At 33.2% G+C, this 71152-nt stretch overlaps 7 protein-coding genes and 3 pseudogenes across 10 annotated transcripts; 3 read left to right on the top strand and 7 right to left on the bottom strand.

The window, feature by feature from the left end:
• Positions 1-7394: 7394 nt before the first annotated feature.
• On the bottom strand, positions 7395-11105 carry LOC120137472 (protein argonaute 3-like). Its single transcript, XM_039153202.1, has 3 exons — positions 10601-11105; positions 9059-10208; positions 7395-8822 (listed from the first exon to the last, which is right to left on the bottom strand). The coding sequence occupies exons 1-3, from the start codon at positions 11001-11003 to the stop codon at positions 7403-7405; spliced, it is 2973 nt and encodes a 990-aa protein (XP_039009133.1). The 5' UTR covers positions 11004-11105; the 3' UTR covers positions 7395-7402.
• A 19445-nt stretch (positions 11106-30550) lies between these two features.
• On the bottom strand, positions 30551-31975 carry LOC120137531 (E3 ubiquitin-protein ligase BOI-like). The gene is made up of 3 exons (XM_039153264.1): positions 31704-31975; positions 31318-31612; positions 30551-31232 (listed from the first exon to the last, which is right to left on the bottom strand). The coding sequence occupies exons 1-3, from the start codon at positions 31754-31756 to the stop codon at positions 30660-30662; spliced, it is 921 nt and encodes a 306-aa protein (XP_039009195.1). The 5' UTR covers positions 31757-31975; the 3' UTR covers positions 30551-30659.
• A 9512-nt stretch (positions 31976-41487) lies between these two features.
• On the bottom strand, positions 41488-43474 carry LOC120137583 (annotated as a pseudogene).
• A 3504-nt stretch (positions 43475-46978) lies between these two features.
• LOC120137541 lies at positions 46979-47478 on the top strand (annotated as a pseudogene).
• A 114-nt stretch (positions 47479-47592) lies between these two features.
• LOC120137540 (lecithin-cholesterol acyltransferase-like 4) lies at positions 47593-51942 on the bottom strand. Of its 2 annotated transcripts, XM_039153270.1 has the most exons (11): positions 51637-51942; positions 51239-51330; positions 50889-51007; positions 50633-50768; positions 50463-50514; positions 49693-49793; positions 48930-49112; positions 48557-48714; positions 48426-48480; positions 48235-48288; positions 47593-48077 (listed from the first exon to the last, which is right to left on the bottom strand). In XM_039153270.1, the coding sequence occupies exons 1-11, from the start codon at positions 51872-51874 to the stop codon at positions 47658-47660; spliced, it is 1608 nt and encodes a 535-aa protein (XP_039009201.1). In that variant the 5' UTR covers positions 51875-51942; the 3' UTR covers positions 47593-47657. The 2 variants fall into 2 exon arrangements, with proteins under 2 accessions (XP_039009201.1, XP_039009202.1); XM_039153271.1 differs by lacking the exon at positions 51239-51330 and having other exon boundaries at positions 51637-51815.
• Positions 51943-53059: 1117 nt separating this feature from the next.
• Positions 53060-54208, bottom strand: LOC120137498. The gene is made up of 2 exons (XM_039153231.1): positions 53723-54208; positions 53060-53584 (listed from the first exon to the last, which is right to left on the bottom strand). The coding sequence occupies exons 1-2, from the start codon at positions 54074-54076 to the stop codon at positions 53531-53533; spliced, it is 408 nt and encodes a 135-aa protein (XP_039009162.1). The 5' UTR covers positions 54077-54208; the 3' UTR covers positions 53060-53530.
• Positions 54204-57321, bottom strand: LOC120137490. Its single transcript, XM_039153223.1, has 3 exons — positions 56624-57321; positions 56402-56518; positions 54204-56309 (listed from the first exon to the last, which is right to left on the bottom strand). The coding sequence occupies exons 1-3, from the start codon at positions 56903-56905 to the stop codon at positions 54204-54206; spliced, it is 2505 nt and encodes an 834-aa protein (XP_039009154.1). The 5' UTR covers positions 56906-57321.
• A 5377-nt stretch (positions 57322-62698) lies between these two features.
• On the top strand, positions 62699-65740 carry LOC120137496 (proteasome subunit alpha type-2-A-like). Its single transcript, XM_039153230.1, has 12 exons — positions 62699-62727; positions 62816-62877; positions 62978-63054; positions 63198-63262; positions 63525-63571; positions 63785-63860; positions 63979-64046; positions 64443-64512; positions 64604-64689; positions 65006-65068; positions 65233-65298; positions 65508-65740. Exons 2-12 carry the CDS (start codon positions 62837-62839, stop codon positions 65554-65556), a joined length of 708 nt encoding a protein of 235 aa, XP_039009161.1. The 5' UTR covers positions 62699-62727; positions 62816-62836; the 3' UTR covers positions 65557-65740.
• Positions 65741-66529: 789 nt separating this feature from the next.
• Positions 66530-69302, top strand: LOC120137492 (pentatricopeptide repeat-containing protein At2g35130-like). Of its 3 annotated transcripts, none has more exons than XM_039153227.1 (8): positions 66530-66619; positions 66834-67018; positions 67104-67336; positions 67467-67716; positions 67819-67964; positions 68046-68251; positions 68366-68490; positions 68642-69302. In XM_039153227.1, coding segments are annotated over exons 1-8 (1731 nt in total). In that variant the 5' UTR covers positions 66530-66617; the 3' UTR covers positions 69226-69302. The 3 variants fall into 3 exon arrangements, with proteins under 3 accessions (XP_039009158.1, XP_039009157.1, XP_039009156.1); XM_039153226.1 differs by having other exon boundaries at positions 66541-66616; XM_039153225.1 differs by lacking the exon at positions 66530-66619 and having other exon boundaries at positions 66700-67018.
• Positions 69303-69333: 31 nt separating this feature from the next.
• LOC120137494 lies at positions 69334-70941 on the bottom strand (annotated as a pseudogene).
• Between the last annotated feature and the right edge of the window lie 211 nt (positions 70942-71152).

Here is a 71152-nt window from a genome sequence, read left to right as displayed (position 1 = left end):
AAAAAACAAATCATAACAATAAACTCCATGGTCTTTGTAAGTTACCAGACTTATCTTGTATATACCGGAAAATTTTACCGCGCACGTCACATATCGCAACGTACCATTAAAACGAAATATCAAATTATACCACAAGCAAATTTATCCTTATTATATAAATATTAAAAATTTATTTAAATTTAAACATTTATTAAAATTTAATTTTAATAAAATTATAATTTTTAATAAAATTATAATTTTTAATAAAAATAATAATGAATTTAAGTAAATTAGGAATTTTAAATTATATAAGTTAAGACCGTCATCATAATCAGTAACCGTCGGTGAACTCTTGACTCGCCAAAAAACCAATTCGCCTTCGCTCAGTTCGGCGTCGCACAGCGTCATCCGTTTGAAGGAGAAACTCTGCCGTTTGCGTATGCCGTCGTCTTGTTTTTCTTTTTTTTTTCCGCCGGTGACCTTCGAAACATCTTCCCCGACCGTCTTCCGGCCTATCCAGACCAACCACGACCGCCGTTCTCTTTCGTTCCCAACCGCCGCCGCGTGTAAGGCCATATCACAGTTTACTCCGGTCGTCTCTTCCAATTTGCACGTTCAGGTAAATTTTTATTTTGTTAATGGTAAACTTATATTAAAACCCCCTATATTTGTGTTTTATTTCGAATGGTTAAATTCATGAAAAAAAAACCCTATAGTTTCCTCCATTTATATTGTCGTCTGTTTTATTATACATGGTTAAATCACATGAATCCTCTCATACTTTTGTTTTAATTTAAATGTCCAAATTACATGCAAACCCCTATATTTTTCCCTATTTAGATTTTAGAATTCTAGGTTTTAAATCTTCTATAATTTGTACAATATTTTTATTTTGATAATTAATTTCAAATGGACTCTTTGATTTTAATTAATAATATTATTAATAATTTATTTTATTCATTAATTTTTATTAACATTAATTTCATATCATTTGGTATTAATTGTGTAATTATGTTATATTTTTGCATTATTTTTTACCATTATTTTTTAATATATTTGTGATTTATAATGCTTACTGATGATTTGGTTGTAGGTCCTTTCAAAAAATTAGTGATGTAGATAAAATCAAATTTAATACAATGCACAACTCAGTAATTGCTCCAATTAGAATAATGTGAAATTTCATGAATGAAGTTGGTTCTCTTGAGAATGTTGGATTTATATAAAAAAAAATTGTACAATTGCATACATATGATCAAACGAGAAGAAACGCAAGTTAATGATGTTGAAATGGTGATGACATATCTTTATGGAAAGCAAGAACTTGATCCATTATTTTTTGTGAGGCATATGAGAGATGAACATGGAAACCTGAAGAAGTTATTTTGGTGTGATGATGTATCACGTATCGATTATAAGGAATTTGGGCAAGTACTTATATTTGACACTACCTGCAAATGCACTGCATACAACAAACCATTTGTAGTCTTGGTTGGCGTTAATCATCATCGAAACACAATTCCATTTTGATGTGCATTGGTAATAAATGAAAAAGAAGATACATATGTGTGGGTTTTACAATAATTGATTGTAGCGGGAGATGACTATAAACCACTTACTATCATTACCGATGAAGATAAAGCTATGGCAAATGTCATTTCTCAAGTTCTCCCAAAGGCGAAACATAGACTATGTTTATGGCAGCTTATGAGGAATGTCAACTGAAATGGTAATAAAGAATTTCACGGTGGATTTATGAGATGCGTTGACAAGTGTAGAACACCATCAAATTTTGAAAAGGCTTGGACTGAATTAGTGCATAAACATAAATTTGAAGATAGGAGGTGGATAAAAGAATTGTAAGAAACCAAGAAAAAATGGGCAGAAGCATATATGCAAGGATACTTTTATGTATGTGAATTTATTTATATTTTAAAAATACTTTAATTATAGCTGAATTCATTTTATATTTTCTTTTATTTATTGTATTAAATAAAAATTACTAAAAAAATTATGTGCAACAATGAGGACTACTCAACGTTGTGAGTCAATACATAGAACACTTAAAACTTTGTTGGACGAAATGGTAATGTTGTATCGTTTTGTTACATATTATCATAAGGAACTACAAACTTTATGGTGGGAGGAAGGTCATCAAGAGTACATGACAACAGATGAACAACCATATTGTGACGGTATATTAGTAACTTTAAAAACTCATGCAACACAAGTATATACAAGAAATTGTTTTGCTACTTTATGCAAGGAAATATCGTATGAGGTTTATTATTTGATCAAAGATATTATACCAGATAATGGAAGTATGTGTTACTGGCTAGAGCATGCTGAAAAAGAAAATGTATGGTATCTTGTAGTTGAGGATGTTGCTCATGATACAATGTATTGTTGTTAAATGAAGTTAGAGTCTGTTGGATTTGTATATAGACATGTTTGATGTGCTAAAATATGAAAAGGCGAAGGAAATACCTCAAGGATGTATATTGAAATGTTGGACAATTTATGCAAAGAAAGATACTGGATTACATAAGAACAATGAAAATATTGAAGTCGATAATCCTGCAACAGTCCAAGCTAAGTATTCCAATCTAGCCTCTTTTTGCATGAATATATGTCATCGTACATCACAAACGTTTAATGAGGCTAAAGATCATTTTGCAAAATTAAGCCTCAAATTACAAGGTGTCAAAGTGGATTCTAAAAGGAGGAGCACTATGAAAAAAGATTTTTTTGGGATTGGTGATCCTATAACTCTTGAAGCAGGGAGAGGAATACACAATAAAATCGAAGCTCAAGCTTCTTCATCCAACCCCACAAATGAAGATGCAACATTATAATTGAATAAGACTCGTAAACCTTCTCCAAATAAACTTTCTGCTATGGATGTGACATACACTGATGTATTCTAAGCGTCAAAACTAGTTATGTTCATGCCCAACACATACAAAGAAGGTGACATATTTAAGGTAAATAAATATTAAAAATAATAATAATTATTATTATTGTCATACTGATCATATATTTATTACAGGTTTCATATAGTCATAAATTGAGAAATATGGAAAATGATCTAATTATTTTCGATTGGCAACCTAATTAGGATTGGTAGTGCACAAATCATCCAAGAAGAGTAATTGTAAAATAAATTTGAACTTAAGATGTGTTTCTTAGTAGAAAGCTATTTTTTTTTATTTTGATTGGATCTCGTAGGGTTTTGTATTTTATTTTATATACGATAACTTAATAAACAATTTTTCTCTATGGAAAATTAAGATTGCTCTCACATTTGGACCTCACCCGTATGCTCTCACATTTATATATTTCAATCTTTTTTTCATATCTTTGTTTTGATTATTCTCCTGTTCCTTTTTATTTTCTTTAATTTTTCTGTTAATAAAGTAAAAGTTAGCGGCTAATAATTATCACTTAATAATAAAATTAAAAAAATAAAGAAAATAATTTTAAAAAAAACAACATTTTGAAATAAATAAAAATAGTAGAAATAAGAGATTAAATTAAAATAAATGAAAACAGCAGATAAAATTCAAAATAAATTTAAAATGGATTATCAGTGACCATAATGTAAAATCCTGCGTAAGTATGGGGATCCTATACACAGTTTACCCCTAAAGTTCTAGCATAAATACTACTTTTTCTTTTTCTGGTCATTTGGATCCCTAAACTAAAAATAAAAAAAACTCTTTTCCCTCTCATCTCTCACACTGCTCGACCGGGAACTCTGGAGCTCTCGCCGCCTCTTCCCTCGCAATACATCGACGTTGAACCACCGCTCCGACCACCACTTGCGGTGATCGGAAAACCACACCCTACCACTAAAATAACCTAAACCGACCGATCTACAACCCTAAGTTCAGATCTAAAGCTAAATAACCCAAACGAAAGCTTTTCATTCAATTCAGAATGACGGCACTTGTCCCGCAATGTAATCATTCAATTCAGAAAGCTTGAGTTCATTCACAACCTTTGGTGTCGCAATGTATGATGATGACTTGGATAGTTGCACATTAAATTCCTCGGTAGGTAATTTTGCAACACTAAAGATGTTCTTTTCGCCTTCGTATACCCGTCTTGTCAATAGGAAACCGGTCAGGATTGGCCTCGGACGTCTGTTTCCATATTGAAGACAAGTCGAACTTCGATATCTTGACTGGATGTCCGTTACTTGAAGCCACCATTGGCTTAACATGAACATCATAATGCCGTCTAATCTTCTTTGCATCGAACTCAACACGAAAATGATTGAGAAGAAGCACAAGTTTCTTGGTGGAATTTGTACAGCCTTTATCAGGTCGTATAATAGGCAAAATTATTTCGGTAGATGACGACGAAGGGAGCACCTGTTTTGAAATAGTCAGTGATTCCATCGCAGGAGCAACAGCACCTGTGACAGGTGAAAGTTATGAAACTAAGTTGTTGGCAAGTAATGTATTGTTATAAGCACTGTAATTTGGCAACATCAACATGATATTACTTTGTATAAGCACTATAATTTGGCAACATCAACATGATATCTCTATGAAAAATCAATAAAGAATCAAGCTAATTTATGGCCTCATTTTTTCATCGTGGATTAGAAAGAAACAGAGCTACAAGATAGTCTGCAAACATGAAGAAAATAAACAATTAAACAAAGGGTATTCTTGTGTATCCCTAAAGAAGAATGGGCTAACAAAACAAAAACTAAAAACGACTTGGAGTAATTAAGATATCAATTAACATCACCAAACATTCTTAATCAATTTATTTCAGTACTAAGAGTTGTCTATTGCAGCAAGGCACAACCTATAACCCATATTTTATATGCTCATAAACAAACCAAAATAATGGGGTCAAAAGCACATACCAGGATCATGACCCGCTGGTGAAGAAGTAGAAGAAGATCCATGACTTGAGGTTGAAACAACTTGAGCAAAAGATCGACCACCCCATGGTCTCTGAATTCCACTAGACGTCCCTTCGGCCCGGCCGGGCACCATAGGAACATGACCCTGCTGAACTGCTCGTGGGCTTGGAACCACTTGTCCTCGGCTCCGACCCTGGTTCGATCCTCTTCCCTGCTGCTCTCGCTGACGATGCCAAGCATCCTCACCCGTGCCTCTGCCTACTCCTCCGTCTCTCCCTCTCCCTCCTCCTCCACTTCCACTAAACCCTCCTCTATCCATCGCAACACAAGAAAAACAAAAAACAAAAGGAAGCAGCAAAGAGGTGAGTAATTTGTTTTGCAAGCGGTTACGAATGAATGAATAAAGAGCAGCTAAAAGGTGTGGGATCATAATGACGAGGGTCACTAACCGAGCATACTACGTCTACCAGAAGCAGTTGAATCCGTACAACCCAACGCCTTAAACAATGAGATGACAAGGAATCGGGTAAGGCGGTAATGAACTCACCAGCTTCTTTCTTTGATAAAATAAGTTGAGCTTGTTTAATAAATAATTATTTATAATAAATAAAGGTCTTATCTTTGTTGCTTTATAAATAGTCTTACCATTTGATCAAAGATTCCTTTTTCATTTGTAATTCCTAATAATTTTCTTACAAGTTTGAACTTTGTTTCTTTAACAAATTATTAAAATATTTATTATTAACAAGTGCGGAATTTAATCTCGTAAATAAGATTTATAATTAGAATTGAGTTGAAAAATAAATTAAATTAAAAGGATAATACCATGATAAATAAATAAATATTAAATATTAAATTAATTAACAAATAAATAGTAATAAAATATTTTATGATGATAAAGAGTCATTGCTTTGAGATACAATCTATTCAAGAATGGGAACGACTTCTCAAATACAAACTTTGAGATGAACATAATCAACTCGTATAAATGTCAAACTACTTACTTAATTTGTTATTTAACATGTCAGTTTAGTTTTGATTTTTTTCCTTAATCAGCTATTATATATTAATTTTTATATTCAATTTATTTTATTATATAATTGTGATTTAACACGATGATATATAAGAGATAAATCATATAATTAATTATTTGAAACATTCAAAACACTGCTTAATATGATAGATTTTTTTGTGTGATTTTTATAATATTTGTTGATCTGTCAACGTTTGTTAAAGTAATTTAACAGTGACAGAATTAGGATGTGATATTTTTATGGTAGATCCTGGTTTTTTTTTAATCGCTTAATGTTTTCTTCAAATATTGTAGTCTGTTTTGATTATTTAAAAATATTTTTAAAATTGGATGCATATATATGTTAATAAAAAATTATGTAAAAATGAATGAAAACAAAATTTTAAGACAAGAATACACAATTAACGTAAAAAAGCGTAACAGATTATTATTCCTATTCGTACTCTATTTTTATTTTTTTTATTTATTAAAAGTATATTAAACAATAATTTTTTTTTAGGTTTAAGGGCTACTTTTACTCCCCTATAGTAGATTCAATTTATCATTTTTAATCTTATAGTTTTATGCTTCAATTTGAAGTTTTTTACGATGTTCATCCTAACCCTCGAAGTCTATTTTGACTAACATAATTGTTAGTATTCTGTATTTATCATTACTAACAATTTTCAGATCATCCAATATTATTGTCGTAGCTTGATGATGACGTGACATTTATTAAAATAAATAAATAATAAAATATTTACTACATACAACGGTTAGAAAAAAATCATAAAAATTCGAACTACTCTCTTAATCTCACTAAAATAAATAATAAAATTTTGAGAATTTATTCTAATCATTGTGTTTAAGAAATATTTTAACATAATCTCTTAATCTAACTCACAGTTCTATTAGTCAAAACGGTCAACGGACTTTGAGGACAAAGATGAACACTGTAAACAACTTCGAGGGCTAAATTGATGCAAAAGAAAAATCATAAGAGAAATATAAATTTAGACTACCACAAGAGGCAAAAGTAGTTCTTAAGTCATTTTTATAATAGTATAGAGTGATTATAAAATAGTAATCTCTTGATAATCTTTCTTAGACATTGACGACGTACACACACCCACAAGTCAATAACTTAACTAGCTAAGTCTCATCTCATCATCTAGCAATAATAATACATTCATCAAATGGAAAAAATGATATCAAACGTTTAATTCAATCGTGAAATAAGAGACTCGATATTCTTTAAGTAAAGTTTAGTATTCTTAGAATTCAAATCTTTAAGGATAAAGTGATACATCAAACCTCCTTATTTACCAAGTAATATAGGATAGTGTCTTCAAACAACCGGGTTCTCACACACTTTTGCAGATTAAAAACACACATAACAATGGAAATCCTCTAAAACTCCCATGGTCTTCATAAGCCATGTCAACTTGGAGGATACGCTGAACACGAAGCACGGATAGATTCACGCACAAACTCCTTTACGAGGACGATATCATCGTGGCGTTTTTTTTTCAGATGAAAAACATTGAATTTTCAAGGTCAGGATGGACCCTGTAATAGCTCCTGTCAAATGCATCAGCCAGTGGTTGAGATTGTCGTCGGTTCAATACCTGCTGGTAAAGCCGACCTCTATACGCAGCGAGGTCGGCATAAAAAACCGGCGGGATCAAGGAGACAGACTTGGTGCACCGAGCAGAAGTGAAGCACATGCTATGTATTAGCTGTTGGATATGGTCACTAGTGAACCCATGTTCGTCCCAAAGGGCGTGGTATTGTGTTGACTTGCTAGTCCCAATCATACCATACTGGCTAAACAGATGGAAATGAAACCCTGAAGGATCCACAACAGTTGAATCAATAACGGTTCCTGGAGGCACGTTGCCGGAGGAACCTCCATCCTGTTTGTTCATCGGAAAGAAACGTGTGTTGTGTCTCTTCTGCGCTACGATAAGCGTGATGGTTGGAAAATAATCCTTTGCTTTAAAGGCTCTCTGGATGCCGACTAGCTCCTCATTAAGTACCATATCAAACTGGCTTTCACCAACTCCATCGCGAAATATCACAATTTTTGCAGGCATGCGATGGTTTAACTTGTTATAAGACTCTATAAGCTCCCAACACATCTCAGAAAAGTCCTGAATCTTCTCTGATCTGGCTTCTTGTGGGCGAATTCTCACCGCATAACGATGAGGAGCAGGCCAACTCATGGAAGCTACAACAGCTGCTATTGAAGGACTAGTTGAGTTCTTGCCAGGATGATTGACGTCAGCACCTACAAACATAAGATGACCTTCATCTTTAAAGTGAAGTAGAGGTTCATTGATGTCTACATTTTGGCCTCCAAGCTTGGCATTAATCTTCAAACCAAGATTAGCAAGATATTGATCTGTCGCTTGATTGGCACCGAAAGACAGACAACATTGGGTCATAATGCCAACTCTGGTCTCGGCAACAAATTTAAGGCAACCGTAACCAGGGTGTTGTCCAGCCATCACACAAAGAAGCAGCTGAAGACGTCCTCCTGATTTCTCATAAGATCGGCGCTGAATATTCACAAGCTTCTTTTGAAGCTCATCCTCACTGTTTAAAACGTTCATTTCAGCCTTCTCATAATGAAGTGGCTTCCCAATAGCCATCCCGAGTTCATTGAATCGTTTTCCAAGACTTTGAACAAATAAATCATAATCCAAGCTTTGTTTGGACGTTCCAAGTGGTGTGAAATCAAGAATAGCCCAGCGATCAATTTTCTTCCCTTCAACCAGACGTCTACCATGAGCAAGGTTCCAATGACATTTGTCTTCAGGAACATGTATTTTTATCTTATCGCCTCGACGAGCACGAACTAACAACTCAGGTGGGCTAAGAACACGACCTTCCACTATTGTCATGTTCGTGCTTGGTTGCATCCCAAAATTTTGCACAACTTCTCCACTGCAAATAGTGAAACATATAATTATCCAGAGACAAACTAGATGAACAAAGCAAGGAATACAGTATATTATCAGGCGGCCAAAAGGTATAAGTTCGCATTTCGATTGTTAAAAGTACTCTGTACGAAATCAATTGGTAGAAGACAAGAAATTGTAACAAAAACAAACTATACTTGTGTAAAAATGATTGTTCCAAAAACAGATCCAACTCAAAAGTTCAAGTTTGTCCATGCTTACCCACAAGGACCATTTGCATCCTGCACCATATCACATATTTTTTTCCTCCTATCGGTTGGTAAAGGCATCGACAAATTCTTCAACGTCTTTGTTGCTTCTTTATCAAGTAAATCCTTAGGATATCTCTGTCCTTCAGCTACGACACATAATTCTATGGGCACCACATGACTTCCATTCCTTTTCCCCAATTCCAAGCAGGGAATACCTTGGTGCTCGATATCTATCTCATACTTCACCTTGAAGTAATCTACAAGGCTGGTTTCTTGGCCTTCCAAGATAAACGAAATATCTTGTGCGCCATTAGAAGTCAATCCATAAATTTTATGTCTTCGGTAAAAATCAATATGAGATTTATAGACTTCCAATTCATTCAACGCTTTTGCAATATTTTCCTTGAGGTTTCCAAACGCATTTATATTAAAACCATCTATCTGCTGCTTCAGATAGTCAAGAACAGGCAATGGCTTACGAACTGGCATCACTGAGTAGTCCAGACACAAAGCTAAATCTTGAGAAGTCAGCTTCAAACTATATGTAGGTTGTCTAGATGCAACAATACCGTGCCCAAGGTCGACTCCTGGATAACGGGAACTATGATTCAAAGAGAACTTAAACCTTTTAGGAGTCTCCTTCAATGCCAAATCCATTGCTTGTAATATATCACGAGGAACCGACGGCTCTTGTCCACCAATGTAATCATTAAGTTGAGAAAGCCTGAGTTCGTTCACAAGCTTTAGTGTCACGAGATATGATGAAGACTGGAATAGTTGTACTTCAAATTCCCCAGTAGGTAATTCTGCAACACTAAAGATGTTCTTTCTGCCATCATATACAATCTCGTTAATAGGAAACCGGTTGGGATTGGCCTCGTACATCTTTTTCATTATTAAAGACAAGTCAAACTTCGATATTTTGACAGGATGTCCGTTACTTGAAGCCAACATTGGCTTAACATCAACATCATAGTGCCATATAATCTTCGTTGCATCGAAGATAACAGCAAAATGATTGACAAGAAGCATAAGTTTCTTAGTACCATTCGTCCCTCCATTATCAGGTCGTTTAATAGGCAAAATTATTTCGGTAGATGACGACGAAGGCAGCACTGGTTTTGAAATAGTCAGTGATTTCATTGCAGTAGCAATAGCACCTGTGAAAGGTAAAAGTTATGAAACTAAGTTGCAGGCAAGTAATGTATTGTTATAAGCACTGTAATTTGGTAGCATCAACATAATATAACTTTGAAACATCAATAAAGAATCAAGCTAATTTATGGCCTCATGTTTATCATGCATTGAAAACAAACAGAGCAACAAAATAGTTTAACATGAAAATAAACAACTACACAAAGGGTATCCTTGTGTATCCAAAGTAGAATGAGCTGAAGTTGGTGCAATTAAGTATATCGATTTTAACATCACCAAACATTATTAATCAATTTATTTCAGTACAAAGAATTGTCTATTGCAACAAGGCACAACCTATAACCCATATATTGTATGCTCATAAACAAACCAAAAGAATGGGACCAAAAGCACATACCAGGATCATGACCCGCTGGTGAAGAAGTAGAAGAAGATCCATGACTTGGGGTTGACAGAACTTGAGCAAAAGATCGACCTCCCCATGGTTTCCGAACTCCACTAGACGTCCCTTCGCCCCTGTCGAACACCATAGGAGCAGGACTCTGATGGGCTGCACTTGGGTTTGGAACCACTTGTCGTTGGCTCCGGCCCTGGTTCGTTCCTCTTCCCTGCTGCCCTTGCTGATGAAGCCTAGTATCCCTCCCCCCGCCTCCTCCTCCTCCTCCTCCGTCTCTCCCTCTCTCTCTGCCTCTTCCACCTTCTCCACCTCTCACTCTGCCTCCTCGTCCTCCTCTGCCTCTTCCTCCTGCTCCGTCTCTCCCGCTGCCTCTTCCACTTCCACCATACCCTCCTCTATCCATCGCAACACGAGAATAAAAAAAACTGTGAATATTCTGAGCTCACTAACCGTACCGACTAATTTGTTCTGCAAGCGCTTACGAATTAAAAAAAAGTGCAGCTAAAAGGTGTGAGCTGAGGGATTATATAGTGACGAGGGTCAGTATCTTTCTGTGTGTACTGCGTCTACAAGAAGCAATTGGATCCATACAATCCAACGCCTTAATCATTGAGGACAAGGGAAGCGCGTAACGCGGTAACGAACTCTCCAAGTTTTTTCTTTTTGGAAAGTATGGTGGAAACTACTTGGCGCTCAAGTTCGTTTATAAAATAAAAATCTTATTTCATAATTATAAATTGGCTAAAGTACACAAATGGTCTCCTATACGTATACGTATAGGGTGATAAGTCCCACTACTATAAAAAGTTATAAAATAGTCTCCCGATTATAGGACATTGTTTTGTTGAGTCCACCGACTATTAAAAGTTACAAAATGATCATTTGACTATTCATATATTCTAAATTCGTCCTTTTTCATTATAAAATTGACTGCAGTCTAAGTTGGACATTAACTTGTTGACTTACATGTGATAAAATATGATCCTAGAATCTCAAAAGATTATAATATCTCAATCAGCATGTTAACGTTAAGCTCAAACGACCATCAATTTTGTAATGAATAGTCTAATGATTATTTGGTAACTTTTAATACTCAAATGACTCAACAAAGTAACATCTATATTTGAAGAATCATCTTATAACTTTTAATAGTTGAGAGATCTAATAAAGTAACAACCAATAATCAAGGGATTATTTGTGTACTTTACCCTCATAAATTATATCTTCCATTTAACGGAAGATTCTTCCTTCTTTGTAAATTCCTAACCACCTTCCTTAAAATTGAATATTGTTTTCGAATAAATTATTGAAATATCAAGTTTTAATAGTTTAATGAAATGAGGTGTTCTTATTAGATTTTTAAACAAAATTCATAATTTTGAATTCTTATGTTATAGATAAAATATTAAGATGTCACTTTTATAGTAAATTTTATAATATTCAATACCGATTAATAATTTTATAGATTAATATTAATAATAAGAAAAAATAAGTTAAAAAGGTTGCGCTATAATAAACATTTGTAATATTTAATCTGAGTTAATCGATCAATAAAATAAATACAATTATATAAATAATTATAAAATAAAAAACTAATAAAATATTTCATGGTAATAAAGAATCATCGTTTTGGGATACCATCTCCTCAAGAATGGGAATGGGAATGGGAATGAGAATAAGACAAACTAAATAATATAATCTATATTATTGTGAAATAAATCAAGAAAATTCTACGACGCTCGACGAAAAGCGATGAGCACCACTAACTATGAGCAACATTAATTTAAGGGTAAACTACAGAGTTGATCAATTTTGTTTTATTTTTTTAAACCTATGGTTACTCGATCCAGAAATGTCAATACGTGGTCATTTTTGTTTCGTTTTAATTAAGACGTGGTCACTGAGACGTTAGGTGTTGTGAGTTGGATGATGTGACATGTTAGTAAAAAGGTTTAATTTTTATTTGAATCATTAAGCTTGAGATAAATTACTAATTATGAGTCTTTTTGTAAATCCAAAATAATTAAAAGATAAAAAAATCAATTAACCCCCTTTCTCCTTATGTTTTATTCCCAAATCAGAAATGGAAAATCCCTAATTTCAAACCCCCCAAATTTCATTTTAATCCCATCTCCATTCAATTGATCCCTCGCCATCATTCGGTCGTCGATGATCGTCACCGTCGATGCCATCATGACCTCCTGATCACATCGATCAAAATCTCGTTGAGAGTGTCCCGTGAACTATTATCGATCGATGTGGAAAGCTCGTCGAAGTTCTGTCGGAGAACTCAAAACCATTGTACTGTTATCAACAAATTTCTACCAATCCAGTCACCATTAGGCCTCACCGTCACCATCTATGTGCTCCTCGACGTCTTGCGAACCAAATCCAACCGATGTGAACATCCCCGTCGTGGAGGTTTCGGGTTTGTTGATAAACATATGGAAAGAATAGGTAAATTGATATTTTACCCTTGAACTATTTTGGGTTTAAAAAAAAACCTCATAATTAGTAATTTATCTCAAGCTTAAGGGTTAAAATAAAAATTAAACCTTTTTACTAATGTGCCACATCATCAAACTCATAACAACTAACGTCTCAGTGACAATGTCTTAATTAAAATGAAACAAAAGTGACTGTGTATTGACGTTTATGGATAGAGTGGCCATAGGTTTAAAAAAATGAAACAAAATTGATCAACTCTGTAGTATACCCTTAATTTAATTTATAAAAAAAATAAATTCTAAAGCACTAAACGTATAATTATAAATTAGTAAAAAATTTAAAGATAAATTATTTAAAATAAAGGTTAAATTATACTAGTGACCACCTAACTATTATCCCTTTTATTTTAACCAATATTTTTGAAATTCTATCAATCAGGTCACTCAACTATTTAAATGCATTCAATTAAGTCACTTGCTATTAATATTTAACGGATAAGTTGATGTGGCAGTTAAAATATTTGGTATAATTACACATTTGGTCACTATTGCTTATGTGTTCTATCAATTTGGTCTAAATTTTAATAAATTAAAATAAACTTAACCCTCAAATCTTTAATTTTAAAATATTTTAAACGTTATGACATATTCTATATTTATAACAAAACAAAATTTTTACTATAAATTCTATTTGTGGTTCTCATAAGCATCCTATCAATGGTACCATAACCTTTTTTGGTTTTAAGGAAAATATAGTTGATTAATCAATGCATATAAAGTTTGCTGGACAATTTTTTAATCCTACTACTATTTGTAAATGACATTCTACTAGAAAAATGTGATATAGTCTAACCTGTAAAACTAAGAAATTTTTGTCCAGTAAATTTCTAATAGAAAAATGTGACATGTTTCTTTCATGTTTGCACAGTCTTCCTTTAAAATTTTAAAAGTTCATCTCCTACCATAAAATTTTATGTCAATCTTTAATAAAAGTTTATAGTGATAAGATTCTCAATGGACTTAGCATGAAAAATTTTGCACTAAGAGACTGACTTATATAAAAAAGGCGATAAATTTAGTTTGTTTTAAATTTAATATCATAAATTATTGCTTGAGTTATTCAATTTTTTAGAAAAAATGTTATTTTATAAATTTTATTTTGTTATAAATATATAACATTTCATAATTTTTAAAATTAAAATAAATTAAAATAAAAAGTTAAGTTTTGGGTCATTGTCATGGCACCATTTGATTTGAGGGTTAAGTTTATTTTAATTTATTAAAATTAGGACCAAATTGATAGAATATATAAGTAGAAGTGATCAAATGTATAATTATACCAAATATTTTAACTATCACATCATCTTCTTCGTTAACTATTAACGACAAGTGGCTTAATTGAATGCATTTAAATAGTTGAGTGACCTTATTGACAAAATTTCAAAAATATTGGTCAAAATGAAAAGGATCAATATTTAGGTGGCCACTGGTATAGTTTACCTTTTATTTTAAATAATTTATCTTTAATTTTTTAACTAAATTATAATTATATGTTGAGTTATTTAGAATTTATTTTTTTATAAATTAAATTAATGGTACTCGTCATTAATGGTGCTTATCGCTGTTCATCGAGCGTAGAAGAACCATCCAACAAATCAAATAATATATAAGAAAATATTTTATCTCAAAAATTGTATTTTTAAAAATAACTTTATATTGCACAAACAAAGTTATCTCCGTGGTAAAGTGATAGGGAAGCGGTGGCGGGTTAATGAATGTTGCTCTTATTGAAGAATCAAACCTAGAAAGCTCTAGACTCGATGAAGAACAATGATGAATGAATAGAGAAGGTGGCGGTAATAGCTAGGGTTCTTTTAGGGTTTTCTTTGAGGTGCTGAAAACAAGATAAGAAACAATATTAGAACAAGATAAACAAAAGATAAAGAAATTGAAAATAAAATAAGATAACCAAGAAATCAAAAGATCTCCCTTATGAAGGTGAACGGTAAAGATGATGATGGTGAGGATGGATTTGTGGAAAATAGATGGATAAGTGTCCTATCGAGCCCTCCTAGTCGCAATGAAAAGGCAAACACGATAATGTGGCTCTAACCAACCCTCCTAGTCGCGATGAAAAGGCAAATTGGAGTGTGAAGATTAATCTCCCTCACAAGAACTTGAAAGAACTCAAGGAGAAGAAGCTTCGAAGGCACAAGGCAATCAACACTTGCAAAAACGAACTCTCGTTGTATTATTAATCAAAGAAATCTTGAATTACAAAGTTGAATGAAGCCTCCTTTATATAGGGGCTGAGTTCTAAAGGACTTAGATAACTAATGAATAAAATAATAATAAACTAAACATGTCTTAACTCTAATTCCTAATAAAATAATAATAACTAAAGATAATATTTTAACCCAACCTTAATTCCTAATAAAATAATAAATCTAATCCTAAAAGATAATGCATCATCCTATATTAAGTTATATTACAAATAATCAATAAAAATATTGAAAATTCGTAATATTTACAAAATCTCGTATTAATCCCGTATAAGATTTTCTGCATGCACCGTCTTCAGTAAAATGGCTATATCTTGAGTTCCCGATATCGGATTGATGCGATTAAAGAACCGTTGGAAAGATAAGGGACAGACGGTTGTATATCAAGCAGACATGTTGACCAAATAAGATCAGGATCCCATTCAAAAAGTCGTCGCAAGTATGCTGGTGTTCTGATCTTCTTTTCCAAAGCTTGGACGAGTTGATCATTTGGAAGAGTTATTACTTCTTCCTTTGATGTGAACCTTGTGATGCATGTATCATCCTCCCTTTCTTCAAAAATATTCGACCTCGAATCTGAAACATTAAAGGGAGCAACATTAGAATAGTTTAATAATTCATTCACATTATGCTTACCAAATAGATATGCTTTGAATCTTCGAGACTTTGTTCTTCTAATAGGTTCGAGTAGAAACATTAGTCCAAAGAAGCATGTATTATGGACTCTGGTGCATGTATCATTCCCCCACTCCTCAAAAGGATTCGTCCTCGAATCTGAAAATCCAAAAGAAAGAGATTTAGATGTGTTGAAAGAAAAACTTGTGAAACATTTATCAGGATCAATGTGATGTGTCTTTATGCGTTTTAGTCGATGTTTCTTCTTTGTAGGAACTGATTTCTTGTAGTCTTGAAATCCTCTTTTGCATACAAGTCTTGTAATCTGATGTTTTGGTTGAATTTCAACATGGCGCCGGCCACTGTTGGCTTTTTGTATGATTATTTCAGATAATTTCTCCATGGTTTTATTCATGTGTGGCGAGAATGAGTGTTTAAAAACCATGTCGACTGGTTTGTTAAAGTAATCTCTTAAGTCTCCTAAGTGTGGTTCATGAATTAATGATTCCAGGAGGAGATTTGTGGACTGTAGAACCTGTTTAGTTGGCAAGGAAACTCATATACAAGATAAAGCTCATTAAAAGCACTTTTAAAAGTATGGGCAGAAATATAAAAAATATCCGAGTTATTGTGATATAAATCTTTGATATGTTCAATTCTCGGAATAGTAGTATGAGTTTGATAGGTAAGAGTATACCTTCGTGGAAGTGTATCATCTACTGTGTTTTGCTTACCTCGGTATGTTACGAACTTAAAGGAGTTGTGTTTAGTATGGATGACAACTTCACGAGCCTTACCTTGTAAGAAGGACAAGAAGTATGTTACAATGTCATTAAAATGAGTAATAAAATACTTACCTTTGGACTCTCGTAAATCATGACTCTTCATTGATATAGCATAGTGATTAGGGCTTTCAGGTGGTAACCCGTCAGGAGGGTCACCTAGCACTATTCGACAACTCTTGGCGATAGAAGATGGTGTGGGCCAGTCTCGTGTTGCTTTTACTTTCTCATCATTTACATGGATTCCATGTGCATGAACTATAAAGCATGTAGAGTTGTTCAAGTCATGTTTCATCATTAAGATGACGTTACGACTGAGGCTTTCATGGGTGTAGCCTTTTTGTAACAAATTTAACTCTTTGGTTTCTTCAAGATTGTATGTTTGACGAGGTATGATGGAACCTTGAATTAGATTGGTTTGGTGTTGTTTTCCTTCTTCCAGTGGTAATCCATCAAGTGGATCACCTAATTCTTCTTGAAAATCCTGTAACAAAGATGAAAACACACTAGGCAAATCCTTGTTAATGTTAGCAATCGAAACAATTGATTATCTAAAGCGAACAAGGATGGAAGGTTGTTTGTAAAGAAGGTTCTCTCTCAATTATTTTGTGCTCACACATAGATTTTGAGTCGCTCTTTTCTTCTCACAATTAGGTTCACTCACCTCCCATGGGTCATTATTCTTTTGGCTTTTGTAACTAGTGACCTCTTTTTCTTTTGCCTCTTTCTCAGCTTTTTCTTTTTTTGCTTTCCCTACCTCCTCACAAATTATCATTTGATCTTTAGGGACTGGAAGTGTGTCATTCTTTGTTGGTTGTTCTTTCTCCTTGTCAGGTTTGTCATCTCTTAGCTTTTTTAGGGAATATGGAGCAGAAGACGAGGAAGGATTTGAAGGATTACCTTGGTAATGTTCTCGGAATCTCCTTTGGATTTGTACTTCGATTGTCATTGCTTTCTTTAGTGTATCTTCAAGGTTTTCGTACCCATGGAGGTCAAGAAGATCAATGATGTTTGAGTTCAAGCCAACGACGAATCTTGACACGGTGACTTCTTCTTTTTCGGTTATGTTAGCCCTATTGAGTAAGGACTGCATCTCCTTGTAGTAGTCTTCAACTGAACTTCTACCTTGTCGAAGTCGGTGTAATCGTAGTTTAACTTCTCGTGTATAATGTGTCGGTAGGAATCGCTTCCTCATGGTTTGTTTGAGGTCGGTCCAAGAAGTGATTGTTGGAATTTGGAAATTTTGGATCTTTTTCCTTGTTTGCATCCACCAAGTTCGAGCATATCCTTCGAATTGCATGGTGAAGAGGGGAACTTGTTTAGCTTGGGGGTAGTCATGGTATGCGAATATGAGATTAACTTTTCCTTCCCAATCGATGTACTTGTCCGGATCGTTGTCTCCTTTGAAAGACGGGATCATGAACTTTGGTTTTGCAAAGAGTTCGGGTGCTTGGAAACGTGGTTGTTCTCGCCTGGGTACCAAAAGTTCAGCATTGTTTAGTCTTGGATTCTGGTTTGGTAGATCCAGTTGTGGTTTTTGTCGTTCTCTCACGGTATTGGTAAGTTCATCAAATCTTTCAACTTGAGTCGTGAGTCGTGCAAGTGCGGCTAAGATAGTCGTAAGTGTCTTGTTGTTATTGTCACACATCCTGAAATCATAACACTCGAAAGAAAATTTTAAAGTAAAATAAAAATAAAAGAAAGAAAATTCAACAAAGCAAGAAACCTCACAAGTCACTCCAAGAAAGTAACACAACAAGAGGCAAGTAAGCTGATCTTGTACTCTTTAAAACTCACTTTACCAAGTAGTCTTCCACAGTTCGTATTGGAGTTTGATTACTATCAAAGGCGATAAGAAAAAAATCTAAAAGCTCTAAGAGGCCAAACAAATGTTAGACTCCAAGAGAACGAGAATGCAAAGAAGGAAGAAGTATGCAAACTCTTTAGTCCTACTAACACAAGGAAGATAATGTGTTAGATAATGCAAAAGAACAATAATAGGGAAAAACAAAAGAACCTAAATCACTAAGAGTCAAAGAAAAAGGAACCAAACAAGAAAACATAGAAAACGCTGGATCAACTTGAGCAACGTTTTTGAGGGGGTTACCGGTGTCCGAAAATTTTGAAAAAATTCTTGAATGTTTTTCGATGCGTCAAGAAACCACCTGTAAAATTTCAGAACCAAATACAGTCAGTAGTATCCAGTGGACTCTGTTGAACGGTGAGTCCTCAAACAATCTATTTTTCTTGATCGCTTTGTTTGAAGGTGTTCTTGATCTCCAAATCTTCTTCTTTTTTGTGTAAATGATCTTCAATATATGAAGTTGCAATCTGGAAATTTTTCACCACGAAATTCCTCCTGTATAATTTTCAAGAAATTCGACAAGATCCTAGATCGAATCTGCCAATGAAACTTGAAGAATGTATTTGAAGGCACTAATGAACTTCGATTTGGGTGAATTTTGGACTGGAGATTTATATTAGGATGAATATGATATCTGGAGAAAATCATCCCTAAATACCTTCGTTTGCATTTTTTTTTGAAATTTTGGCTTTTTTGTTTTTTTTTTTGTGTTTTTTTGCCTTTTTTGTTTTTTTTTTGTAAAAAAAATAGCAAACTAACAAGAAGGATTTGAATCTAAATTAAAATTAAATAAAAAGAACTTGAAATGACGAATCTTCTCCGGACTAGCTCCGTTGGGATACCTTGACGGTTTTGTGTGCAAGAACAAGCAAGATTGCTTACTTCTTTCCAAGAATCGGCCCAAATCTGATACCAATTGATAGGGAAGCGGTGGCGGGTTAATGAACATTGCTCTTATTGAAGAATCAAACCTAGAAAGCTCTAGACTCGATGAAGAACAATGATGAATGAATAGAGAAGGTGGCGGTAATAGCTAGGGCTCTTTTAGGGTTTCTTTGAGGTGTTAAAAACAAGATAAGAAACAATATTAGAACAAGATAAACAAAAGATAAAGAAATTGAAAATAAAATATAACATAACCAAGAAATCAAAAGATCTCCCTTATGAAGGTGAACGGTAAAGATGATGATGGTGAGGATGGATTTGTGGAAAATAGATGGATAAGTGTCCTATCGAGCCCTCCTAGTTGCAATGAAAAGGCAAACATGATAATGTGGCTCTAACCAACCCTCCTAGTCGCGATGAAAAGGCAAATTGGAGTGTGAAGATTAATCTCTCTCACAAGAACTTGAAAGAACTCAAGGAGAAGAAGTTTCGAAGGCACAAGGCAATCAGCACTTACAAAACCGAACTCTCGTTGTATTATTAATCAAAGAAATCTTGAATTACAAAGTTGAATGAAGTCTCCTTTATATAGGGGCTGAGTTCTAAAGGCCTTAGATAACTAATGAATAAAATAATAATAAACTAAACATGTCTTAACTCTAATTCCTAATAAAATAATAATAACTAAAGATAATATTTTAACCCAACCTTAATTCATAATAAAATAATAAATCTAATCCTAAAAGATAATGCATCATCCTATATTAAGTTATATTACAAATAATCAATAAAAATATTGAAAATTCGTAATATTTACAAAATCTCGTATTAATCCCGTATAAGATTTTCTGCATGCACCGTCTTCAGTAAAATGGCTATATCTTGAGTTCCCGATATCGGATTGATGCGATTCAAGAACCGTTGGAAAGATAAGGGACAGACGGTTGTATATCCAGAAGACATGTTGACCAAATAAGATCAGGATCCCATTCAAAAAGTCGTCGCAAGTATGCTGCTGTTCTGATCTTCTTTTCCAAAGCTTGGACGAGTTGATCATTTGGAAGAGTTATTACTTCTTCCTTTGATGTGAACCTTGTGATGCATGTATCATCCTCCCTTTTTTCAAAAATATTCGACCTCGAATCTGAAACATTAAAGGGAGCAACATTAGAATAGTTTAATAATTCATTCACATTATGCTTACCGAATAGATATGCTTTGAATCTTCGAGACTTTGTTCTTCTAATAGGTTCGAGTAGAAACATTAGTCCAAAGAAGCATGTATTATGGACTCTGGTGCATGTATCATAAAGGAATTGTTGTTATTCTTTGAGGACTTGGGTTCGAGCACTATAAATACTAGGGGTGTGAACGTTCAATGTCGAAAGGTTAAGAGTTATGTTTAAATAGATATTGCATTGTACTTACCCTAGATTAATTAAAAAAAAGTAATTTTATATTACCAACAAGGGTTTGTTTACTTTTGATGAGCAATCTGCAAATTCCTATATAAATCTCAATTGGGTCTTAGGTATGTCCTGACCCTTGACTGGGAAACCACCCCTGACCTAAACTTTATTGTACAAAAAAACACGGGTTAGTTCAAGTGGTAAGCAGCTTGATGTCGCTTAAGCAAGGTATTGAGTTCGAGTCCTTGTGTAAACAGAAAATCTCTATTTGGAGATTCACCCACCAAAATCAGGTGTGCGACGCGAGTTGAATCAGATTAGTCAAAGCAAAACCTTAGAACCAAGAATACAACCAAAAGAAAATTAACTTTATACTATGTGAACTTAACACCTCCAAAGCCTTGTCTTGGTTGCTGCAGCATGGTTGCACTTTCTTCCAGTGCTACTAAACTACTTGGGATGAGGCCATGTCATGCCCCATTTCTTTGGACCATCTATAGGCCACAATGTCTTGGGATTAGGCCATTGACTTGGACTCCCATTTATCCATTACTTTAGAGCCCATGGTAGGTCTTTTCTGGCACCATAGGCAATCAATTGGGTTACTTTTCAATTCCTCTAATATATATATACACACACAATATTCAATCATTTTGGTTTTGGGCCAGTGAACCCACTGAAAATACATAAATACACATGTAAGTTACTTCCTTCAGACTCCCGTTTCGAGATGGGTGCAAAATTTAACGTTAGAAAGTGAACTTATAAAATTTTAAGAGATTAAAACAGATTATCGATAAAGAAAATATAAAACAATACTTAAGTTATATAAGAAATTAATTTTTTAAAAGAATAAATGAATAATCATCTCGTCAGTCCATTTGATCCATCTAAACTTCCATCCACCTACATGAATTAGATGATTTTCAATCTTGGAATTGCTACATGCATGCTTTTCCTCCAAGGACGATACCGATAAAGATGTTTATTTATGAGTTTAGAAAAGTTTTTCTTGACTTGGATGTAAAAGCATACAAGGTCGACCTCATCACATTAAGATTCGAGTTTAGACCAATTCACTGTGGTCCAACCATTGGAGCTACGGCCTCCCACTCGGTACAGACGATTGTTACGATTAATAGTTTGAAGTCATTGGATCCAAAAGCAAGTCAATACCTTAACTAGCTCAATCCTTTTTTTCTCCTCATCACCTAGCAACAACAACAAATTCATCAAATGGAAAAACGATATAATCGTCTATTCGGTCGAGCCATAAGAAATCAATACTTTTAAGTTGGAATAGTTACGGGTTAGGTCGGACTTTTGTCCACCGGAACCCAACTCCATTATAACACTCATTCATCTGTCACTCGATCTTAACTCGAATTTAAGGAAATTCCACTTAATTCGAAACTCAATTCGACTTCTAAGGTAAAGGCATACACCGCGCCAAATATTTATAAATACTTCTTATTTTGATTAGAAAAAAATAGGGAATTAATTGAAATATATAAGGGTATTATAGTCATTATATTTAAATAAATAAGATCAATTATACTACTATTTTTCAGTCAAGTATGAAATTGTTCACCCTAAATATGAATCCGACTCAAACCTAGTTTTTTTAATTAAAAATATATATATAATCGGATCAAAATTCCTCAAATTCATATCAAATGTCCATCCTTATTTTAAAGTAAAATTTAAGATTTAAATCTTATGCATGACAAAATATATGACTCCATGTATAATCAAAATTTAATGCAACTATAGAAAACGAAAATTTTCAAATTAAAAAGAGAGAAGGAATAATAAAAAGGGGATCTCTCTCTCTTTCTCTAAAAAGCAAGACATGCATAATCATTCCATCCCAATATACATTGACAATGGAAGAGAGAATGTGCATGTGCTCACCCATACCTTTTGTTACAAGCCCTAGAAAAGGGATATTGGCTCGTCCTTGTTGGGATTTTGATTGATTCAACACCGGAATAATGATATCTCTTCACATACATACATATATATGCCTTAAAAGTAAGCACATGACATGCTTTCAAAATCCCAAAATAAAGGGATTATGCATTGTGGAAGGATCCTTTCTTTTATTATCTATCTTTTGCTCTTGTGGGTGGGATGGTACAAAGAGAGAGAAAAATGTATTGTTGAGGGAACAAAAGAAGCAAAATATCAATATCAATGTGATTCACCAACGAAAAGTGCACTCCTATTCCATAATCAACCTAAACAAATTCACATCTAGGGGTGCTCATAGCCTCTTAATTGGTTCCATATTTCACGTTCGTTGTGTGCACTCCATCCCCTTCAAGACCCCACCCTACTATATCAATATGGTACGACACACCTTTCATCCCTTTATTTAAATACTAGATTTATTCTTCTTATACTTTTTTAATATTTTCCTTTTGTTTACGTCTATTTGATTATAGATCGGGTTTTGTAGATGAACTTCATTAGAAGACGAATAAATTTTGATGATCTAATACTTTAAAATTTGTGTTTCGAGACACTTTTGATTATTACATATAATGTAATATTATATTATTACTATAAGTAATCATGGAGTAACCTTAACCTTAAAGAGTTGACAAAACCCTAATTTCCATTGTCATGGATAGGGTTGGCAAGACATGTGGGATGAAGTAATAGTTGGGTTGCCTTGATAGAGGCATAGAGCATCTTATTATTCTTTCTTCTTGATTTATCAAGTAAGCATAATCTTTATTCTCTCTGTCACAATGATCTCAAAGCAATCCCTCCACTAGCTGATCCTAATATTTTAAACTAGTCATTATAATTATTAAATTATTATAAAATAATTATTATAATGTTATATATAGTTTAAAATTCTAATGATTAATTTATAATTATGTATATTTTACCCAAAAAATTCAATTAGAACCTTATGGAAAGCTTAGCTGATAGTGACAGGTTGATGGGTAATTGGCAACTACTGAGACTTCTTTTTGGTTAAAAAGAAAGAAAGGTGAATTCATGGCGCCTTCATCAACTTTAACTATCAGCCCTAGAAGCCAATTTCAACAAGATAAGTAAACCGAGAAGAAGATGGAAACAAAAAGTTGATAAATTAAAATCAAAAAACAAAAAGGTGGGTCCAAAAAACATGACTTAACATTAACATATGGAACAAGTGGGGGAACAGTTAACATGGAAATGGCAAAGGTGGTACGTGTCAGAAACCCAGAATAGAAGCCATGGTAATGAAAGTGATGCAAAGAAAGCAGACTACTCATTTCACCTCTGATCCCACCCTCCCATGAAAGGTTTTTTGTCATTGTTCAGAGAAGATAACTCACTGAAATTGAACTCATGTAAATGTGCCAAAATTAGCAGGTTCATGTGTCTTTCTCTTTACTATTATTATTTAGGTTTAATGGTTATTTTAATCCTTTTATTTTATGAAAATCTAAAAGTTAATATGATTTAATAATATTGTTACATTTTTATGGATAGGAATACATGAGTCTTGCATACATGAATAGACCTAGGTGGGTGGATGGGGACAGTTGACCTCCCTATAAATTTAAAATGATCATATGTTTTAGATTTTTCTATATATTTTCTATTGAAAAATTATTTTCGCCCCTCTAAAATTTTATAAGTTTAAGTTTGTCCCTTGAAATTTTACAAGTTCAAATTCGTCCCGTAACAAAAAATCCTACGTCCGTTCATGCTTATATATATATATATATATATATGGGGTTCATCCCTTTGATTTAGATGGAGAATTATAATTGAGTACAATTGTTGGTTGGTGTCTAATTTCTTTGTCATGGGAGATAGAGGAGGATTGAGTTTAGGGTTGTAAATGAGCTCGAGTATTATTGAGTTCAACTAAACTCGAAACTTTAAAATGGAGCTCGACTCGGCTCAAAAGCTTAAGAGACTAAAACTTTCAAGCTTGACTTGAAGTTGAAATTCAAACTCTTATAATTGAGTACAATTGTTGGTTGGTGTCTAATTCTTTGTCATGGGGATAGAGGAGGATTGAGTTTAGGGTTGTAAATGAGCGCGAGTATTATTGAGTTCAACTAAACTCGAAACTTTAAAATGGAGCTCGACTCGGCTCAAAAGCTTAAGAGACTAAAACTTTCAAGCTTGACTTGAAGTTGAAATTCAAACTCAAAATCGAACCTAAACCTTAAGTACATGAAAACATTATACTACATTTTTTAGAAGAAAAAAAAAAACAGCACGTAGATGTTAATATTATTAATATTTTTTAATTTTTTTTGAATATATTATTTTTTTGAGTTGCTCGTGAGCTTTTCGTATCGAGTATCAAGTAGTTCGTTTTGACTCGTTAAGAACTCGAATCGAATATTTATCAAGCTTTGATCGAATCGATATCAAGTAACTCATAACCAATCTCGTCTAATTACAACCCTAATTATAACTTCTTATAGCTTGACAACTTAAATAGATATGATCGGCTTACCATAAATATAACTTTGGTAGAATACTTAAATCTGTCAGAGATCCTATTACAATTTTATTACTAAATAATTGATTTTAAAATTTATAATTCAATTATTTATACGTAAATAATTAAGATAAGTTTAATCATTTATATTTAATAAATTAATTAAACTCAGCAATTCAACAAGCTATATGCAAACTAAATGTTCAACAATTTATATGCAATAACTTAGAGGTTCCTTGAAATTTCTGTGAAAATATTGACTCAAAACCCTGTTTGAAAAGCAAAAATATTTTCAAACGACTTATTTGGAGAAGCATCGGTTTACTATCAATGGGACTCACTTATCACATTTCATAGATTAGGGGAATCAGATTCTAATATATTAAAGGACTAACATATAACTTTTCTAGAGAGAAAAATTTATAGTTAGACCTAATAAAAATCAACCGTTCAACAATTTATATGCTACAAATTAGTAGAAATCTCCAGTTCAAGTCTACATGGTTAGGTTAATAACATTTTGAACATATACTACCTTAAGATAAATTAAATAATGTCCACTTTTTATATTAAACAATTCAGTTCCATTTTGGTATCATCCTTAAGGTTCTAACAAATTAAAACAAAGGGATCAAATTCTAAATTTTCATAAGATAAAGGATGGAACTCAAAATTGAACAGCCTTTGGGTTTTACCCACACTTAATGAACAGGGCTCCGTCATCAATCTTGCTCTGATATTTGTCGGCTTTGCACAGTTTATCACCCCCACGACACAACACACACATAAAAGGGAAAATCAAGTGCCGCAGTCCCTGCAAGTGCAGCAGGAAAAAGAAGAGGATAAACGCCAAGGGGGCCATGACCACGCTCAGTTCCACAAGTCCACCACTATCTTTTCACACCTTTTGCTGCAGTTCCTCGGCGTGTTTCTTGGGTTCTTTTCTTTTGCTTTTCTCTTAATTCATTATTCATCTCCCTTGGACACTGCTCTCTTTGTTCATTTATACGTACAACATGTGTCCCTAAACCCACACGTTCTCCTATATACACCGCATTTGTCCCGTGTTTGCCTATCCATATCCACTCATTCATCAATATGTAATCGATTTTGATCGGTTCATTTGGATTCTTCTTCTTACTCTATAATCGATTCAGAATTCATATTAAACAATTCCATTCCTTTCCATATTTTATTATTATTAAAGATGTAAATGAATTAGACTCGACGCATAAAGTCATGTTGGTGTTCTGTGTATTTATTGTTCGCATTCATACTCATTTAATTTCACGTTCACAAAAAAATATATATGTTGATTCCTTTAGTGGGTGTTTGGTTCAAGGATTGTAGGATTCCCATGGGATGTGAATCCCACATTCTCATGTTTAGTTGGCCAGGAATCTCATTCCCGGTAATGTTTTATTACCAATAGTAGATTTTTTGGGGTATATTACCGGGAATGTCATTACCTCCCTTCCCTTAGGTATTGTAAAATTACCGGCGTTTTTAACTAAAATGCCCTTAAATTTTTATTTTTTTTCAAAAATATCCTTCTTCTGTCATTGAATAATAAAAATTCTACGAAGATTAAATTACAAATTTATCCTTCAATTATTTTAGATTTACAAAAAAAATCTATAATTAAAATTTTATATGAAGTTCAGGGGATAAAATTGTTTTTACCATTTCATTAAACCTTTTTTATATTTTTAATTTTGTAAAAAAAATTATATAAATATTATGAATTTAATTTTTTAAAGAAAATATATAAATATTTTACAATTTGTAATATTATACAAATATATAATAAGGACAATTTGGTCAAAATATATATTCTAATAATCTTTTATTTCTTTAACCAAACACGGTAATCTTACATTCCTGCTAAACCAACCAAGCACAAAATATAACATTCTCAGTAATCCTATTCCATGGTAATCTTTTATTCCCACTGGTAATCTTACATTCCGTGAACCAAACGCACCCTTAACGTATTCATTCTGCAAGATAAAGAAAAACGGTGAAATTATACTATTTGTACTTAAGCTCCTTAGATTTCACCATTTGAACTCTAAAGTTCATCTTACATTCATTTTAGTCCATATCTTCAAGAAAAAATCGAATGATTATAAACGAGTTTTTCATGAACATAAATAAACAAAACATACTTTTGTCATTGTTCGTCTGTTTACTAAATGAGCATAAAAGGTTTATTTATACTAATATATTTAACTTAAAATGAATGGTTCATGAACAAATTATCAAATGCTTTATTCGTTTGTACCCCTAACTATGACTACATATAACAAGGGGCATCTTCCCTTCATGGCATGCCATTTCCGGAAGGATAAAACGGAGACAACAATCATCTTAAGCAGACAATTCCTCGTCACAAGCCCATCGGACAATTGTGTGAACAACTTCAATCATGATTCTCCGAGGGACGAAAATCAGAATTCCACAATTTTCATTATATAATGTCCGGAAAACGATACCATCGACGAGATGACAATATAACTCATCTATGTTAGGTTGGAAACCTTATTACAAATGCAAACAAAAGCGAGTGGGTGAACATGAAATGGCAAGTGAATAATGGCAACTTTGAGGCACGCACAGTGTGTGAAAGTGGAGATGTCACCCGTATGAAACCATGAAGGATATCTTTGTGGGGTTCCATGATATACCTGCTGACACAACACACACAGAGAGTGAAAGAGACATATATTTACTAAAAAGAAACACTACGTTTTAGGGCATCTCATGTCATAATTCATATGATATCTCTTCAACATTTCTTTAACGTCTCTTCTATGTGTTTTGTCTTTGCCTTTACCCTGTGTTTTACGCTGTAATATGAGATATTATGGGGGACCGCAATTGCTATTTGCCATACAGACTTCCCACAGCACATAAAGTAATCATAATTGCAGGACACTCTTGTTGTTTTGCTCTCTTTTTTTCTTTTTTTTTTTAATTATTGTACTCCATTAATTTACCTTCACCAGCAGGGGTTCAGGGGTTGGGTCTAATTCTTTATTCGGTGTCAGATTCATATTGACTGACGTGTCAGCTTCTCCTTTAACGCACTTCGAAATTAGGGATAAATAAACATTTGGTCCCAACTTTTACTTCCTTTTTCAATTTAATCTTTAAATTTTTTATTCGACATAATATGTAAATTTGAATTTTTAGTTATTTTGATGATGTAATATTTTTCAACCGTGTCATGTATCAAAGGATCAAGTTATCATATTAACTTAAAAAATAGAACAGATTGCCAAATTCAAAAACTACTATGAATAAAAAAAATAAAAACCAAGTTGTGGAATGTACTTAACAAATTCGATAAATAAAATTTTTTTATCCCTAAAAATTATATTAAAATTAAGTTTTTTTTTTAAATTTCATTCTTATGCTTTATGAAAATTGAGAAATCGATCTAGCTTGTTTTGTTAGAATTTCATCATTGTACTTTATGAAAATTGAAAAGTTGATCCAATTATAACTCCATTAAACTTTATTGTTAAATTGCTGGGCAGATCATTGATTCAAAAATTTATATCCAACAAACTAACAAAAACTAAGATTCCAATTCACATTTCTGCTGCAAGAAGTTTGGCAGAGACTTTGACCCTTAAAATGGTAAATAGATATATTGAAATCCCTCCATAAATTGTAGGATTTTAAGTTAATACATAATAAAATTATATTTTTAATCCTCCCCAGAGTTTATACTTCAATTATGACTCTTAAATTACAATAAAAGACTATTTTGTTACCATTCTTCGACATCCTCTTCGATCACTCAAATATCAATGAGCATATATCTATCTCTTCTGTCATTTTATCAGTTTAGATTTTACTCAAATTACTTCAAGACTCGTAAAATTAAACTCTAAACCTATCTCATGAAACCTCAAACTACTCTAATATGTACTATTCACCGATCGATCAATGTGGAATCAAGATATACGTGTTTCCTCTTCCTCTACCTCCCTGTTGTTGGGATTTGGAAGATGGTGCTTAATCGTTGAGAAATCAAAGGGGGAGTGACCAAAATAGGAACAAAGTGAAAATTTAGTGAGTGAATTGAAAATTTGTCAGTGCTAGTGACTAAAATAAGAAAGAGGATAAAGTTGAGTGATGAAATTTGTAGTATTTTACCCAGTATCAATAATGACAAGAATAGCAAAGCTAGAGAAACCAGACATCTATCTTAGATAGCTGGATTAGATTATTAATGCAACCCTACAATTAAGTGTTAATTAAGTAGCTAAAGCAAAGTAAGGCAACCTGACGTAGCTAGTGGGCACATATAGTATTTAATTAATTCAAAGCAAATGAAAAGGAGAGGCAACTAATAGTACTCAAGTTGAATAAATACGATAGCTTTGTTAGTCCCATAATTGCTTTTGCCTGTCCCTCAATTTTCCCTTATTCAAAGGGAAATTATTTTGGGGGATACTTGGCTTTATGATGAGATTACATCACAGTAATCTCAGCCTGGTGGATGACCATGACAGGACAACTGGGCGACTACATATGTAGCAATTATATCAAGTTTTTTTTCTCTTAAGTTGGGTCCATTTAAATTAATATATAATTCTTCAAGTTAATTAGAGTTGAAGTTGTCAACTTGAAATACTCGATTAAATTGATGGGTAAAATGATTGAAATTTTCTCTTTAAAAAAAGAAAAAAAGAAAAAGAAAATGTCATCATTTCATAGACCGGGTACCAAGAATTCAATGAATGAATCTAAGGAACCAAGAAGGACACCTCTTCAAAATCAATAATTCCTTTTATTCAATGAGTCGAGACACAATACAGTTAACCCAATATTTTTTTGAAAGAATATTAAACAAATTAATATTTAAATTTGATATTTTTAAATATTTAATATTCTGGTTTATTTGATATTTAAATAATTAATTAAATTTTCGATAAAATATTAGTTAATCAGAATAATGTTATCATCAAGTGTTAAGTGTCATAATCTGATTTATTATTAAAATATTATATTAATATTAGATATATATTAGATATTTAAATTAAATTATTTAATTAATATATCAATCTAAATGATTCTATAACAGTATTTTATATTAATAATCAATTTAATATAAATATTTAACAAATCGATTATGTTAAAGCAGGTAATAAATATTTGATACTTTTTAATTTAAAAATTAAAATTAAAAAAGAAAACAAAAATTCTATGATCCATTTCTTAAAAACATATTTGCATTTTACATTCTCTTTTTGGTTCACTAAAACTCTAAAAGAAATAAGAAAAAGAAAAACAAAGGTTTCAGGACATGTTAACATGAACACTGGCATTGGTGAGGGAGTCACAAACAGGGCAAGTGCCCAACAGACTGGACCCACACATTGCGCATAGACAAAGATGCCTGCATGGCAGCAACAGCACACTGGTCTCCTCCTCCCCACAATTCCTACACTTCCTTTTACCGTCCTCAACCACAGCCTCCCGTGGTTGTGGTTGTGGTCGCTGCGGGACCACCACTTTGCGCCACCCTTCATCGCAGCTTCCGCAGCTAGACTCCGCCTCATCAACCAAATCCGCCGCGGCTCCGTCGTCGGCAACGTTTCGTTCCTCGCCGACATGGGCCAGGACTTGTTCTAAATTGGTGCGTAGAGAATTAGCGGTGGCTTCGTTGGTCTGCGCCAAGTCCCGCCACAGTTGGTTCTCTAAACACAGGCTTTTAACCCTTTCTTGAAGAACCCAGTTCAGTTTCCCCATTCTTTGAATCTCATCGTCTTTCTCCTTCAGTTTCTTTACGACGCCGTCTTGGATCGCCGTCAACAACATTCTCGACTGTTTCTTCCTCTTTTCTTCGAGCTCCACCTTCAGTTTCTCCATCTGTAATTAAAAACACAAAAGAAACATCAATAAACTGTCCTTGTTTATCTGTTAACCTGTCCTACACCATTGAAAAAAAACTCACATGTTGGGCAATCAAACGGTCGATTTCTTGCTGCTGCTGTTGTTGAATCTGACAGAAAACACCAGCATCAACAACAGAAGAAACACCCAAAGATTTGTTCTTTCGAGGAACAGCGTACGAATCGAAGCAATCGACGAACGACGCATCTCTTGGCCTTTTCCTCGGAGCCGACGAGACCGGGATATTCACGTTATTCGTAAGTCCACTGTCAGCTTTGTTGATTGAAGTTTTGCAGAAAGATTGATAAACAGCAGCTTCTTGCATTGTATCGACCAAAGGAACACAAGTAAAATCTCTGTCACGACAACAACAACAAAAAAGTTAACAAAATGGAATACAAAACCCAGAATTTACAGAAACAGAGATGGATTTAGTTTGAAGGTTACCCATTGGGGATGAACTGAGGGAAAAGATTCATATTCGGAGCCCCCACTGCCATTTGAGCCTTTGTGCTTAAGCTTTGAAGATGTTCTTTTAGAAGGATATATAAGTGAAAGAAGGGAATGGGAGAGGGGGAGAGGGAAAAAGAGAGAGATAAGGAGAGTTCTTTGGAGGAGACAAACAAAGGGAAAATGAGATGATTGAAGAAAGCGAAAGATTTATTAGGGTTTGGTTTTTAATAGTGAGAGAGAGCAAAAGGAGAGAAAAAGTCAAAAAAGACTTTCCTATTTTTTAATATTTTAATTTGTAAAATTAGTAAAACATGGGATGGCAGTGGCAGATTTTGTCCATTAGATTAGATTTGGTTTATTAAATAAACTCTTACCCTTTTTGTCTAATTCAACCCTCGGTCCCTATATTCTTTGAACATTTATAATTTAGTTCTTTTATTTTTAATCTCATAAATGTATTATATTCACTCTTCTCATTTAACAATTAATAACGCCATGGGTTTTCTTTTCTTTCTAAATGGACAATTTAAAGCTAAGGGGTTGTTTAATTACTTCAGAATAATTAAGTGCTAAATGATTCAAATGTTGAATGATTCAAAGGCTCTGAATGGTTTGACTCTGAATATGACATGTTGTTTGATAACTGACTCTGAATGATTCAGAATGTACTTCTGTGTTGAATCATTCAGCACTGTTTTATTGAATCAGTCAGCACTGAATCATTCAGAGGTGCGAAACAAACACGCTGAATGCTTAACGGTTCATCATTCAGCGCTGAATAATTCCATTAAGAGGCAAACAAACAGCCCCTAAGTGAAAGTGGTGTAAGTAAAAAGAATCACAATCTGTGTAATATTGGCAGGCCCGTCCCTGTGAGCATGGGCAAAAGGGGCGCTCGTCCAGGGCCCCTCTTGTTTGGGGTTTAAAATTGTAAATTTACATATAATTAAAATATGATAAATTATTTATTTAGTCATTCATATATTATTTTATTTTTTTTTGGTCATCCAATTATTATTTTTTTCAAAATCATACTTAACATTACATTTTTTCTTTGTTTTACTATCCACCATTAAAAAAATTAACGGCGAAGTTGATGTAATATTTTTAAATTATCTTTTTACTTTCAACTTAATTATTCTTTTATTATTATTTTTTGACAAAATGAAGAATGTTATAATCTAACATGTACCCTTTTAAAAGAGGATCATACTTGTTTTGTGTTAGTAGTTGGGTATTTAATTAGTGTTTTTTGGTGTTTTCTATTTAAAATTTAATGTATTTATTAAATAGTTTATTAAACATAATATAAAAACAATTTACAAGTAAATTTATTTAGTTTTGTTTGTTCTTACAATTCAATTTTTCTATACTTATTATTAAGGGCCTAATTTCTATTTTCGCCCCAAGCCACTAAAATTTCATAAACGGGCCTGAATATTAGCCACATGAGCATATTTATTTAAGAAAATACAAAAACAGATAATTTAATGTAAATTCTTCTCTAGTTTTATCAGTTAAGATTCAGTTACTAATTTGAAAAAGTAGGTGGAATGAATTTACGGGCTAAAAAAGTAATGATTCTAAATTGAAATGTTCAATAGAACAGGGACTGAAGTAGAATTATACTTTTTTAAAACTTTATTAGGTTCGGTTTAATTAACGCCGTGTTGCACCGGTGAAAGATAGACTTACCAGGGGCAAAAAGGGAATGTACCCATTTTCACTATTTCGGGTTCTGTCAAACATGAGATTTACTGATTTAGTGTTTTAACCAAAAACTGAATTATTGGCCGTCTGGTGTTTGTATATATATATATATATATATACATCATAGTAACCGACGAGCGGCATATCTGCCACGTGTTATAACCACACTGATCTTGCTACGTAAGCCGCTATATACGGTCCAAGCACCCATCAACAATTTACTAATAAATAAAATAAAATAAAAACAGGTGAACGTGGACCCAATTGTGGGCCGCAGAAACCTTTTCGCATGTGTGAAGCGTGGGATCATTCTCTTTTTGGAATTAGATGACTTATTTCAGAAAAAGAGATGAATGAAAACCCCCCCCTTGTCTACGTTTGTGGGGCCATGCTAAAGTCGCAGTTTTCCCTTTCGCTACCTTTGTCTTTATTGCCTTTGTTTTACGAAATAAATATTTTTATAAACAAATATTTTATTTACGAAAAATAAAGATGCTTTTAATCAGAAACATTATTTATTAATTAAATATATTTTTGTCTCATGTAGTATCCTAATTAGAAGATGTTCTCAGTCGATTGTGTTTCTCGTTAAATTAAAATATAATTGTTTAATAATTTAGTTTTATTATGAAAAATGTTTAGAATTGAGTGAAAGATGGTTTAGGTTTAGGGGTCTTTTTTAAATAAATAAAACCTTTTAGGTTGTGCAGCGTTTTTATATGAATTTTCTAATTGTTTTCTTGTCGACATTGCTAAAGTGACATTAAATTTAAAAGATCATTAGTAATATAAATTTATTTTTTAAAATAATATATATTATATTTAAAGTGAATAAAGTAGACAAATTTTCGTGACAGGTTAGGAGTTCAGTTGGTTTAGCATGATAATAGTTAGAAAGGACAGAATTAATGTGACGTTTTAATTACTCCAAACATTTGTTTCTTTATTTTCATTTTCGTTTCAGTCCCAGACGCATGATATTTAAAAATAAATATATGTAATGGCGACAATAATAAAGTCTTGATATCTTTATTACATCAAAATTGAGTTGTCTCTTTAGGTTTTATGGAATCAATGGAAAAGGGCATATGGTGGTAAAATAATAGTAATAATAATGTTCTTTAGTCATTTAGATCATGTCTTTTACAAATGTTTTAAGTAGTTTTAGTGAAAACATAGATTATTATTTTATACAAAATTTTTAGCTCGAGTAATTATATTTATAAAACATGTGTAATGTATATTATTAATAAAATTCTAAATATATATTATATTATAATCACTTTATACTTTAAAAATATATTTTTTACTATAAAAAATTAACAACACAATTTTCAGCCCAAAAAGAAAGCGCAATACACAAATTCACGTAGGGAAGCATGGACAAATGTTTATTTTAACAGTTCCAGGTTTTGTCGGTGGCATACTGGGGCTTAATTTTCCAGGGAGGTAAAAGATAAAGGGTAAGTAAAACAGGGTAAAACTCCATGAAAATTACAGTGTTGTGCAAAATAAGTAAAGCAAATCCATTAGTTGACGGTCAACCACATGCATTGAATTGTTTAGGGATTGATGCCAAAATAAATGAGAGTTTGATTAATTAGCTGACAGACAAGTCACGATCCTTCGTAAAATCCAAAATTCTCCCAGCGACCAAACTTTGGGTCCCCCACTCCTATTTTCCCACATTATTCAAGTGAAATGATGGCTAAAATCTTGCATACCACAATCACCGTGACAGCCTCTTCATCGTATTTATTTATGATATTAAATTATACATATATATGCTATGTTCTTATAGTACGTTCTTTTTATCTTTTCTATAATTAGTTGTTTAATCGTTTTTATTTTTCATTTAAATTTTGTAAGATTAGATTAAATATTATATCGATTTATTAAGAAGATATTTATTTATTATCTTATTAATTTTTCTTGTTTTGGATCATCAATTGAATTTGAATATACGAATTTACGTTTAAAAATAATATTCTACGTCAAAATTATATGATTTCATATAATTTATTTTTATAATCAATATTAACATTTTTTCATGAATCAATTTATCTATATAGTTAAATGAATCGTTGTTATTTCTAGAGGTCATGAGTTCAAACACCAACGGCTGTAGTAAGATGATTGAATTTTCATTGTCAAATTGTTAAGAATATTTAGAATAAATACTACTTTGTAATCATCTTAGATTAATAAAAAATATTTTATTTTATATCAAAATTATTTTCAACAAATATAATTAATACCTATGTATATGCATGCACCAAAATAGGATAGGGAAAGGGATAGATAAGTGTAGATGAGTCTTAATCAACCCCCACAATGCCCCCACCCTATATATCTAATTGAATTCCCGGTCACACACGAACTTTCAAAGTAAACGGAGACATAAAATTAAAGAAGAAAGAAAAGAGAAATATTGGAGTTAATTGCTTTGCCACCCACCACCAACACTTATATGTAGATAGATAAAAAAAATTATTAGATGGCCCTTGTTCATTGCGTTATCTTTTGTGGTTTCAATCCATAGTTATATTTTATTTTATTCTATTTTATATAAGATGAATCTTTATATCTTTTTTACGTGTAAATAAAGAGTAAACAATTATTTAAAAATTATTTTAAAATTGATGTGTGATTTACTAGGACTATAAATGATATGATGAATCGGACCATAAAATAAATTCTCGTAAATAGACAGATAGATGGGTTGCCACATCCCACCACCGTCCCTTGTCATCCTTCTTTCATTAGTTTTCTATTTTTCTTTTGTGGCAATCTCTTCCATTATTGCCTTGCTTCCATCATATCCCATTACTTTGAAAAGATGACAAAAATTAACCCCCCAAACAAAGAAATGATGAAATAATATACATCAAAATACACGAATCACGGCACGAATATGTTCTTATCCACTTCACAATGTTTACATTTATTCTGTTACAAAATTTACCCTAAATAATTCCCTATTAGTGGTCTAGTTTTCACATGAACTTTCTTTGAAAGCTGATTATTGCCTGTAATTATGTTGTTGATTAGTACAAATTTATTTTACCATAAATTAATCAACTTTTGGCTTTCCACACAAACATGATAAGTAGTATCCAAGAGATCTCACATTCATATGCACCTAATGATATAATTGATTTTGGTATTCCAAGAGATGAAATGTCCTATATAATCTTTTTGACATAGAAAGTTCCTCTCTTTTTATTTCTTAGTTGAAATTTTGATATTCCGAACATGAAGAGACAAGGAGCCTAGATGCATTTTCCCTAACCCTAATAACGATGGTGGTGTTCAGTTCTTCAATTAAAAAGATAAATAATCTACTTTTTTGCTGGCTGTTAAAACCTAAAAGTTTTGATTGAGTGTGTTGTCATTAGCCACGTTTCTTCGTCAAAATTAACGCTGCACAATTCCGACCATTTTTGCAGCCAAACATTCAATCTTTACATGATGTGGATAGCTAATAATAGTCTAAATATGCCTTTGTTTTAGCTAAATCCAAAAAAATATGATATGATCAGTGATAAAACTTAGTGATAGAGTTTGGAGCTAATTTAAAACTTTATAAAATTTAGAAGTTTAAATTATTTTTTTTAAATTTAAAGGATTTAGTTTACATTTTTCCAAAAAAAATTAGGGTCCAACTAATTTTTTTTTTAAATTTTGACAGACTTAATGAGAATTTTTAAAAAATTATAAAGATATTAATCAAGAACATTCAAATATTTTAAAGTATGATCTAAATTTTTAAAAATTTTAAAGGGTCGAATTAATTTTTTTGAAAATTTTAAAGGTCTATATTATATTTTTTTAATTGGGGTGGGGGCATGGTCCCCACTAACCCCTCTTGCCTTCCGCCACTAGATATGATTGTAAATAAATATTAACTTACATTTAAGTTGAATAAGATTTTTTTATTTACGAACTCATTTCACTTATAAAAGGGTTTTTTTATAAAGATTTTAGGTTTAAAAAATTACGTAGATATATTGTAAATTAATTAAAAAAATCTGATTATATATTATCTTATAATTACATTATATTATTAAAAAAATATTCATCATTAATTTATCATATAAAATAATAATTTTGTTAAATATTTAAAATCTGAGTGAACAACCCCTACTGCTATATGTGTATATATAACCCTATTTTTCAAATATATTACCCCTAATTCTGACATTGCAACAATGGGTTTAACAATCTACACTTGTTTTTTCTTTAGAATATATATATATATGAATGAATATTTTGAAAAATACAAGTTAGGTAGCTTATCAAGATCACGAGCAAAAATGATTATTATATTTAAAAGTAAAATTTTATGAAAATATTCAGACAAAAAAAAAAGCAGTTTTTGTTGAAACCAAAACCTCGTTGCGATGTTAACTGTAATGACGACAAAATTTTAATTAATTCTAATGGTTTTGGACAGATAACGTTGGACTTTATTTCACCTACGACAATTCATTGTGTTCATATTATATTTACGTATTATAATTATAGTTTATATTCTATATATATATTTGAAATAATTTATTGGAGATATTCTATGTAAGGATATAGATGTCCATGCATATAGGGGTGTTCAAAATTCGGTTTTAACCGAATTAATCGATCGAATCAAATTAATTTGGTTAATTCGGTCGGCCACCGAATTAGTTCGGTCGGGGAACGATTAAGGTTTTTTTGGATATTCGGTTAACGGTTAATTCGTTCGAAATCGATTAATTAACTGAAATAAAATTTTAAATTTTAAATATATTATATATAATATATGAGCTCAACCCAAACCATTTAAAACTCAATTAATAATTTAAGATCCAATAACTTTTAAACCTAAATCAATATTAATTAATTAAAAAATTTATATAAAATTTTTATTTTATAATTATATATTATTTAAATTAATTGTAAATTATTTTTCTGAATTAAAAAATATTAAATATATTATATATAATATATGGACTCAGCCCAATCCATTTAAAACCCAATTAATAATTTAAGATCCAATAACTTTTAAATCTAAATCAATATTAATTAATTAAAAAATTTATATAAAATTTTTATTTTATAATTATATATTATTTAAATTAATTAGAAACTGTTTTTTTGAATTATAAAATATTTAATTTTTATATAAATTAGAAAATTTAAAAAAAAAAATCGGTTAATTCAAAAATTAACCGAATTAACCGAAATTTATTCGGTTTGATTAATATTTTCGAAAAAAAAATCGGTTTGATTAACGGTTAAAGAAATTTATTTTAATTAATTCGATTAATGATAATTAAATCAATTTGACAATCGAATTAACCGAATGAACATCTCTACATGCATATGATTCGAATTTCATGAATATCATCATGTCAATGTCATACTGTTTGATCACTTCATCCAACTGAAAGTAGTTAAAAACATTGTTTTGGCTTTTTTCTTTTATGTTATTCCAATGACACATTTTGTTTTTTGGTATTTTATATGCGATATGGGTCCCTTGATGGGAAAGAAATTTGTAAGATAATTTTGATGGTTCATAGATTGATTTGCTGGGACTTAGACGATAATAATAATAATAATAAAGGAGTGGAGCAGACATGTTTGAAGACTTTTAGTTTGACGGAGATTTGTCTTAATTAATGAGGTTTCAACATCATTCATGACACTCCACCCAATACAGATGGTGCAAAAAATCATAGCCCAAGTCATTAGGGAATTAATATTTAGAGTTGTGGAGACAAAAGCTAATTAGTTGTGGATATCATTTGGTTTGATCAACGTTTGTGTCGGAGTTTTATTATTTTAAATTTTATCGTCATTCGTTCTGAAAAAAAAAATTATAACACAACTTGCTCGATAAAAAAAATAAATTTGAGAGAAAAAATAGTTTAAATAAATTTCTTAACACATAATTTATTTTTTTAATCGAATAATTATCTTCATAAAATAGACACAACCGATTACGGACAGAAATCAATTAATTTAAGCCTTGAAAGTCACGTATAACTGCAATTCTCTTATAAATTTTCAACATTCATAAAATTTCTCCTACTCTACTTGCAGATTTTCAACGTTAACAAGATGGTGGAGAAGTGAAGCATCATTTTGGTGGGTGGGTGATGATGCTCATCAATGCAAACACCATTGCCTTTCGTTGGTAGACGTTCTTCATTGTGGGTTGTTGTATATCTTTCTCACGCACTGCTGCCTCTGGTTTTGGTCAAATGAGCATTGAAACTTCACTTATTTTTTTTTTCTTTTATGTGACGATTGACATTTGAAGTTGATATGGAATCAGACATGATTGCAGGTTTACCGGAGAGATATTCCAACTTGTAAGTAGTTGGATGGTCCATGAATTGACTTGTCAGACTTGTCATTGTGTTTTCTACACACCCTTTTCCTAGTTTTATAATTATGTAAGCCTCATTGTCAATTGGTTTGAACTGCTATTTGTACAGTAATTAAATTGTCAAAAGGCAAATTTATTAGTTCGGTTTAATAATAATAAAAGATAATATTATTCTATTTAGAAAATTTGGGTTTAAAGTTTAAATAATTGTGTTTATAACGTGTGTGTTATCAATAAATTAAAAAAATCTAAACAAATATTATTTTATAATTCTTTTCTTATTATTTAAAAGAAATTAGGGTAAACTCGCATTCAATACCTAAACTATCAATTTTGATTTGTTTTAATACCTAAACTTTTAATTTTTTCAAAACTATACGTAACGTTTAGTTTTCATTTCATTTTAGTACCCTCCGTTAAAAACTTAACGCGTTTAGTACCTAAACTATTAGTTTTTAGTACCTAAACTTTCAAGACTTAACGTTAAATTTTGAATGGGTACTAAAATGAAATAAAAACTAAACTTTAGGTATAGTTTTGAAAAAAATAAAAGTTTAAGTATTAAAATAGATCAAGACTAATAGTTTAGGTACTAAATACATAATTTACCCAAAGAATTATCAAAGAGCATTAGCAAATGTGGAAATATTGTCATCATTGTGCCTCAAATTGGCCAAAAGTTCTCAACATATATTTTTAAATAATTTCGTAAGTATCATATTTATTTGTATAAAATATATTATAATATGAAAAATAATATAGTGGTCTGGAATGATAAATATGTTATTTTTAATGTATAAGATTTATTTTTTTAATAATTTAAAATTAAATATTATTTTAAACAGTTACATTTTTTATAATAATATTCACATCGTAAAATTATAAAATAATTAATATACTAAATATTAAAAATATAAAATAATTTTAACTAATCAAAATTATTAATATTTTATTAAATTAAACTCTTTGTATATTATGGTTATGAAGTTTATAACTCTGAGTAAAACACGAAGAATAAGAATTGAGAAGTGTCCATATGAAATGATTTTATTTTTTCAGGGTTATTTGTGTCCAAAGTGGTGAGAATTATCCATTACTTAAAAAATTGGAAGTAATGATATTCCCACCATTTTACTCGAAAATGATATTATTGGTAATAAGTTATTACATGTTAATATTTTTTCTCGAACCAAACGTGAGAATGCAATTCTAAAAAAAAAATATTCCTCTTAATAATGATCTTTTCTGCAAACCAAACGCCCTTAAGAGTCGTTATAAATAGCGCTCAGCCAAGACTCATAAAGGGAACCTTCAACAATCTATACACAATCTCCCTCTTGTTTCTTATGACCAACTCTTGCTCATAAAAGACACCGATTAACAATTGTTTTCTTACTAACCGCAGTTCATCTAAAAAAAACTTCCGACAAGACACTTATTTCCATCAATAGTGGTAATAAGAATAATTTCCGCTCGTGTCTCTGGAACTTCGAAACAGGCAAATTTGGCAAACAATATTGAGCTAGAGGTAGAAAAAAAAAAAAAAAAAATCAAGTATGAAACAGAGAAAATTGCCAACTGGCTGAAGCTCCATGGTTTCGAAAAGCACATTCATGTAAACAAAATATATATATATATATATATATATATACGAGTATGTTTACATATATAAAGTCTATGTATTTTGATCTTTTCCTCACAAAAGCTGTGGTGGAAGCTAGCACGGCTTTCAAAAGTAGCATTCAGTTTTTCCCACGGTTGAAACCACGGCAAATAGACAGGACAATGATGAAGATCAAGGCAATCAGTGTTCCTAGAACAATCAGTTTGATCTTCATGTTTTGCAGCCACATTTTTCTTCGGATTTTGTCCCGGTACTTCGAAAGTCTTGAGCCTGCAAAGAAATCATCTCGGAAGGTCGTGAAGCACGAATTGTGTAGCTAACGTGAAGACATCTCAAAATTATGCTGCCTTGTATGATCTAACATCTAAGGCTCTACTCGACTCTCACACGAAATGAATAGGGAAAAAAAAAGAAACCGCATTTTAAATTCATACATGTTTATATGCCCATGGATACCTGGAGCGATGCATGAAAGATAGTGAAAGAGGTGAGGGCGAGAGTCGCTTACCTGATGATGAAGATTCTCGGTCTTATCCACTAGCAGCTCTATCTTTTCTCCTCTACCTAACACCTGTAGGAAGGGAATTCAGTAGCAACTACCAAAAGCATGTTTCTGATATATAGTTGGTACCAAAATCTTATCATAGTTTATCGTTGGTGAATCACACTCTGCATGAAAGTATTACACGCTGGCAACATCAACCAGAATGTACCGGAAAATGTGGCATTCAAGAAGCAAAACCAGATAGTTCCACGGAGGCACAGGACACGTATACGCGTTTGGAAAAACTAGCAAACCATTTGAACTACTTGAACGATTCAATAAACTCAACCCCGGAAAAATTACACAAAGACCGTTAAACATTATCGAAGTCGCGAGTCACTGTGAGTAATCAGTAAAAACCTACCTGAGAGTAAATGACAGGTAAAACAAAGCAAATCTACCTTTTCAATGTTCTCCATCATAACACCTTTGACTTCAGAAACCTGAGCTTTAACCTTAGCAAGCTTGCTAATTTCTTCATGTTCTTTCAGTTTCGGCCTGTAACTAGTAACATGTTATATTCGCTACAATAATAAGAAAATATCCCCCCTGTTAATTGTTTTCAGGAGTTTGGTCAAGATATCGATACCCGAATTCCTTATTCAGGCTGTTGGCAGGAGCTGTAGCAGTCTTTCCACAACCATATTTTGACACAAAGTCATCCTTGATACGCTCCAAAAATGCAATTGGTATTTGCCTTCCGGACAACTCATCTGCAACAACGCAATAAACTGCAACATCGAAAAGTCAGCCAACACAATATGAAAAAAGGAGACGACAACGAGAATGCAAGTGATAACATAGAAGAAGGTTCTACCACCACCAAGGAGTCAATTAGACTTCATTGAAGCAGTATGCATAAACAATAAAATTCCCACTGAATCTTGAATCGACTTCTAATAATATATTTCTCCCACACCCCCTCTCCCCCGGTTTCACCATCAACATGGAATCCGGAATACAGGGAAGATAAACCATATCGATATCCCTTCTTTCACCCAAAGTTTCAGAATAAACTCAGAACTTAATAGAATAGCCACATTAGCACATGAGCCTTCAACAACCTGCATATACATGAACACAATACATATACACAGATAATTATTTTAAGTTCAATTTGTGTAGTTTCCAATACTCTGTAATGCATAATAATAAAATATAAACTTCACTAACATGAAAAACAGCAGCATAAAACACGAAGTTTCTATTTTTCTCCCATTTCTTACAAGTAATTTTCTCCTAAACAATTCAATGGCAGAAACTAAAATCCAAGCTTCCCCTCTAGATCCTAAATCCCATGTTTTTCCAACGATCAGATTATACTTTAAAATGAAAAATAAAAGCTCCAAAATTTTCCTCTCTTTCATTTTGCTTTTCGTTCATTTCACAAAAGACCCAAACCTTTGAAATCACAGAACCAACAATTTTAATTCTTGAAAATAAAAACTAAAAGATTTTAAAAAAAAAATCTTTACTGTAGCCATTATCGACAAGATAATTGAAGGTGTGGCCATCGCAGCTTTAAGTAAACTTCTTGTTGGAAGAAGGAAGCTTTTGGAGGCACTGTAGAGCTATGGAATTGAAATTCCCACTGTATTCAGTGTACTGGGATAATATAACATCTCCACGAGATACAAACGCAGAGATCAATGATTTCGGTGCCATTTTCTTATAAACTTTTTAAAATGGAAATCTGGGTTTCAAATAGAAAACAAATAGAGATCTGTGATTTGAAGCTTTCCCTTCGTTTTCTCTTCGGAATCACTCTTTTGTTGAATTTTCGGATATATAGAAATAAGAAAAATAAAATTAGAGTGAACAGGGGTTAATAAGGATTAAACTTTGAAGGGAGAAAGAAAACAACAGCAAAATTGAAACTTTGAAAGGTTTTTGCGTAATAATAATTGATTTTATTGCTGATTAGCAACTTCTGTTTCGTTCAAAGTTAAGATTTTTATGAATAAATTCTTTCACTTTTTAATTCTTAAACAGCATGTTTGGAGGGAATTTTAAAGTTGTTATGATTATTAAAAAATAATTACATTTTAAAATAAATTGTTGATCAAATAAGTTTATATATTTTATTCTATTACAAAACATATACTCTATTATTTTTATAAAATATTATTATTTAATTTATTTATTAATTAAGCATTGATTACTAAAAGATTTATTACAAGAATAATTCTCTCAATCCAATAATAATATTAGATGAACCTAATAAAGGATGTAACGAGGGTGACAATCGTCCCTTAAAATTTAAAATTTTCATATATTTTAATTTTTATGTGTTTTTATTTATAATTATTTTCATTCTCTAAAATTTATTAAGTTTGTACCTCTTATTAAAATTTTATAATTTTAACATTTTTTTGGAAAGAAAAAAAGGTACCATATTATTGTTGGAGAAGATCATGATTATCATATTTTTAAGGCTTAATTATAAAATAAGCGTTTAAACTACACCTTTCTTCAAGAATATGTGTATAAACTATTTTTTGAATGATTTCAATGCGTAACGTTACAAACATTACCACTTTAGATGCTCGAACATTAAATGTCGTTAATTTTCTTCGTTAAGTGAGACATGCCATATTCTAGTAATTTTAAAAATTTATTTAAAATTAAAAACTAATATATATATATATATAGAAAAAACACAATTTTGAAATAGTCTCAAACTTTGAAAACCTTCATTTCAACCCCTAAATTCAAACCGATCACCATTCTTTGCCGTCGATGAGCTCCACCTGATCTCGCCTCCCCCTGGCGATCAATATCCCTATGAAATCGCGAAAGATCGACGACCAATCGACGTTTTGTACCCCACGAACCCTAGGATGAAAATTGCGATCCCATGCGATTTCGACGGTCAATGGCGATAACTACGACAGTGTGTGACTACGAGGATTGCAGTAAGTAGGTCGACTGAGATGGTCGTGTCCAAAAAGGACGACGATAGAAGGTTAGGGTTAGGGATTTAGGATTTTTAGTTTTTTCTTTTGTAATTTAAAAGAAACTATGTTTTTAATATAATTTTTTTTTAAATTTTTTAAAAAATAAATAAATTTTAAAATGTGACACATGTCACTTAACGGAGGAAATTAACGGTGTTTACGGCCGGAAACCTAAAGTTGCAACGTTTGTAACGTCAAGCATCGAGATCATTCAGAAAATAATTTAAGCACCTATTCGTGAAAAACAGTATAATTTTGGCACTTATTTTATAATTATAATTAAGCGTATTTTAAAAGTGAGGTGTTTTGAAAAGTGATTTAAACATTTTGCCAATCTTAAAAATTAGGTATAGTTCTTCCTTTTCCCCTAATTTGAATGCAACTTATTTCAAAAAGCTGATAATCACCAAGATAGTTAAGATTATTTTTAATACTTTTATTATATATTAAGATTTGCAAATGAATACCAAAGACAAGAATTGTGAGTTCTCATAAGATCCAATTCATACTTTTGATAACTTTTATGATTTTCCTTTGGAAAACTAAGAGAAAGCATTGGGTGAAAGGGTCCCAATGGCATTGTTATTGTCTTCATTTTGTTGTACGATACTTATCTATACATGTGTAATTATTTTAGGTTATAATGTTGAAATATTTTATGTGACTAATGGGATTTCAATATTTTAAATTTTGAAATCTTAGACATCAAATAAAACATATAATAATATTAAAATTCTACTTAAAAATAAGTAGAAAAATCTATACATGTGTTGATGTCTTCTGTTGATTTGATTAACACGGAATGTTGCTTGTATTTTCACTAAATAATGAGAATTTTAGAGATTTTAAAGGATTAGGGTGATGGCTGATTAGGGGTGATCGACGACTAATGCGTGAATGATCGACAATGATGGTAGTCAGGAACGGACGCGGGATTTTACGTCAAGGGTGCAAACTTTTATATTTAGTAAAATTATAATGACATAAGTTAATATAAAATAACAACTATAGTAACTAGTAAAAGAAATATGCACATCAAATAACATTCTTCCTCATTCTCCTCTTTTCTGTTCCACAAAAAACAACGATTTAGAATTTGCACCAATATACAAGAGTTTTATATGTTAGAGAGAAGAAAACTTACTAACTATAGAAATTGAAGTTATAAGATAACTCATAAAATACCATATTCTTACTTGTCAAAAGTAGGCATTTAAAATTGTGCCCGACGCTCTTTCATTGGATTAAAGTCATCAATAAGAGAATCTATTGATAAACCATGTGCAATATCATTTTCAATATATGTTATTAAGTAGTTCAACAAAAATTCATCCTCCTTTTTGTTACGCAAGTGAGTCTTCACTAGTAGTTTCATGGCTGAGAAAGTTCAAAATTAAAGACATTTTCTGATATACACTCTTTGAACTTCATCTTGTTGATTTGGAGGAAAATCCCAAATGAAATTCCATAGTTCGGGATCACGCTCAATAGTGAATGCATCAAAGGTTTATTGTTCAACTCTTGGAGCTTTACTCGGACGACTATCTATTATCGGAGAATTAATGGGTGCCGATTTGGAGAGCTCTCACGATACGAGGATAATTACTATTAAGTTTGTGCTCCTTTTGATCTACCAAATTTTCAATATGAGAATAACCAATATTATTTTCGGAAGATCCTTTCTTTTAAAAAAAATCATTTCTCCGTTTCTTGAAAAAAAATGTCATATTCCACACATTAATATCTCAACAATTATATTACAATATTCAAATTATAAAAATATTTAATCTGTGTGTTTTCCCTGAACTAGTTAAACTAGCTCAATTTAAGGTTTTATTGTGTGTGGCTAAATCTCAATTTAAACATTCTAAACCTCAATTAAGCATTCTACTATTATCGTTGGATAATAAATACTAATTTAGAAAGAATAATCTAATCTAGTAACCCTAAAGTTCATACTAACCCAAAGTCAATAAATGTTAAAGAAGAATTTTCAATTAAGCATTCTACTATTATCAATATGATGATTTTAAGTTAAGAAAAAAGATCTCCCATTTGGAAACAGTCAAGATGCAGATCTTCGTCAAAACCCTAACGGGGAAGACCATAACCCTAGAGGTCGAGTCCTCCGACGCCATCGACAATGTCAAAGCCAACGCATCCCACCGGACCAACAACGACTCGTATTCGCCGGCAAGCAGCTCGAGGGTGGCCGGACCTTAGCCGATTACAACATCTAGAAGGGATCCACTCTTCACCTCGTCCTCCGTCTAAGGGGCGGCGCCAAGAAGAGGAAGAAGAAGACATACACCAAGCACAAGAAGAAGAAGGTGAAGCTTGCAGTGCTCCAGATCTACAAGGTGGATGAGTCTGGGAAGGTTGAGAGGCCGAGGAAAGAGTGCCCTAATGCCGAGTGTGGAGGCATTATTGCGGTAAGTGTGGGCTTACTTATGTTTACCAGAAGGCTGGTGGGGATTGATTTGGAAGAGATGGATTTATAGTTTGTTTTGACCAATCTTTGTTTGATTTTAAAATTGTGGTTGTCAATTTAGCTGTTTGGATAAAATTTTATGCAGTTTTCTTTTCGATGATTTGTTGTCCTTATTTTATCAATGACAATGCAGAACTTTTTTCAAACGTCATAGTTCCGATCCGAGTCGGATTAAAACTCAAACTGAACGGAACAAGTAATTTGAAATGATTTGAACTTGCAGAAGTCATCAAGTTACACAATTCAACTCTAGGCATCAACAGATACACTTATGGCATTTAGCTTAATGTGTTGCTTACCCTCGTTTTGTGGATGAACGATGGCTGTTGCATCAACTTCGGATCTTGTGGGTTGCTTCTTTCCCCGTTTTGAAACAGATATGGAGTTAACAAGTGGGTCTTTACTAGCTGTATTGTCAAGACTGTCTTGATCTTCGGAGACGATTTCCCATTCCTCTTTGAGTGATGTCACTTGTAAGCCCTTCTCACAGAGGCTTTCCATTTCAAATGCTGTCGGTAATATCACGTAGTCGTTTACTGGGTTGTAGAATGGGTCGGGATTGCCTGCCTTCAACCAGTGCTTGAGAATTCGAAATAGATGAGGTTCACAAAGAATTCCTCGGTGCTCACCGGAGACTCCAACCCTCGCTTCAGCATCGAGCCCATCTGCCTAAGAATAACCAGAATTAAAATAAGTCGAGAGATATTGCGGACTAGATTACAGATAAATCACAACAATCCCATAGAAGAGGATAAAACATGAGTTATGGTAAGTACCATGTAAATGATAAAACCATGGCAAATTGTAATAGGGGAAGTTAGCTAACCTTAGCCGATTCTGACGGAACCGTTCCATCGCCATCAACACATACATATGTAGGCTGATAAGTAGAAGAAACTCAGAATCAGTAGCCAAATACATGCATAGAAACAAAACATACCGAACATTGTGAACTATCACAAAGTAGGCCCCAGAACTACAGCATGAAAATGAGAGCAGCCATTAGCCACAAATTACCTGATAAAACCGAAGATCCTGTAGATCTGTGATGGGTGTCTCTTCGCTTCCATAGCTGCAAATTTGTTAAAAGATTGATCATAGGATGCATAATGGAACACTTAAAAAAAACAGCCAAATAGAGGTATTACCTGACGCTATGTGGTGTCTCAAGATTGATCCCATATATATTGTAGAATTTAATTCCAGGGGGAAGCTTAGCTTGAGCCAACACCTTGTGTGTGTGTCTAGCCCATTCCAAGATCTCCAAATTAAATGGAAGTGGAAGATTCTCTCCACCATAATCGACCTGAATATAAAATACAAGCTATTGAACTACAGAGGAACCATAGCAAATGTCTTAAACCATTTACACGGCTACTCATTAGATTGCTTAAAACCACTTGGTAAAGAAACACCCTCTTTTATCTTAAGGTACTAAACACCAAAGTTCTCTCTATTTATTTCTGGAACTGGACTCAACAGAGATTAACAACTTTTGCATAAGCAAAGTTCATAGCTTACCGTGTTGCCTGAAAGAGCTTCCTTAAAGATATCAATGCTTTCTCCAGGGTGATAAGACTCTAGAATAGTACGAGGAGATCCATCACAACCTTCTTTCTCCCTCCAGATCTCAAGAAGCGGCATATGTTGCCAATGGAAATTTGGACAAGCCATTAACTCATATATCGATGGGCACTCAATCAACTGATAATGCAGGACAGAAATAAATAGTCTTAACCACCTCAAAGATACAATGAAAAGGAAGAGGCAAAACAAAATCCAAGCAAACACTTCAAAGAGATTTTATGTTGCATCTACTAACTGCGTGAACCATAACACAAAATAATCTTCCATCAGATAAGGCAGTGTAGGAAGATGAGTTGCACTAATCGGTTCCCAATACTTAACTACATAATAAACTTTATTACAGGTTACTCGCGTAATGAACTGGAAAAGAATCAACGCCATTATTCTTTAGGCTTATTTAATTTAAGATTTTGGCCTAAAAGTATCCAGTCCTTGGTTCAAAGCCCAGAAGCCCCCTACATAACTGCTAGCAGCGGGTTTCTGTCACTTGATTCTAAAAAATTAAACACATGAAATACAAAGCAAGGAATTAGGATTGCAGAATTAGGTGAGAGTGAAACATACTAATGGGCTCGAAAAGAAAATTTGAGAAAGAGTTTTTTCAGAAACCTTCATAAATAATAGGCATATCAATAGACAATCCATGCCCTCATGTTCATCCAAGTAGAAATGCTTAAACGAAAAAGAAAATGCTTACTAATTGATGCATGCTCCACTTTGAAATGAAAAAGTTCTGTTCCCACCCTTCAACAAATGACACTCCATTTAGAAAAGTGGAAGCAATATACCCAGGTGCACCTGATGGAAACATTTCAATCACAACCCAATAAGCAATTTGAATCAGAATAAAACCAGTTGATGAGCATATGAAGCTCTTTTCAAGTGATTCAATTGACAATTCCAGCATACAATTAATTTGAGAAACGTATATACTTCAAGTTTTGTGTTAACAGCAAAAAAAATAATGAGAAAAATTACTTGTTTTATTTGCCAAGGAAACATAATATATGTAAAAGAATAATACTAGCTTTAAATAAGGAAAATAAATAAAGTGAATATCTAACTTGTGTAATCCAAGACTGTTCATGTGTATCGTAAGAAAGCTTTGAATGAAACATAACAAAAATAATTCTCATTTGGAAATACAAGCAGGTGGTTGAACCAATATATATTTTACAATTTTCATTAAAAGAAAAGTAAAAGCTCATCCTAGGATCCATTACTCTGTAATCTGTACTGTAATTTCTACTATAAATCCAATGTATTAACAACTTTCAGTTCTCAGATTTCAAGAAGCTGAAGAAATGCTCGGTAAAAGTTCAAAATCGTAATGTTCAAAGAAAATAATCTAATATGTTTTAAGTTATATTTCAAACAGAATTTGTTGTATTATTTAGCAGTTTCCTCTCGGGCAATTAATGATCCGAAAACTATTGTCTTGTATGCTCAAGGTATAAGACCATTTACCCCGGAATGGTGCAGCAATTGCAATCCAGTTCTTTACATATTTCTCGAAAACCTGCACAATAAAAGAAGCATTGAGTCACAAAGAGATGCAATACTTAAAGAGCATAGCAAGGTAAAAGCAGAAAAAGCAAAGCTAGAAGAAGATGGCAGTGCTGCAGTGGATTCCTTACGTCACTGTGAAGGCCCATGAAACATTTTACCAGAAGTCCTCCCATAGAATGACTTATGATATTAATCTTTTTCCCTCCTGATGCTTTATACACCATCTCCAGTTTGGATGCGAGGCGATCCAATGTGTCTTGCAACCTAAAAGGGAAACTAGAATCAACCCCTAGAAACAAATACATAAACTACAAGGAAAAAGAAGGCCACTATCCTTAGTTACAGCGAGGAGCAAATAAAAATTAATCAATAATATGATTATACCTGTTACTTTGGCGAAAATCATAACCGAAACCAAAAAGAGTTTTCCCTTCTTGAAATCCCCACTTTGTCATTTCAACAATCATATCATGGAAATAGTAAACACACTCACGTCCGATTATCTACATGAAAACAAAGAATCCACGGAAAACAGACATTAGCTCCATACAAATTTAAGGAAAGACTTCCATATGGGTTCCCTTAGCATTTCAGAATCTATAAGCCACACTTTTACTGAAAATGTAATTCATACAAAATAATCTAATCTACCTTTTAGTTTAGGTAATATCCAAAGGACATCGTTTATCAATCATTAAAGTAATGATAGTAAGAAAAAATATATATATATATACCATGTTAGGATCCAACACATCAATGGCGTACAATCCATATCTTTCTTCAGGAACTTTAATACTTGTGTCTAGATCTAAGGACACGGTTCTACCTGTTTCACGATCAATGAACCAAAAACATCATAATTACTTCACAATCCACAAAATCCCAAACACAAAAAGGGCAAAATCCATAGTCCTATAAGAAAGTAGTCTCTTAAAAACTTTTAACACCTAATTCATATGAGATCATTCTTTCTTCAAATTCTACCAAATATTAGCTCACAGATTAGAACGACTTAGTTGATTTTAATTGTTCATGAGTATAAAGTTTCTCAAATACTCAACCTCCCTCCCCCCCACCCCCACAAAAAAAAAACAGTTCCACTAAATTTATAAATATAAAAAGAAACAATTACCGGTAGCAGGATCGAAGCGGGACCAGAGCTCGGTACGGAACTTATAATCGGCCTCCAGAAGGCGAACCCAAACCCGCTCTTCAATCCCATTCTGATGATCAACAGCTTGCAAAATCGAGCCGGCAATACCCGGGACTAATAAAACCGGGTCGAGATCCGGTTCAATGTAGGGTTGCGGTTTGCTTCTCAGCTTCAACCACATCTCCACCGATTGAACAACGTCTTCCAACATCGCCATCCCCAATTAAAAGTAAGTGGTTTAGGGTTGGGAAACTTGAGGGAAAACAACGCCAATGGGCAACGACTGTACAAATGACACATGTACCAATCGACGAACACAAAAATACAGATATGATCTGATTTATTCTTATCGTCATTATTATTGGTTTGACTTTTCCGATACAAATTCATACACGAAACAAAAACCGACAAATATATAGACTAATATAATTTAGACTACGGATTTCAATTTGTTTTAATTTTAATATTAAGATTATTATTAGTTATATATGTAGAATAATGTGAATATAGAGTTGAATAATAAAAATTGATTAATTGAAAACCGATTTAAATCATATGTATTTGAAAAATATATGGTTTATAAATATAAAAATCACGATTTTGAATTGAAACGAATTTATTCTCTTATTTAATTTATGTCAAAATAAATTTTAGGTTTGAAAGTGATTCCCGGAAAGTTCTACAGTGCGACACCTTTAATATATAACTAAAAAATACGTTATCATTTTATTATTATTTTAATAACAAAACCGGTAAAAATTATCTAAAACATTATTATTTCTACCTAAAACATCAATATTTTTTTACATTTTCAGTAAAGTGTTAAACAATAACAAAACAGATAGAAAAAATAACAAAACCGATAGCTTTTTATCGGTTTTGTTAACAAAACTAGTAGAAATAATAATATCTTCAGTATTTTTTTACCGGTTTTGTTATTTAAATAATAACAAAATCGATAACGCCTTTTTTTAACCGTATATTAAGACTATCGCACGTTATCATTTTCCCGTTCCCCAAATTCTTATCTAATCTTTCTTTTATAAAAAATATTAATTTTGGGAATTGTATTTAAATATAAACTCTAAAACCTACTACAGTATACTCTAAATTGATGACATTAAAACTTATAAAATATTTTCTTCACGGCTAGGGCATAAAATAAGTATTTTCATGTATTTGGAAAATCTTCGAAAACCATATCTCCACGCCTATACATTAAATACGAGTGTCGGACCCAAATGGTTATAGGAAAATGATGAGTCCAGACAACATAATATATCCTATGCATGTTGCACTGATAATGGCAATGTAAGTAAACAAAGACACGGCATTGACAGTCAGTTACATGGAATAAACATGTTCCTATGAAGAACAAAAGGAGAAAACTTCCCCAAGCACATTTACACAAAATCCCAAGATTAGAAGAGTAGGAAATTGCGTGAACTGTAAATTTTGTTTGTTGCCATGGTTCCCTATAGGTGGAAGCACATTCATGGTATGACTTACGAGTTTCGTTTGCATGAGACGATCTTTAACTATCTGATGGGTGTTACAGCTTCTCCGCATAGCGTCGCTTGCAGCTTTCATCTTAACAGATTGTAGAAAGTACTTCCACATTTAACATTTCATGTATATGAAGCGTTGAGGGCCTTACGAAACTTGACAAATTCTATCTTACCAAATATCCAAAAGATGGCCTTTGCTTGATTTCGGGAGTCACATTTCTGCAAAAAATATGTACATTAATACAAGACCTCCAAGAGGTCCTTTCTCATTTGGTGTTCGGATGGCCTTAGTTCAGAGCACTGATGGATATCTCACCACCAACAGGAGTCACGTCTTTCATCTGTTCAATATCGTAAATGAACTCTCACTTTGCAGCTCCACCACCATAATTGTCTTCACGGATTTTTGTAGATGACTCATGCCTGCTCAAATCATTTTGATCTTGAGACAATCCAGGGGTCGAGTCATGCATCTGTTCAATACTGTAACCAAACTCACTCTTTGTCTTTGCAACTCCATCATCACCATCATCATCATCATTGTCATGAGATGACACATGAGTAGAATGGCTCACCAAATTTCGATCTTGAGACAATCCAGGAGTCAAGTCATTCATCTGTTCAATACTGCAAACGAACTCACTCTTTGCAACTCCATCATCATCAACATTGTCTTTACAGATTTTTGGACATGACTCTTTCCATGCATCTCTAGTGGTCATATCTTGCTCAACTTCAACATGCGTATTCCTACAAGTAAATGAAGTCATACTTGAGATGGAGTGATATTTAGATGATTCCTTTCCACCATCAGCACTTCTTGAATCAAGGAAGTTTTCTGCACTATTTTTTTCCAAGTTTGAGTCACTTCCATTGTCACTGTAGTTACCTTTAACAGCTGCCTGCCACATTGCATTTGGCAATTTACCATTTGACGATGTATCCTTTTCATTTACATGAATAACAGAAACCCTAATACTTTCAGCATTTTTGTTGACAGAACATTCTGTTGAAGGCAATATTGCAAGTTGAGAAGCGTCACTTGATATGCCCGTCAGATGACACACTCTCACAGAAGTCTGGCCTAATCAATTTTCTCTTTTTACGTTGTGCAGCTGCTGCATTCCTTTCATTCTGAGTTCCACAATGGTTTCCAGTCTTATCATCTTCAAGATTCTTTCTCACCGCACTACGACGTTTGAAATCGACAAAAGTCACCTCTCCAATTTTTTGGCTGCTATTCTCCTTGCTGAATGAGGTAGACTTCAGATTCATCTCCTCTGAGATCATAGCAGGATCATCTTTCCTAGTGGCCTGCTTTTTATCCCTAAGGTTGGTAGCGGCAGCACTGTGTTTGACTATCGGTTTATCAACTGTATCCACCCAATGGTTATGGTTTCGGTGCAGCATGTCCATGTTTTCATTAATTGAGGTATGCCTATTGATGTCAGTAGTGCTAGGAGATGTGTTCTTTTCTTTTTTACGTAACTTACGAGGCAAAGCCAAGCGAGAAAACACACTACTCCTTTTCTCCTGGCAATCAGAATCCTGATACAGAGCAGGACTCACTGAAGTAACTTCATGGTAGTCCGCATTTGTCGGTTCATGAACATCCAGCTGCTGCTGGACCACTTTGTTCTGATATTCCGCCCTATTGTATATAGCCAATCTTTCATCCTTGATTGTTCTGTTATCATTATGAAACAATTCACCATGGGGCTGGCACTCTTTAAACATAAAACCATCATTACCAAATTGTGCATCATTTTCACTCTCTTGCACTTGAAAATAATGTCTGTCTTGTAATAACATAGGATACCTGTCACGCTCTTGATCTTGAAAATCATGTCTGCCTTGTAATAACGTAGGATACCTGTCACACTCTTGCACTTGAAAATCATGTCTATCTTGCAATATCGCAGGATAACTGTCAGAAAAGGTAAGGAAAGGGAACTTGCTAGGACTGGTTCTATAAGATGATGAATGCTCACCAATCCTACCATTATTTCTAATTTCAAAAGGGACAGGTGCTAAAGAGGGTTTCGGAAGGGAAAGATCTCCAGAGCATTTGATTTGAGAGTATCCAGCTGCTAGGTTATCTATATACTCAGGTCTTTGCGGGATAGTCCTGCTGGAGTGTTCATATGAATTAAAATAGTGCAAGGTAACGAAGCCCCTAGAACCAGAGTTGACATCAGAGGTTATGGGTGTTCTTCTAGTCTCTAACAATGAAATAAATGATTGATTTTGGGAAGTACCAATGACGTGACCAACAAAATTATCATGACTAGCATCTTGCAATGAAGCAAGGCCCTGATTGAACCCCAAAGATGAGCAGCCCCTATAATTCATAGTAGGGACATCAGAACCATAACAAAGACTATTTGCAACAACTGAATCTTCAAAATTCATTGGATAACTAATATTGGAATTTTGCATCTCCATCGAGGGAAAGAACATTGAAGGTGGCCTAGTTACATCATTGATAAATGAATCTGTTTGAAGGAACATTGAAGATGGCCTAGTTACATCATTGATAAATGAATCTGTTTCTAGAACATGTGGATCAACTTTAGATTGAAAAAAACTGGGATAGGCTGTTGACATGGATGGTGGAAAACCATCATCCTTGTAACATTTAGTTTCAATTCCATCACTCTGTGCAAACCTAACATCATTGGAGTTGCTTATGACATTACCTGAAGAATATCCAACTGAAACTGTTTCTTGAAGCTTAGTACCATTTTTCCATTCAGTGTCCACCCAGTCACTTGTGGCATATTCAGCAGAAGCTATGACCCCTCCAACCTTACCCACAGGATCCCGAAAAGACTTATTTAAGAAGGCACTTGCTTTATGCTCATATCCAACATCCGCGTACATACCAAATTTGCCATCATCAAAAGGTCTGTCGCCATTATAGAAAGAGTTCCGTCGGGGAATAGTGGAAATATCTGGTCCGTGATGATTGTCCACACCATATTCACTTAGGACTTGGTTTCTCTTTGGAGACTTATCAATTAGTCTTCTATTTTTTCTTGTAGAGTACCCACTTTGCCTTGCAACTTTACTTTCGGTCAACCAACGTGGAGGTGCCTGATCTTTCATCCTCTTCAAACTGAACAACGATAAAAGCCTTCGCGCCTGCACATTTTAAACAAAGAAAAAATTTATAACGCTTGTGAAAGGTGGCATTTCAATTTATCAAATTGGATTTTGATAGCAAAGGGGCAAACCTGATCTTCAGAGAGTCCAAAGTTAAACTTGGTTTTTGAAAAATAGTTTTCTCTGATAGCATCACAAAATTCATTTTCAGAAAGTGGATGACAGTACCACGTGAGGGTGAATTTAACCTGGACGAAAATTTGGAAGGACTAAAATCTCCAAGAACGCATATTTCCCATCCCTCCTAGAGAGAAAAAACATGAAATACTCAACAGAAATAAATGTACCCATACCTGAGCAGGCAATTGTTTCCCTGACGAACTAAGTACACAAGGCAGAATATTCATTGCACCGTCAGAGCATGCTTGAAACACACCATGCAGTTCTCTACTCTCAAATTCAAAGTGGAACAGAATCATCCCGGCTTTAACCTGTTTCACAAAGTATGACTGCGAATATGGGAGGGCAAAAACTTTCCTTCTTAAACATTCCTTTTTTGTTGCATTGTCCAACATGAAGATTGCACCAAACTCGGGACAACTTCCAGAAAAATAGTTCTTCTTTGCATCACCCATTTTGCTCACAAGAACACCCTGGCACTGTCATTCAACAATAGTAACGACAATAACAGTAACCAAATGAAAGTGTATATGTATAACGTTAACAGGTTAAAGTTATTGAATTAAAAACAGAATCATTGCTTTGATTAAGCTGAACCTATATATAGTACCCAAGTTCTTTTAGGGTACAAAAATGGCATCAACCTACAGCATACCCCTTCCCCTTACTTTCTCCCCACCTCTTCGCAAGAAAGAAACTTTTATATGTTTTGATCCAATCACCATAAAGCTATAATTATCTAATTTACCGACTTGGAGACTTAAAAGCAATACAATTGAATGTATCTGATTATTACAAGCAAACACTCAAATGGATGAATAACTAGAATCATGTTAAAATAAGTACAAACCAAAAGCCGAGCACTAATCCGATGCGAATTAACAGCATTAGAAAAAAACAATACAACAGCCTTCAATCCGCCTGTAATTTTCTCATTACTAGACAAGCAAAGTCAAAATTACTTCAACAATCAAAACCTGCTTATATTCATGTTTAATCTAAGCAACATCACGAAAACAATCTATAGACTAAACTATACAAGAAAAATACTACACGCGCCACGACAATACCTAAATCATCAAAGCTATCAAAATTTCATTATTGTTTTCCAGAGAACTTCGATCAACAAAAACAAACTCAACAAGGAGAATTTACACCGAAGAATCAAAATCAAATAACAATGATAAGAGAAACACCTGGAAATCGAAGATTTCCACAAACTCAAAAACCAATGATCAAAACCCACGCCGCGTTAACGCCATCGATTCTAATCGATTAAAACATTTATAAAAATGGATTTTGATTGTGGCTTTAAACATATTTGCAGAATGAAACAAAGAAAAGGAGGTTACCTAAACGGAAAAAAATATGGGAGTTTGGTAGAGTAGCTGAGAGCGCCGAAAAAATGGAGTTGTTTTCAGAGTTCAAATTTTAGTTTTAAAAACAAACACGCCGCTATGATTTTGGAGATAGAACGATGGAAAACTAAATCCTTTTTCGTTTGCCTACAAACCATATATTTACTTAGCAATTAAACTATCAGTTTTAATTCGTTTTAATATTTATATATTTAATTTTATCAAAAGTATGTCTAACGTTTAGTTTTTATTTTATTTTAGTATTTCACCGTTAAAAATTTAATACATTTAGTAACGAAACTATCAGTTTTTGTCCCTTTTAATATCTAAACTTTTATTTTTTTTTTCAAAATTTAATATTAAATTTTGAATAGGATAATAAAACGAAACAAAAATTAAACTTTAGATATAATTTTGAAAAAATTAAAAGTTAAAGTACTAAAATATACTAAAACTAATAATTTAGATACTAAAAGTAAAATTTATCTTATATTATAATAATTACTCTCTCCGTTATGAATGATTTTAGCAGTAAAAAGAGTATTCTTCTTTAAAAACTCGTTTTTAACTTATAGATTTCTTTCTTAATATTTTCATACTTTTTTTTATTTTTCTTCTTTTAACTTTTGTTTAATCGAGCAAAGAATTAATTTATTTTCATGATTAAAGGAATGATTGTTACTTTTAGAAGTTTCAAGTTCGAGCATTAGAGATTGCAAGAATGATGAACTTTTATTGTCAAATTATTGAGAATATTTAAAACATGTACTACCTTGTAATCACTCTAGATTAATAGGAAAAAAATTTGTTCAACCAGATGCGACTATAATTTTAATATTGGTTGATGATCGCTAATAACTATTGGTTCTTTTGTGTTCATATAATCGTCACAACGGTCCTTCGGGTGGCCTCGGGTTCGCGCTTCGACTTGAAATCATGTGATGGAGTCGCCACCGATCATTTTCGAATTAAGTAGATCGAATACCTACTTATCAATTACTAGGTCTGCGTCTTACCAAAGATGTGTCAGATTCGGAAGTCGTTTACGATCGAGGAAGGATGAGCACCCTCAAGTCGCCATTTCGGTACCACACAATTACCCGATTGTATTAATTGTAAAAATTAATAAATTTAGATAAAAAAAATTATATTTAACCTAAATTTATTTATCTTCAATGAAGTTTGAATTTTACCTGAATCCCTTCAAAAATAAAATTTGAGTTAGATAAAAATGGTAAAAATAAAAATACAAAACAAAAAAAATTTAAATTTAAATTTGCTAAACAAAAAAAATAAAAAAGTTAGCTTTTAAAAGAACTAAATATAATAAATAAAATTGAATAAAATCAGAAAATGACTAGATTGCATTAAAAAGAAATCCAAGAGCCAAATTACAATAGGTATGAATTGAAAAACACTTCAAACGTCCACTGACTAGGAAAGAATTTAAGAAAAAGGTATTTACATTCTGGTCCTTGCTATATAAAAGCCTCCAAAACTCATTTCTTCATCATTTGTAATAAACCTTCAAGAATCCTTCTCCTAAAACTCTCTCAAACCTCTCTCCCTCTTCGGTCGAGCTCCTCCGGTCGACGCCGCCTCGCCGTCGCTCTGGCCACCACCCACGGTGATCGAAAAACTCAAAAATCACCGTTCAAAAACCCCTTCGCCCTCGAATCCAGATCTACTCGTCAAACTCACATACAAAGGCCTTTTTGGCCTATATCTAATCGATTAACTTCGAATTTTTACCTTTGCTCTCGGTGACTCTTCTTTCTCCTGGTGGTGTTTTTCTTTCAAAACGGCAACTCTTCAACATTTCTCGCCTTCGGTGACAGCGAGCTAAGTTCCTCTCCCTTTTTTTGTGTGGTTTTGATGATTTTCGAAAAATACACCTTTCCCTGATTGCCCATTTTTTTCCTTTTCTTCTCAGGAATTTATAGTAACTCGAAGGGGACGTGTTTCTCTTCAATCTGATGGTGATTTCATCCCGAAATCTATGGAATTTATAGTAACCTATTGCCATGTATGTGGGATATTGCCCTATTCGAATGACTTGTTTTTGGTGTTTGATTTGGATTCTGATTTGATGGCAAATGATTGTTTCCTTTGTTTATGGTTCTCCTCATTTTTGGGATGATACGTGGTAGTTTTACTGTACGGCAGCCTTAATATACGACTAAGGAAATGCCCTACCAGAAATGTTATTATTTTTTCAACAATTTCAGTAAATCGCTACATAAAACATTATTTTTTTTACCGAAAATAACTAATTTCCGGTAGAACTCAATATTAACATTTCCGGTATAAAAATAATGTTTTAGGTAGACCTTTACTGAAAATGTTAAACATTTTAGGGAGCACACAATATTAACATTTTCGGTAGAAAAAACAATGTTTTAAATAGCTCTTTACCGGAAATGTTAAAAAAATAATGTTTCTGGTAATGCATTTCCTTAGTCGTATATTAAGGTTATCTTACCTGAGACATCCCCATAAATCACACGGCCGAAAATTTTGGAATTTTGGGTTCTATCTTGCACGTGACTTTCATGCGCTATATGTTGATGTCCTTGGATGTTCTAGAACCTTATAAAATTAAATCTGATCGTTAGATCAAGGGGCCATATCCAACGACCCTTGCTTGGCTGCATATATTTTCTTTAGGGGTTTATCCTAACCCTAAATATGATGTTCGATCCGAGCCCTTGGTATATTTTCTGATATGATGGCTCTCATTGAGTGGCGCTAAGACCATTCCTTTAAAACCCTAATAGACTTGTTGGACCAGGCTTGTCTATTGGGCTTTCTTTGACTACTGGGTTGCTTCGTTTGGATCCCTATGTTGGATTCGCATGCTTTAAGACCAAACCCAATCTGCTGGGTCAGGCAGACTAGGTTTGGGCCTACCCACGCTGGACTTTTGGTTTCTGGATTTCCCTTGCACCGAACTTTGGACCTAAAAAAATGTAATTAAATAAAAATAAAATAAAATAGATAAAAAACGAAAATAATATATATATACTATATTTTCAAAAACTAAGTTTTCAAAAATTATACATTTTATGTTTTCAAAACAATTATTATATATTTCCAAAACTATATAATATGTTTTCAAAAATTATATATATAATAGAAATCCTTGAGGCGACTCTCGAACGAAAATGAGTGTCTACAATAATGTCTTTTATTTTTTTTATTGAGATTTTTTTTTAAAATTTTAAATAAGAATTTCTATCATTGTAACACATTTTTCTCTGCTCTTAGGGCACAAATTTTCTTTGCTATTGTGATACGATTCTTATGACATTTGGTACATTTTTCGTATACATCTACGATCGTTTTGGCGCTCATACAAAGATCTTCACGATATTTATTTTTTGATTAGTTTGTTGGTGGTCATGTATGATCAGATTTTTTCTTTGATAAAAGGTCATTTATCGCTATAATCAGAATTGTGTAGCAAAATAGCTTGTCAAATAGTTTGTTAGCTCACTACTCTTTTATTAATTCATAAAGCGTCTCGTTCGACATAGACAATGAATTTTTATCATTTTTTTGGGTTTAATATTATTTATTTTTGTATGTAATTTCTATGACTAATGTCAACATTTTTTTCTCTATGTTTGGGTGCGTTGTAATTATGATTTATTACATTGTTTTTATTAATTATTTTTAATTGTTATTATTTAAAAAAGAGTATTATTCTTATTAGAAATCTTAAATTTAAACAATCTCATGTTATTTAAAATTATATATTTAATCTATATAATTAATTTAATTATATTTTAATTCTTCAAACTTTTAAAAATGGTGACTCTTAAATTTAGTTTACATCTAATATAATCCTTAAAATAGAAAAATCAATATAACCTTTTAATTTATAGAAAACGTAAACGTTATAATGTGGATATAATAGTTCATAACATTAATATGATAGTTTATGATACTTACATAGCGATCTACATTGAATATTATGAACACATTTATAAGAAAAAAAATACTATTATTTTTGTCATAATGAGTCTAATGTTATTTATTGAACATTAAGAAAATATAATTATATTTTCTTTATTTTTTTAATATTTTATAGATAAACATAATCACAGATGAATTAAGAGGTGCTAGGGAATGAGGTCGCATCCCTTAAAAATTTTAATTTTTTATATTTTAGATACTTTCTTTGTATTTTATATGGATTATCTAATTTCGCTCTCCCTAAAATTTTAATACAATTTTATAAGTTAGTACACTGACATAAATTAATGTGTCTGTCAATGGACATAATAAAAATATAATTTATTATATTATCATACTAATATCATTTAGGTCAATAAATAATGAGAAACAAAATCAATCATTTTTATAATCAAGTAACTTTAAAGTTTTTATATATTTATGATTTAATCTTATATTATTCATTTAACATATAAGCATATTAAACATATATATAGAGATATTAACTTCAAAATATTCATATTTAAGCTATATCAAATAGACACAATTATATATGAATATCTATTCTTTTATTAATCTGGAGTAAATACAAGGTAATATGTGTTTAACGAAAAATTTTAACCTTTTGACATTGAAGACTCACACATCTGACATTTATGGAGATCGAACTCGGATCCTCAAATATATAATAATAATATTAACCTATCATATACACATAATATACACATATAACATATGTACATACAAAAATAAACATATTTATTATTATATTAATTTTATTAATTATCACATTATTTATAATTAAATTTTTAGTGATAATTAATTTATTATTTTTAAAGTTATGTGATTATTGTGTGCATTTTTATAGTTAGGGGATTCAATAAAAAAGCTGCTCTATAACCAGTGACTGTTTATGCATTTTACCCTTGAGAAAACCGTCTTTTGCCTTCTTCCCATCCAGAGTAATCACTCCTCCTTTTCCTCTCAATTACAATCGTCACATTCATCGCCTTTTCTTTTAATTTCTATTATTCTTTTCCATTTGTTCAGGATTTTGAATTTTTCATAACCATGGGTGATAGTCAATATTCCTTTTCCCTCACAACTTTCAGGTAACCCCTTCGTCCTTCCGATAACTTCATTAATGAACTGAATTCAAAATTACATTTTGAATAAATCCATAACTCTTTTGTGTGCGTGTGTTCTGTATAGTCCTTCGGGGAAGCTAGTTCAGATCGAGCACGCCTTGACGGCTGTCGGCTCCGGTCAAACATCTCTTGGAATCAAAGGTTCCTTCCCCCCTTCTTTTCTGTTTATAAGGGATCGGTTTTAGGGTTTGAGAACTAGTGTGATAGCGGGTGATGAGTTAAATTATTTATGCTTATAAATAAATACATTGAGTTTAATTTGATGATGGGTTTTAAATTCACAGCTGCAAATGGAGTTGTGATTGCGACAGAGAAGAAACTGCCTTCAATCTTAGTTGATGAAGCCTCTGTGAGTATTTTATTTATTATGCCTCGCCTTTTCATCTGTTTGATATATATATATATATATATATACTTTTGGTTTGTTAAACTTACTCATTTTTGCAGTAATATGAAAGAGTAACTTTGTATATAATATTGCCTCACCCGTGGTGTCAATGTGGCTATTAATGCTCGACTTTATTAAAAGCTGGAGTAGTTTACTTCTCATTCTGATATGGTGAGTGGCTATTAATCACTACCGAATGTCGTTGTTTGCTATCTGATTTCAGGTTCAGAAAATACAGTGTCTGACACCAAATATTGGAGTTGTTTACAGGTTTGCTTATCATGTCTACAAGCTTATAGAAAACTAATTTCTTTAGTTCTTTTTGTATGGGTTAATATAGAAATTCGGATTCACGGGTTGCTAATATAACTTATATGTTTATGTGTTTTAAACTTTTAATCCAGTTCTTTGTTGCTAATATAACTTCTTTATTTTGACACTTATACTTCCATTTTATCATTATATTTTCATACTGTTCGGCAGTGGAATGGGTCCTGATTTTCGAGTTTTGGTTCGGAAAAGTAGGAAGCAAGCAGAACAATATCATAGGTTATATAAGGTATGGTAACTCTTAATTTTTATTAATCACATGTCACATTATGGTTGTAAAATAGCTGCCGTGATATGTGTTCTTCTACCTTGCATTATTTTCTAACATGCGTGAACATTGTTTCCAGGAACCAATTCCAGTAACACAACTTGTTAGGGAAACTGCAGCTGTTATGCAGGAGTTCACTCAGTCCGGGTAAGAGTTACTCCCTTATGCTAACAAAAAAAACTGTTATTCATACCTTTTTACTTCTACTTTGATTTGTATCGAAGAGATTGAGTTGTTTGGCAGTCTCTTTTCAGTCAAATCCAGGTTTTGCTTTTGTTCAAGATAGCTGGTGACCAAAGAGGATGTGGCTTCATTCTGATACAATTTTTTCTCTTAAAATGTTTTTCCTGTGAGATAAAGTGGTTTTTGGTGTTAAGATTCTGCCTCATGTGGAGGCTGAAAGTGTAAAATTTGAATGAACTTCATTTTTGGGGGAAAATTCACATACATTGCTGCTACATTTTGGATTGTTTTGAATTATATCAGAAAATGGAAACTGAAACTCATGCGACGCTCTGGACTGATATATCTTTTCATTTGTAGTGGTGTAAGGCCTTTTGGTGTATCTCTACTGGTTGCTGGATATGATGACAATGGTCCACAGTTGTATCAGGTATTTCTCTTAGTTAAGATCGGATTGTTTGAGGGAGTGCATAGAATGTTTTATGTGTTTTCATCTGTATGAGTCTGTATCGTTTGGCTAGGTGGATCCATCTGGTTCATATTTCTCATGGAAAGCCTCGGCAATGGGGAAGAATGTCTCAAATGCAAAAACATTTCTTGAGAAGAGGTACATGCGATAAATTGTAGTTTTTATAGCATTCAATTCTAAATCATTTGTTGCTTCCTGCCATGTTATATTAATTCTGGTATTTGACGACGTTTGTAGAATAACCAGCACTAGTATTCTCAACTCTTTTGTAGCCATATATCATGGATGATTGTGGCATCCAATTCTTTGTCACTGATGCTCGTGAGTTTAATAGGAGTGCTCCTTCAAGATGACGGACAGCCATTGCATGATTAGGATTATGCAATAGCTATGCTACATTTCCAGAAATAGTTGAAACACTGTAAATGCAATTGATTATGGTCTTTCTTTGTAGATACACTGATGACATGGAGCTTGATGATGCTGTGCATACTGCTATCTTGACTCTCAAAGAGGGGTAAGTCAATGTTAAATTTCCTCCACCGGGTTATCTGTAAATTTTGGAGTTTAGGAAGATCTATAATCTATATATTTAGAACCTGGAAAGAATATCGGTCTAAGGTGGTATATAGAGCGTTTTTCATCTTTACTAATCTTACAAGCAACTTCTCAAATTTGCAGATTCGAGGGACAAATCTCAGGGAAAAACATCGAAATTGGGATCATTGGAACGGACAGAAAATTCAGGCAAGTCTCTGCTTTGACTCTTTCTCCCTTCCTAAACATTTTGCTGATGGAAAAATGGCCTTTTGGCTTTAAGAAGTGCCAGTCCTTGTGAAATCAGCACCTATATTTTGTATGTTGAAATTACTACTATCATTCATGCGATTTCTCGTCTCTTAATTTCGGTAACTGTTGCTTCTGATTGAACTCTGATTGTCCATTATATCTTGCAGGGTACTTACACCTGCCGAAATTGATGATTATTTGGCCGAAGTCGAGTAGCTTGTCTTCCCATTCGAGACTATGTACGAGTGCTTTTTTAACGACTTCCGATTTGTCAAATGTTTTTAGTTCATCACTGGAATTGAAGACTGAGAACTTTACCAATGTCTGCTTGATGCTGGAACTGAAATCGGATTGAGTTATGAACTTCGAGTTTAGTTTAATTAACTTATACAATCAATTTCAGTAAATTTAATTATTTTGAGGGCGTTGTTGGATCGTTTTGGGGGGGGGGGGACAAGTGAATGAAATAAAAAAAATTAATAAATTTTTAGGTGAAGTACATCATAAGTTTTGATTTTTTTATTATCAATTTTTTTAAAATGTTACAAAAACGTCATTGAACTTATTGAAATGCTATAATATGATTTTTTAGATGTTATGAATAATGATAGATTTAATAAGTTTAATAACTATTTTTGTAATAGTTAAATAAATTTAGAGATTATTTTATAAATATTTGAAAGTTAACTAGCCAAAAAATTAATTTTATATAGTTTAGTGACTTTTTGTTACTCGAAACCTATTATACTCTAAATCTAAGTTCAAAGTAAGATATACTAGGGATCATTAAACTATTATACTTTAAACGTAAGTTCAAAGTAAGATACACTAGAGATCATTAAACTATACGACTGTTTTGATTATTGAACTTTAAAATGATTGAATTTTTATAATATTATATCATAGTGATTATTTATAATTTTTAAAAAAATAATACAAACGATTAAATTTAGAAGCTTGACTTCTTAAAAATTGTTTTGAATTGAAAAGAAAATTAAACTTAAATCCATAATAAAAGTTAATAATTTAATTTTTCTTTTAAATCAAAACCAATTTGAAGCTACAAGAAATTAATCCAAATTAAAAAAAAAAAAAAAAAAAAAAGATGACAAATTTGTAACAAAAAAAAGAAGAAGATGATGACAAATGGTTTAGTGTCATATTACGAGATATTTCTAAATACCGTTGTCTGCATTATTATAGTCCACGTTATCTTTTGGAAGTAAATTCTCAACTCTCAAGCATTCAACTGCAAGCCCCTCCTCTTGGGATTCATCATGTTAAGTTCAATTCTCAGATTTTCTATATATCTGGCGTTTCCATTTTCAATCTTCTTCACCTCCATTCTTATATCCATTTCTGAGCAGTTTTCTGATGTCTGTTTTCTTAGTTTCTCTCTTGTTTTTGCGGCCTTTGCTTTCTTTTCCGAACTGGGTTTCATTTTCAATCACCATTATCACATTAAAAGTAAAACAAACAATGCTCTCTCTCAGGCTGCTTGCTGGAAACACGCTCAACCATGTTTACATTCAACCAAGAAGCTATAGACCCAGATGGATAGCGGCAAATAGTTCTTCGGGTGATGTTTCTATCGAGAAATGGAAACGTGATGGTGTTTACATCGACAAACGAGGCAAATTGAGGACCTTTAATCACAAAAAACTATCCAGGAAACGATGTAATACTGTCTGCAAGTGCTTTATAGTTGAATGAATCTATTGGTTTTTTAGTAGTCTTTTAGGATTTCAGTCTTGTCCATGTAGGTGGTTCTTTAAGAGGTCAGGGATGGAAATATGGTTCTGGTTTTGTGGATGGAGTTTTCCCTGTTTTGAGCCCCATTGCTCAGCAGATTCTGGATTTCCTCCAGGAGGAGTTCGATGCCGATCGGATTCGGGGTTCACTCGACAGTCTTCCTCCCACTCACGCTACTTGGGATGATCTTATCAATGTAGCTGTTCAACTCCGTTTAAACAAGAAATGGGATCCAATTGTTCTGGTTAGAGCAATATACCATTAGCCATTAGTATTTCTCAGATATTTTGAATGTGATTAACTGTAATTGCATGCTCTTATCGAGTAGGAACTCGGCATATCTATTTCTTGTTGATTGGTTATTGTTTCTACAGCTTTGTGAATGGATACTGCAAAGGAGCTCCTTTCAGCTGGATGTTATGTGCTTCAATCTGCTGCTAGATGCTTATGGGCAGAAATATTTGTACAAGAAGGTCGAATCTACGTACTTGGAACTTCTCGAAGCTCGATGTATACCGACTGAAGATACCTATGCCCTTCTTGTCAAGGCCTACTGCAAAGCAGGGCTGAAACAGAAAGCCGAAGCCGTCTTTGCCGAGATGAGAAAGGATGGTCTCTCCCCAAGTATGTCTGCCTCTCTATATCACCGTGTGATCTTTGATTTTGAGTGGTGTTAATCTTTTTTTTTTTTTTGCTTCGGATTTACATAAATGATCTTTTCTTCAGGTGCAATTGTTTACAATGCTTATATTGATGGGTTGATGAAGGGAGGAAACTCCCAAAAGGCTATAGGAATATTTCAGAGGATGAAAAGAGATGGATCTCAACCGAACACCGAAACTTACACGCTGATGATCAACTTATATGGGAAGGTAAACTAAAACTATCCCGGTGATCCTACGTTATTCAGTGAACGTAATTCGGTGGTACATACATGCTAATTTGCTGTGCAGGCAAGTAAATCTTATATGGCCTTGAAATTATTTGATGAAATGAGAAGTCAAAAGTGTAAACCGAACATCTGCACATATACGGCTCTGGTGAATGCTTTCGCCAGGGAGGGACTCTGTGAGAAGGCCGAAGAGATTTTCGAACAGCTTCAAGAAGCCGGGCACGAGCCTGATGTGTATGCTTACAATGCCCTCATGGAAGCTTACAGGTAAGTCCCTTATCATTCTATTACTTCCCTATACCCTGGACTAGCTGAAGTTGAGTTCGGCTCGAGTATCGTTCTTATCATGCAGAGCTTTGTTGACTCTCTTATCCCCAACAGTCGTGCAGGCTATCCGTACGGGGCGGCCGAAGTATTTTCACTCATGCAGCACATGGGGTGTGAACCAGACAGAGCTTCCTTTAATATCATGGTTGATGCATATGGTAGAGCTGGCCTTTATGATGGTAAATATCTTTATTGAAAATCAAGAACATGGTGTTACTGAGGACTTACCCCAGACTGCATGCATTTCATCATCACTTGCATGATTTTCGAGATATTATCGGACTCGTATTAGTTAGCATATGATAGTTTCCTATTCCTGTGTATTTTCAGACGCTGAATCGGTATTCGAAGAGATGAAGAAGCTAGGAATAACACCGACGATGAAATCTCACATGCTACTTCTCTCTGCCTATTCCAGAGTCGGCAATATAGCTAAGTGTGAGGATATTGTGAACCAAATACAGGAATCTGGACTTCAACCAGATACCTTTGTCCTCAACAGTATGTTGAACTTGTATGGCAAGTTAGGTCAATTTGAAAACATGGAGAAAGTTTTGACTGCAATGGAAAAGGGACCTTATGAAGCTGATATTAGCACATACAACATTCTGATCAATGTTTACGGACGGGCTGGCTTTTTCTACCGGATGGAAGAACTGTTCGAATCGCTTCCTGAGAAGAATTTGACGCCTGATGTGGTAACCTGGACTTCACGGCTCGGAGCCTACTCTAGAAAGAAACTATATACAAGATGCTTAGAAATTTTCGAGGAAATGATCGACTCCGGCTGTTATCCAGATGGAGGAACTGCCAAGGTACTTCTCTCTGCATGTTCTAGTGAAGATCAGATTGAGCAGGTTACAACCGTGATTAGAACAATGCACAAGGACATGAAGACTGTCTTGCCGATTTGATCAAATACTTGCCTGTAAGTGAACCACACCTAAATGTATACATATATGTATTCGCAGAAGTAAATTTCTGTGTGTGTATATATATGGATTGGATTGATTTAGAAGTGAACTTTGCCTTGAAAAGTGCTTTGCATTTCTTGATCAATATACAGTCAAGTTTGATAGCTTGCATACAACATTTGATGATTTTCCTGCATCTGAATTCTAAGACTATGTTCGCGTGCTTGATCTCCGATCGGTGAGGGAATGTCTTCGGGTTCTCGTCTCGGTTTAACCCATCTGCCGTGTTCATTACAAACGAACCCTTTGTGAGCCAACTGGTACCAGCATTGAGGAATCCTTAGTTCATCCACCAACATATCGCATGCCTTGTTCACCAAGGTAACATCCCTACGAGCATCAGATCGAAAGGCAGACCCTGCACTGTGGAACCGATCGACAAGATGAAGGTACGTCTCGAGGCTATGAAATCCCAGCGGATTGAAAGCGCGTTTAAGGTAAGGTGATGAACTAACATCGAGCCTCAATTCGGCACCAATATGTGTATAAACCCATTCTAATGTTCCTGTTATATCATCAAACCTCTGCAAATTCTCATTGAAAACAATCCCTGGCATTCTAGGGACTAAATCTTTCTTAACCACCACTCTTAAAGTTTTGACTCCTAAATCATCGAGCTCATCCCGAAAGGCGCTGTTGCCGACTCGAGGCGCACCGAAGGAGATCACGCTTACTGGAACGCCAGGGAGATTGCGGCTGCTTCATATGCACTGAGCAGCGCCAATGCACCGCCTAAGCTGTGCCCGGTTATCGTTAAACTCACTTCTTCTCCTTTTCCTCTATAGAATTGAACCAACTTCATCACTTGCTCCGAAGCACTCGACTTATTATACCGTGTGGACTCGTTCTTCGAAGTGTATATGCTAAGAAATCCATGCTCAACCTTAGCATCGCCGATCCCGATCGGTTCGAGGTTCCTTTGGAAATCGTCGTACCACTGAGACGGCGCCACCGTGCCCCGCCATGCCACCACAATATCCCTCCTCCCGATCCTCCGCGTCTCCTCGTCGTCACTAACCGCAACGTAACCCATCCAGTTGGAATCTTTGCTCCATGTATCCATCAACCGTGACCGCTCCAGCCACAGCGGCATATCGATGGTCGACATGGCGTGGATGTACTTCGTCACCTTGTAACCATTTTTACACAAGCCCAGTTTCTCAAATAGCTTGTTGCGATTATACATGCAACTCCCGCAGTACTCGGAGAAAGAGTCGAAGTCTGAGGCATCGTATGTGGCTTGCGCAAACTCGCCGTACTTGACGATTTCACGCCGCAGCCAAGGGAGCGGGTCTAAAAGGCTCCCCCAATCCATAGAACCGTGAAGATGCCGCCATTTGTCGGCGATCATCTCCTTGGGAGACGTTGTCGGGGTGTTATGTTTCTCTTCATCAAACGAATCCAAATTCTTGTATTCAAGATTTTTCCTTGATGGAGGTTCGATGTTTAGATGGAGAAGACTCGTCAATGATTCAGCCAAACGTAAAGCACCCCGATTCAGCTTCGTATCGACAGCAACTTGTTGATGGGCGGAAATAGCGGAAATCTGGTTAACAGCGCCGCCGTAGAGGGTGGTGGGAAGATGTGTATGGATCATTGTTGAAAGGGCCATTTTTTATGGAACAAGAAGTCTTAAGAGTTGTAGATTATAGCAGGAAATTGTTAAAACTTCGAAGTGTAGGAAACTGTATCGTTGCAGGTTACATGATGATTTTAAATAGCGTGTGCGGTCACATTTTTTGCCATGTTATTTTTATTACGATTACAAATATAACGAATGTTATTATGATTATTACGGGTATCGTGGTTTTAAATTTTTTTAAATATCGCACAACTTAATTAAAATGACTAAATTAAATATAATTAA

The sequence above is a fragment of the Hibiscus syriacus genome, unplaced genomic scaffold (assembly GCF_006381635.1).
Source record: "Hibiscus syriacus cultivar Baekdansim isolate YM2019G1 unplaced genomic scaffold, ASM638163v2 tig00110674_pilon, whole genome shotgun sequence".
Classification (NCBI taxonomy): domain Eukaryota; kingdom Viridiplantae; phylum Streptophyta; class Magnoliopsida; order Malvales; family Malvaceae; genus Hibiscus; species Hibiscus syriacus.
This window is presented reverse-complemented; position numbering and strand designations above follow the sequence as displayed.

Bases quoted from the DNA above. Each gene is read 5' to 3' on its own strand.
- LOC120137498 (XM_039153231.1), bottom strand. From the start codon at position 54,076: ATGTGGCAGGCAGCTGTTAAAGGTAACTACAGTGACAATGGAAGTGAC. The intron at 53,585-53,722 runs GTGTCATCTCAT...TTGAGCAGGCAT, and splicing joins TGGTGAGCCATTCTACTCAT to GAGTCATCTACAAAAATCCG.
- LOC120137492 (XM_039153225.1), top strand. From the start codon at position 66,715: ATGTCTGTTTTCTTAGTTTCTCTCTTGTTTTTGCGGCCTTTGCTTTCT. The intron at 67,717-67,818 runs GTATGTCTGCCT...TCTTTTCTTCAG, and splicing joins AAAGGATGGTCTCTCCCCAA to GTGCAATTGTTTACAATGCT. The intron at 67,965-68,045 runs GTAAACTAAAAC...TTTGCTGTGCAG, and splicing joins TGATCAACTTATATGGGAAG to GCAAGTAAATCTTATATGGC.
- LOC120137531 (XM_039153264.1), bottom strand. From the start codon at position 31,756: ATGGCAGTGGGGGCTCCGAATATGAATCTTTTCCCTCAGTTCATCCCC. The intron at 31,613-31,703 runs GTAACCTTCAAA...TTGTCGTGACAG, and splicing joins CCTCAGTTCATCCCCAATGG to AGATTTTACTTGTGTTCCTT. The intron at 31,233-31,317 runs GTGAGTTTTTTT...TTTTAATTACAG, and splicing joins ACCGTTTGATTGCCCAACAT to ATGGAGAAACTGAAGGTGGA.
- LOC120137472 (XM_039153202.1), bottom strand. From the start codon at position 11,003: ATGGATAGAGGAGGGTATGGTGGAAGTGGAAGAGGCAGCGGGAGAGAC. The intron at 10,209-10,600 runs GTATGTGCTTTT...TACCTTTCACAG, and splicing joins ACCAGCGGGTCATGATCCTG to GTGCTATTGCTACTGCAATG. The intron at 8,823-9,058 runs GTAAGCATGGAC...CACTATTTGCAG, and splicing joins GATGCAAATGGTCCTTGTGG to TGGAGAAGTTGTGCAAAATT.
- LOC120137496 (XM_039153230.1), top strand. From the start codon at position 62,837: ATGGGTGATAGTCAATATTCCTTTTCCCTCACAACTTTCAG. The intron at 64,513-64,603 runs GTATTTCTCTTA...TCGTTTGGCTAG, and splicing joins ATGGTCCACAGTTGTATCAG to GTGGATCCATCTGGTTCATA. The intron at 64,690-65,005 runs GTACATGCGATA...CTTTCTTTGTAG, and splicing joins AAAACATTTCTTGAGAAGAG to ATACACTGATGACATGGAGC.
- LOC120137540 (XM_039153270.1), bottom strand. From the start codon at position 51,874: ATGGCGATGTTGGAAGACGTTGTTCAATCGGTGGAGATGTGGTTGAAG. The intron at 49,794-50,462 runs GTAAATGGTCTT...TGTTTCCATCAG, and splicing joins AATTGCTGCACCATTCCGGG to GTGCACCTGGGTATATTGCT. The intron at 48,715-48,929 runs GTAAGCTATGAA...TTTTATATTCAG, and splicing joins AAGCTCTTTCAGGCAACACG to GTCGATTATGGTGGAGAGAA.
- LOC120137490 (XM_039153223.1), bottom strand. From the start codon at position 56,905: ATGGGTGATGCAAAGAAGAACTATTTTTCTGGAAGTTGTCCCGAGTTT. The intron at 56,519-56,623 runs GTATGGGTACAT...ATTTTCGTCCAG, and splicing joins GGAAACAATTGCCTGCTCAG to GTTAAATTCACCCTCACGTG. The intron at 56,310-56,401 runs GTTTGCCCCTTT...TAAAATGTGCAG, and splicing joins TTGGACTCTCTGAAGATCAG to GCGCGAAGGCTTTTATCGTT.